This window comes from Staurois parvus, unplaced genomic scaffold, assembly GCF_062004578.1.
Source record: "Staurois parvus isolate SC_StPar_1 unplaced genomic scaffold, SC_StPar_1.0 ptg001150l, whole genome shotgun sequence".
In the NCBI taxonomy this organism is placed as follows: Eukaryota; Metazoa; Chordata; class Amphibia; order Anura; family Ranidae; genus Staurois; species Staurois parvus.
This window is the reverse complement of record NW_028318946.1, coordinates 1,154,870-1,226,958: the sequence shown is the minus strand read 5'-3', so window position 1 is coordinate 1,226,958 and position 72,089 is coordinate 1,154,870. Positions and strand designations below refer to the sequence as shown.

At 45.7% G+C, this 72,089-nt stretch overlaps 2 protein-coding genes across 2 annotated transcripts in view; one reads left to right on the top strand and one right to left on the bottom strand.

Moving 5' to 3' along the window:
• Positions 1-8,393, bottom strand: part of LOC149439174 (uncharacterized) — an 11,853-nt gene extending 3,460 nt beyond the window's left edge. Inside the window, exons 1-3 of the mRNA XM_089659362.1 lie at positions 8,246-8,393; positions 4,239-4,556; positions 1,419-1,739 (exon numbers count right to left, since the gene is read on the bottom strand). Of these exons, the coding sequence (XP_089515488.1) occupies positions 1,419-1,739; positions 4,239-4,556; positions 8,246-8,294 (688 nt within the window). The 5' untranslated portion in view covers positions 8,295-8,393. The remainder of the gene's footprint in view (positions 1-1,418; positions 1,740-4,238; positions 4,557-8,245) is intronic.
• Positions 8,394-14,345: 5,952 nt separating this feature from the next.
• On the top strand, positions 14,346-67,102 carry LOC149439173 (uncharacterized). Its single transcript, XM_089659363.1, has 13 exons — positions 14,346-14,416; positions 21,990-22,060; positions 30,341-30,667; positions 34,144-34,203; positions 38,010-38,075; positions 42,235-42,329; positions 49,078-49,102; positions 52,858-52,896; positions 56,999-57,027; positions 59,181-59,208; positions 61,838-61,876; positions 66,581-66,612; positions 67,023-67,102. Exons 2-13 carry the CDS (start codon positions 22,012-22,014, stop codon positions 67,059-67,061), a joined length of 828 nt encoding a protein of 275 aa, XP_089515489.1. The 5' UTR covers positions 14,346-14,416; positions 21,990-22,011; the 3' UTR covers positions 67,062-67,102.
• Positions 67,103-72,089: the final 4,987 nt, after the last annotated feature.

Below are 72,089 nucleotides of genomic sequence, written 5' to 3'. Positions count from 1 at the left end.
GGGAGAAAGTGTCCGGTCTGGAAGGGGGGGAAAGTGTCCGGACTGGAAGGGGGGGAAAGTGTCCGGACTGGAAGGGGGGGAAAGTGTCTGGACTGGAAGGGGTTGAAAGTGTCCAGACAGGAAGGGGGTGAAAGTGTCCGGACTGGAAGGGGGGGAAAGTGTCCGGACTAGAAGGGGGGAAAGTGTCCGGTCTGGAAGGGGGGGAAAGTGTCCGGTCTGGAAGGGGGGGAAAGTGTCCGGACTGGAAGGGGGGGAAAGTGTCTGGACTGGAAGGGGGGGAAAGTGTCTGGACTGGAAGGGGGTGAAAGTGTCCAGACAGGAAGGGGGTGAAAGTGTCCGGACTGGAAGGGGGGGAAAGTGTCCAGACTAGAAGGGGGGAAAGTGTCCGGTCTGGAAGGGGGGGAAAGTGTCCGGTCTGGAAGGGGGGGAAAGTGTCCGGACTGGAAGGGGGGGAAAGTGTCTGGACTGGAAGGGGGGGAAAGTGTCCGGACTGGAAGGGGGAGAAAGTGTCCGGACTGGAAGGGGGTGAAAGTGTCCAGACAGGAAGGGGGTGAAAGTGTCTGGACTGGAAGGGGGGGAAAGTGTCTGGACTGGAAGGGGGGGAAAGTGTCCGGACTGGAAGGGGGAAAGTGTCCGGTCTGTAAGGGGGGGAAAGTGTCCGGACTGGAAGGGGGGGAAAGTGTCCAGACTGGAAGGGGGTGAAAGTGTCCAGACAGGAAGGGGGGGAAAGTGTCCGGACTGGAAGGGGGGGAAAGTGTCCGGACTGGAAGGGGGGAAAGTGTCCGGTCTGTAAGGGGGGGAAAGTGTCTGGACTGGAAGTGGTTAATATGTCATCCCAAGGGCTCCTTAGGAAGTGGGCTCAGAGAAAAAAGACCCCAAGCACAAACAGTTCCATAGTGCAACACTGCTTTTATTCAAAATTGTATAAAAAATATAAATAGTAGTGACACTTACACTTTCAATAGTCTATTGGCATCTGGGGAGATGAGGGATCCATGTGGCAGAGTCACTGAGAGCAACTTCCTGACATGTTTCGTGCGTTTCCTTTGATAACGTGCTATCGCACGAAACATGTCAGGATTTTGGCCATTTTGGCCATATTCAATATATATATATATATAATATATATATATATTTTTTTTTATTTTATTTTTTTTAAATATATTGAATATGGCCACAATTGTAGCATTTCAACTATATGTCAATATATTTGGGAAGAATATTTTAAAAATATATTTCAAATATATTTTTCTTCCGTGTGGGCAGGGCTGGATTGAAAATGAATATTGCAAAGCACAGACCAATTTTTTTTTTAAAGGGGATATTTTTAAAAAAAATGTTTGAAGTTGGGCTTTAACTGCATGTTTGTGTCTTCTTTATGGACATACAATATATTTCAGCGCATTACAGGAACTCACCTGTGACTCTGAGGTTGTAGAGCTGGGCACATTCCTGTGAGGTTGGTGTCACCACATAGGTTCCATATGTTCCTTGGTCATCTATGGTTAGCCCGGTGATGATTAAAGAGCCATTGGCGGTGGCATTCAGTCGTCCTATGAATCGATCATCCTGAATCACAACAGGTTGCCTTGGCTTGGTTACGGCAAAATGCACCAAATCCTGGACAGTCACCCAAGTGATGGACTCAAAGCCGGTCCAGTTCACAGGTAGAGTGACCTCTGCTCCCTCCTCAGAAGATATATTGGTCTGCCCCGCACAGGACTCCACAGTCGGTATATCTGGTGAGGGATCAGAACAGCGTTTGATCAGGAAAACCAGAAATTTCACTTTATTATGATGGCAATGGTGGAGGGGAATGACCAAAAAACAATGGACAACCAGGATTTCTCATTTACTTCAACCCCTGGACTTCACTTATAATAGTGAGGGTCCAATGGAAATGTGTCTAAGGGCTCTTTCACACCAGACTGTGGTAAAAACAGGTGGATGAGCTGAGGTTTTAATGCCCCACCCCAGCTAACGTCTACTATTGCAGCCAGTACACATGCTGCTGCCACAGCAATTGTGACCCACCTTACAGAATTTGGCAGGAGGCATTTCCATTACATTCAATTGGAGATGTTGCAACTGACAGCCAAACATTTGGTATGTTGAGAAAATTATTATTAAGACATAAATAAAAAAAAAAAGAAATACAGACATTCAAGAGGCTGCACGATCGCCTTCTGAATGCCTGCCAGCCCTCTGAAGCGAGATCCAACGCTGATTGTTTTTCAGAGGGCGGTAGAAACGTAAAAATATCATTTTTTTAAAGTTTTTACTACGCCTCAATCGCTGCCCCCCTGCAAAGGCAAGGATATGGGGGAATACAAAATTGACCCTTCCCCGCTTATAAGTGGGGCCACTCCATATTTCTAGGGGTTTCCAGGGTTAAAACAGGTGGTAAAGAGGCAACATAATGCCGCCTGTCAAACACCCCACCGTGGGCCACTCTTCAGAAAGCTTAGGCTACCGGAAACTTGTCCTAAGAGATCAAAGTTGCAGGCCAACCACTTGCCTTCTCTTTGTTGGTCCCATAGCCCACCAGAACCACATCGTAGATTGGAACACCAACCAAATTCTTTGTTTTAGGTTGTTCAAAGGCAAGCCCCCTTTGTGATAGCATGGGTAGGTGGCAGGTCCTCTTTATGAAGATGTCAAGGGCCTATTAGACCCCCCAATGTCTTCATTGACCTCCTCTGCAGCTAAACAAGCACGGGTTGCTTCCCCAGGTACAGTAGTAGTGGATGTTCCTCGATCTTCTTCTTCACTACCTGTGTGGACAGTTTACTGCTGCGCCAGGCTCCCCAGAGGAATCACTGTGGTGGCTGTGTGGGATACCACCAAGGTGGCTGTAGACCAAAAGTGGTCCAAAAGTGGTCCAAAAGTGGTCTACAGCCACCCAGATCCTTTTTACTGAACGGCCAATCACTGACTAAATAAAATGTCAACTTGCTCATGAGCTCGATTTTACAACTTCAAGTCTAGGATATTTCAAAATGGCTTAATGGGTTAAAGAATGGAGTTCTTCGACCAAAAAAAAAGCCATTCACTGGTTCAAAGACATCAGGAAACAAGAAACCATTGTCAGCTTGATGAAGGTTTACGGGTGGACAATGGTGGCCACATGGCCAATGCTTTAATGTGAGAGAGAGTGTCTGGCTGGACTTCTCTGGTCTGGTGCAGGGAATACACCAGATCATTTACTAAGATGTTCCTCTCGAATATCTTTTGGAAGTTGCAAGGTGAAATTAGAAGAGGACTTTGCCAAAATGTAACAACACGCAAAACCGCAACCTTTTTATGCTCACTTACGTTTGAGAAAATTTCGAACTCATCACCAACCTGACCGTAGGATTGTTATCTAATGTGCATCCCTTGACTATAGGGTATACGGACCAAGAACAGTTGACTCCACCTTCACCAAATTCCCCAAAGAATGATAATGACCTACCAAACACTCGGACAATGGTGGCCACATGGCCAATGCTTTAATGTGAGAGAAAGTGTCTGGACTTCTATAAAAATGAAGTCTGGTGCAGTGAATGATCAGGGTTTTTTTAAAGGTTTCCCACTTATGGTGGAAAGCTTTAATTTACGAAGATGTTCCTCTCGAATATCTCTTGGCAGTTACATAGCGAAATTAGAAGAGGACTTTGCCAAAATTTAATAAAATGCAAAACCGCAACCTTTGTATGTGCACTTACGTTTGAGAAAATTTCAAACTCATCACCAAACTGACCGTAAGATTGTTATCTAATGTGCATCCCTTGACTGTAGGGTACACGGACCAAGAACAGTTGACTTCACCTTCACCGAATTCCCCAAAGAATGATAATGACCTACCAAACACTCGGACAATGGTGGCCACATGGCCAAAGCTTTAGTGTGAGAGAAAGCGTCTGAACGTCTCTAAAAATTAAGTCTGGTGCAGGGAATGATCAGGTTTTTTTTAAAGGTTTCCCACTTATGGTGGAAAGCTTTAATTTACGAAGATGTTCCTCTCGAATATCTCTTGGCAGTTGCAAGGCGAAATTAGAAGAGGACTTTGCCAAAATTGAATAAAACGCAAAACCGCAATCATTTTATGCTCACTTCAGTTTGAGAAAATTTCGAACTCATCACCAAACTGACCGTAGGATTGTTATCTAATGTGCATCCCTTGACTGTAGGGTACGTGGACCAAGAACAGTTGACTCCACCTTCACCGAATTCCCCAAAGAGTGATAATGACCTACCAAACACTCGTAGATGAAACCTCTGAAGACACTGGCCCGATGCGATTCTCTGCACATTCGCCGTGTACTGTTTTTGGTCTTCTCTGGTCAGGTTCATTATAATTAAAGATCCAGTAACTGTGGCTTTTAATTTTCCTTCGTACTCAGCGTCCCCTATCTCGGCAGGTTCACCTGGTGATGTTTCGGCAAGGAACTTCCCATCCTTTGTAAGCCAGTTGATGGAACTGAACTCGGTGTTGTCCACTGATAGAGTCACCTGCCCTCCGATAGTACTCGATAGAAATGTTGACTCTCCACAGATTGACGCGCCAAGCAGTCCTAATGGTAAAAAAAAAAAAGTTAAACAGTTAAAGGACAACTACAGTCAAAAACAGACAATTTTTTTTTTAAAGGAGTGTATTGTATTTTTTGTATATTTTCTTTCCTTAATTTGGTCATGACTAAAAAAAATAAATAATTGAAGTATTTTCTAGTCTCATATCCAGCCAGTAGGTGGAGCCATACAATGCAGTATCACATAGCAAATCACACCCAGCACGCAGTTAACCCTTTGATCCGCCCCCATGTTAACCCCTTCCTGCCCAGTGCCATTAGTACAGCGTCAGTGCTTTTTATTAGCACTGATCACTGTGTTGGTGTCACTGGGTGACACGGGTTCGCAAAATCACGTACATATACGTGATTTTGCAGTTCCAGGTAGAGGATGTGCACACCCTACCCGCGCTGCCATTCGCGGCCTAGGCTGTCAATCACCGGGTCCCGGCTGGTGATTCCCCGCCGGCACCCAGTGATCGCTAAGGATTTCCGACAGGGGAGAAACCTGTATGTAAACAATGCAGATCTCTCCCCTGTCAGCTCCTGCACACTGCTTTGTATGGCTCTGCATAGCACAGCCATACAAAGCAGTGTGCTTACAGTGAAACATGCACACAGTCCCCATAGTAAAACAGCACACAGTTAACCCTTTGATCGCCCCTCATGTTAACCCCTTCCTGCCCAGTGCCATTAGTACAGTGTCAGTGCTTTTTATTAGCACCGATCACTGTATTGGTGTCACTGGGGATGTCAGTGACACCAAGTCAGATCCCCCACCGCACGCAGTCCCGCAGTCCCACTATAAGTCGCTGATGGCCGCCATTACTAGTAAAAAATAAATAAAAAATTCCAGTATCTACACCGCCATTTGTAAACGCTGTAACTTTCACTTAAACCGATTAACCGCGCAATTGTCAGTTAAATTAAGGCAGTGCCGTATCGCAAAAAATGGCCTGGTCAGGAAGGGGGGGGGGGGGAGGATCCTCCAGAGGGCAAGGGGTTAATACAGCAACAAAAAGTTAGACATGTGGAAGATGGTGGAGCCTTTAGGGGGGGAGAAGATGGAGCAGTGGTGGGGGAGATGCATGCAGAGATTGAGGGTAAAGTGGATGTGGAATTCAGAGGTAAGCAGCTGTGGAAGAAGGCTGAACTCTGCACTTTGTATGCAGCGCACCCTTGAACTCCATGCTCTGTATGCAGTGCACCCCTGAACTCTGCACTCTGTATGCAAAGCACCCCTGAACTTCGCACTCTGTATGCAAAGCACCCCTGAACTCAGCACTCTGTATACAGCGCACCCCTGAACTCAGCACTCTGTATGCAGCGCAGTCCTGAACTCTGCACTCTGTATGCAGCGCACCCCTGAACTGTACATTCTGTATGCAGTGCAACCCCAAATTCTTAACTCTGTATACAGTGCAACCCTGAACTCTGCAAGCAGCAGACCCCTGAGCTCTGCACTCTGTATGCAGCGCACCCCTGAACTCTGCACTCTGTATGCAGCGCACCCCTGAACTCTGCATTCTGTATGCAGCGCACCCCTGAACTCTGTATGCAGCGCACCCCTGAACTCTGCATTCTGTATGCAGCACAACCCCAAATTCTTAACTCTGTATACAGCGCAACCCTGAACTCTGCATGCAGCGCACCCCTGAACTCTGCACTCTGTATGCAGCGCACCCCTGAACTCTGCACTCTGTATGCAGCGCACCCTTGAACTCTGCACTCTGTATGGAGCGCACCCCTGAACTCTGCACTCTGTATGCAGCTCAACCCTGAACTCTGCACTCTGTATGCAGCGCACCCCTGAATTCTGTACTCTGTACGCAGCGCACCCCTGAACTCTGCACTCTGTATGCAGCGCACCCCTGAACTCTGCACTCTGTATGCACTGCACCCCTGAACTCTGTACTCTGTATGCAGCGCACCCCTTAACTCTGCACACTGTGTGCAACAACCCCCCCCTTCCCGAACTCTGCACTCTGCTAATGAGCTCCAAAGAATTGTAACCTATGTATCTATACAGTGAAGGAAATGCGTATTTGCTCCCCGGCTGATGTTGAAGGTTTGCCGACTCACAAAGAAATGATCGGTCTAAACATCGAATGTTCGGTGTATTATAACACTGAGAGACAGAATACAACAACAAATTCAGCAGAAATGCATGTCTAACAAATGATGACTGATCTGCATGTTCATGAGGGAAATAGGGATTTGATCCCCTTCACAAAACATGACTTAGTACTTGGTGGCAAATTCCTTGTTGGCCATCACAGAGGTCAGATGTTTCCTGGAGTTGGCCACCAGGTTTGCACACATCTCAGGAGGGATTTTGGCCCACTCCTCTTGGCAGATCCTCTCCAAGTCATTAAGGTTTGGTGGCTGACGTTTGGCAACTCGAACTTTCAGCTCCCTCCACAGATTTTCAATCGGATTAAGGTCTGGAGACTGGCTAGGCCACTCCAGGACCTCAATGTGCTTCTTCTTGAGCCACTCCTTTGTTGCCTTGGCCGTGTGTTTTGGGTCATTGTCATGCTGGAACACCCATCCACGACCCATTTCCAATGCCCTGACTGCGGAAAGAAGGTTCTCACCCAAGATTTGATGGCACATTGCCCCATCCATCGTCCCTTTGATGCGGTGCAGTTGCCCTGCCCCCTTAGCAGAAAAACACCCCCAAAGCAGAATGTTTCCACCACTATGTTTCACAGTTGGGATGGTGTTCTTAGGGTCATAGGCAGCATTCCTCGTCCTCCAAACACAGCGAGTTGAGTTGATGCCAAAGAGCTCGATTTTGGTCTCATCTGACCACAACACTTTCCACCAGTCCTCCTCGGCATCATTCAGATGTTCAGTAGCAAACTTCAGATGGGCCTGGACATGTGTTTTCTTGAGCAGAGGGACCTTGCGGGCCCTGCAGGATTTCAGTCCTTGTTGGCGTAGTGTTGTTACCAATTGTTTTCTTGGTGACTGTGGTCCCAGCTGCCTGGAGATCATTGACAAGATCCTCACGTGTAGTTCTGAGATGATTCCTCACTGTTCTCATGATCATTGACACTCCACGAGGTGAGATCTTGCATGGTGCAGCAGACCTAGGGAGACTGACACTTGTTTTGTGTTTCTTCCATTTGCGAATGATTGCACCAACTGTTGTCACCTTCTCACCAAGCTGCTTGGCCATAGTTTGGTAGCCCAGCCCAGCCTTGTGTAGGTCTACAATCTTGTCCCTGACATCCTTGGACAGCTCTTTGGTCTTTGCCATGGTGGAGAGTTTGGAATGTGATGGTTTGATGGCTCCTGTGGACAGGTGTCTTTTATACAGGTAACAAAATGAGATTAGCAGCACTCCCTTTAAGAGACTGCTTCTAATCTCAGCTTGTTACCTGTATGAAAGACACCTGGGAGCCAGAAATCCTGGTGAATGATAGGAGATCAAATCCTTCTTTCCCTCATGAACATGCAGATCAGTCATCATTTGTTAGACGCATTTCTGCTGAATTTGTTGTTGTATTCTGTCTCTCAGTGTTACACCGAACATTCCATTATTAGACCGATCATTTCTGTGTGAGGGGCGAACATTCAACATCAGCCGGGGAGCAAATACGCATTTCCTTCACTGTACATCCATCTATATAAACCAGCTTGTTATTTGGCATATTAAAAAGCAACGTCTGCCATGTGCAGTGACTCACCATTGTGAAGGTGAAGGATTATTATCACGGATAAGATCATCCTCTCCATTTTGTCCTTGCTCTTCGCTTTCAGAATGTCGTCCTACGAAGCGATGCAGCTTTAATAACCAACCCGCAAGCACGTCTGTCCACTAAAATCCATCCGGTAACAAGGTGAGACCTCAAGTATCAAAAACAGGAAGGAAATGACTAAACTTGCAATTAGGACTTCAAATGTTCTACCAAAAGTCATAATATAGTTCGCTCATATTTTTGAGTCATTATTTACCTTATATTATATTTTTTATGCAGTTTTCCCCTTTTTCCATGATTGTCTATATTTTTTTATATTAATTCTAAAGATCTGTAGATTATCGTCAAGGGCAAGGGCTCCAGTACCTACCTTTGTAGATACATGGCTTAACCACTTGACCTCCAGAGGATTTACCCCCCTTAATGACCACGCCTCTTTTTTGCTACTTGGCGCTGCACTAATTCAACTGACAATTGCGCGGTCATGCAATGCTGCACCCAAATGAAATGAACGTCCTTTTTTTCACACAAATAGAGCTTTCTTTCGGTGGTATTTGATCACCTGTGCGCTTTTTACTTTTCACGCTATAAACAAAAAAAGGACAAAAATTTTGAAGAAAAATTATATGTTTTACTTTCAGCTATAAAAGATATATAATAAACTCAAAGTTAGTTATACATTTAGGCCAAAATGTATTCTGCTCCATGTTTTTGGTAAAAAAAATCCCAATGAGTGTATATTGATTGCTTTGTGTGAACGTTATAGCGTCTACAAACTATGGATTAGATACTGCAATTTACGCCATTTTTTTGCTATACAGCGCTGCGCTAGTTTTACGGACAATTGCGCGGTCATGCAATACGGTACATAAATGAAATTTACATCTTTTTTTTCCCACAAATTGAGCTTTCTTTCGGTGGTATTTGATCGCCTGTGCGGTTTTTATTTTTTGCGCTATAAAAAAAAAGGCTGACAATTTTGAGGAACAAAACAATATTTTGGACTTTTTGCTATAAAACGTGTCCAGTGAAAAAAAATTAAAAAATCAAATTTAGTCATAAATTTCTGCCAAAATGCATTCTGCGACATGTCTTTGCTAAAAAAAAACCCAATACGTGTAAATTAATTGGTTTACGTGAAAGTTATAGCGTTTACAAATGGCGGGAAAGATACTGGAATTTTTAGGGTTTTTTTTATACTAATAATGGTGGCGATCAGCGACTTATGGCGGGACTGCGGCGGACATTCTGACATTGGGGGGAACTGACTTGGGGTCATTGACATCCCCAGTGACACCAATACAGTGATCAGTGCAAAAAAAAAAACACTGACACTGTACTAATAGCACTGGGGAGGAAGGGGTTAACTTCAGGGAAAGGGTTAACTGTGTGAGGGGAGTGTTTTACTAGGGGGCGGGGCGGGGGTGTGTACTGCAAGGAACACCGCTGATCGGGAGAGAGAAACTCTTCTCTCCCGATCAGCGTGTCAGGAGCTGTCAAGGAACTGACAGAAAGCACAGCTACTGCAGCTGTGCTCTCTGTCAGCGATTGCCGCCGATCGCCGGGACATAGCCGGTAACGACCGGCTGTGACCCGGGGACTGACATCCGCGGCCGTGATCGGCGGGACAGATAGGGCGGCAGCGCGCCTCGCGCGCGCCCCCTACCTGTTTTAAAAACACACGTTTTAAAACATGTTTTCGTCCAGCCGTGCCGCCCTGCCGCCGTATTTCTACAGTGGCTGGGCGGCATGTGGTTAATAAAGAGCGACATTTAACCCTTTTCCGCTGCCTGAGACGTTTTTTGGGGTTTGTGCACACAGGTTTAAAAGTACTTTTTGGGCCTTAAGATCTTGAGGACTTGAAGAGGAACTTCACTCAAAAGTGGCAGTTTCACTTGTCCACTTGCCTCCTCCCCACCTCCTCTTTAACTTTTGGCACTTTATTTTTTTTTTCGACGGTGGGGCTCTACTTAATTTTTACAGGTACTTGTTGCCATTTCTGGTCGGATCGCCAGGGCGATCCAATTGCAATTTTGACTCCCCCTTCCTTCCCTTGCTGCCTTCTGGGACACGTCACAGGTCCTAGAAAGCTGCAGGACCATTCAGCGTGGCTCATGTATGTGCAGTAGGAAGCCTGCTGTGAAGCCACAAGCAGTCAAAGCCAGCCTTCCAAAGTAAACATGTCGGCCCCTGGATCAGAAGACAGTTGAGGAGCCAGTTTGGGTGAGGACCGTGCTGGATCCCAGGACAGGCAAGTGTCAGGGGCGGACTGACAACTCATGGGACCCCCCGGGCAATAGGCGATCATGGGGCCCCTATGTCCTTGCCCAAACTCAAAAAAGCCTATGAAAAAGGTACCAGGGGTATCTCATGGGGCCCCCTACTGACCCCGGGCCCTCGGGCAGTGCCCGGGTTTCCAAATGGTCATTCCGCCCCTGATAAGTATCATATTATATTAATATTTGTAGCGGCTGACTTTTAATTCTTTGTTTCAGATGGAATATGCGCTTTAAGTACCTAAAACATTATACATTTTCTGAAAACAGACACCCTGGAGAATAAAATGGTGGTGGCTCCAGTTTTTTACGTCACACAATATTAGAGGAACATAAATGACATAAGAGTACGGCGCTCAAGATATCTATAACATATGAAAATAAAAATCCAGTTAGTATATAATAAGAATGTAATAAGCCCCTCTTCATAGGGACATCTGTAACGTCATATATGCTTCAACTTGGTCAACGAAATATAGGGGATCCACCGTCACCAACACAGAAAAACTCTGCCTCTTACCAGAAGAAGCTGACCCCCAATTACGAACGGGTCAAAATGCGCAATGCGAATTCCCAAGCAAATGGCGTAAACCAGGATATATGTTAACTTGAAAGAAGCAAGGATGGACCCAGGGGCGGACTGACAACTCATGGGGCCCCCTGGCAATAGGGGATCATGGGGCCCCTGTTTTTTTCGCCCAAACTCAAAAAAGCCTATGAAAAAGGTACCAGGGGCATCTCATGGGGCCCCCTACTGTCCCCGGGCTCTCGGGCAGTGCCCGAGTTTCCAAATGGGCAGTCCGCCCCTGGATGGACCCCCGTTGTGCAAGGATCAGCACCCGTAGACCCAATTCCAACAGCAAACCGTGTTCAGAATATTTAAGAAGCAAATTGTAGTGAGCGCTCTTATATAAGTATAGCAGCTAGAACACTAAAGGCAACCACAGTACCTTTAAAATATAGATATAAACGTAAATAACACAGTGCAGCGCTAAAAGTAGACCAAATGCAGCAAAATACAAAGTCAATCAGATATCCACGGTGCTCTCTAGAAAGATGTAAAATTCCAGAGCTCTACTGCCTCAAATAATAGCAATGCGCACTCACCAGAAACGCATGGATTATGCGCATGTAGGAATAATCATCCCAGATGTCAGATCTGCCAAAGGCCAGGTGGTGGACATCCATCTCAAGGTGGGTCATCAGGTTTGGTGAGAGCTCCAGCTCAGGTCTAGAGATCCCCTTAAGGTCAGTCAGGTAATCCAGTTTAATGGTGATGCTCCCTCCTCTGGATGGTGAAGGCACCTTCTCTGTGGGGGTAATAGCTCCACATAGGAGCCCCAAAAACAGGTGCCAGAGATAGTGTAGTATGTTCCCAAATATCGTTTATTGATAAAACAGGGCAGTATGCATGTCACAGAACTTGTTAGTAAAAAAATTGCAATACTGACCCTAACAAAGATGGCCGCCGGGCCTCCTCCTGGCTCCGGCGGTGGAACGACGTCACGCTCTGCACAGCTCCTCCCGTGTTCAGAATATTGATAGCTGCCCAAAACTTGAAATCAAAAAGTTAAAAAAAGTCACCATAACAATGGATGGTATGTTTCAAACCGTAAAGATGGCCGCCATGGTACGTACTGGCGTCACGTGTTCTGGCTCCTCCCATATTAGAGGAACGCTCAAAGTTTCAGTAAAGAATACTGAACTTTAGAGTTCATTTTATTGTCTTTAAAAATCAGCCACATTCTAGAGAAGCGTGTCCTCAGCCGGCATGATATAGAGAAGGATCCTTCCTCTTTGGGTAGAAGCAGTGGTCTCTTCGCAGGGGCTCAATGTGCCCACTGATGAGTCAGAACTCTCCAATCGGTGAGAGCGTGCCTGGTTTGAGGTTACTTAACCCCTCGCCTACCGGGCACTTCTACCCCCTTCCAGGCCAATTTTCAGCTTTCAGCGCTGTCACATTTTTAATGACAATTGCGCGGTCATGCAACACTGTACCCATATGAAATTTGTATCATTTTTTTGAGACAGATAGAGCTTTCTTTTAGTGGTATTTATTCACCTCGGGGTTTTTATTTTTTGCTAAACAAACCAAAAACCACTGAAAATGTTTTTCTTAGTTTTTGTTATAAAATTTTGTAAATAAGTGATTTTTCTCCTTCACTGATGTGCGCTAATGAGGCTGCCGTGATCGGCACTGATAGGCTGCACTGATAGGTGGCACTAATGGGCACTGATGAGGAGGCACTAGTAGGTGGCACTGATGGGCATTGACAGGCATCACTGATGGGCACTGAATGGCAGAACTCATATATGGCACTGATAGGCAGCACTGATTGGCAGCACTGATAGGTGGCACTGATGGGCACTGATGAGGAGGCACAAGTCGGTGGCACTGATGGGCATTGACAGGCATCACTGATGGGCACTGAAAGGCAGAACTCATATATGGCACTGATAGGCAGCACTGATTGGCAGCACTGATAGGTGGCACTGATGGGCACTGATGAGGAGGCACTAGTAGGTGGCACTGATAGGCATTGACAGGCATCACTGATGGGCACTGAAAGGCAGAACTCATATATGGCACTGATAGGTGGCACTGATGGGCACTGATGAGGAGGCACTAGTAGGGGGCACTGATGGGCATTGACAGGCATCACTGATGGGCACTGAAAGGCAGAACTCATATATGGCACTGATAGGCGGCACTGATTGGCAGCACTGATAGGTGGCACTGACTGGCACTGATAGGTGGCACTGATTGGCAGCACTGATAGGTGACACTGATCAGCAGCACTGATAGGTGGCACTGACTGGCACTGATAGGTGACACTGAAAGGCAGCTCAGATGGGCAATGATATGTGGCATTGATGTGCAATGGTAGGCACTGATATGTGGCATTGATGAGGCACTGATGGGCACTGGCAGGTGGCATTGATGGGCACTGACAGGTGGCACTGATGGGGCTACGCTGATCATCAGGGCACACTGATCATCAGTGCCCTGATGATCAGTGTACATGGCCCCTTTGATGGGCATTGACAGGCATCACTGATGGGCACTGAAAGGCAGAACTCATATATGGCACTGATAGGTGGTACTGATAGGCGGCAATGACTGGCAGCACTGATAGGTGGCACTGACTGTCACTGATAGGTGGCACTGATTGGCAGCACTGATAGGTGACACTGAAAGGCAGCTCAGATAGGCATTGATATGTGGCATTGATGAGGCACTGATGGGCACTGACAGGTGGCACTGCTGGGGCTACACTGATGATCAGTGTACATGTCCACTCTGAGAAATGCCGATTACCGGCTCTCCTCTCCTCTGTCAGCGTGACAGCTCATGAGGAGAGAAATGCCGATAACGGGCATTTCCCTATTTACATGCGATCAGCTGTGATTGGACACAGCTGATCACATGACCGAGCCGACATCTTCAGCTCTTTCCATCGATCAGTGATCCGCTGTGTCCGCGGGCGCATCACCGATCACCACACTGCACGCTCCCGGAGGGGCGCACGCGCGGTTAGATTGGTAGGACATCATATGACCTCCTCCCAGAACGAAAAGAACCACCTTGCGCCCGTCATTACCTTACATGGAGGGCAGGAGGCGGTTAAAAAGTATTTATTAAGCAAAATATAACGCGCTCACATGATATAATAAAAATAAAATCGCTTTTAGTGCAACGTTATGGGATCCTCTATGTGTTTGCCACACTCCTTATACTTGCTGTGTATTTTCCTTTAAGCGTCATGACGTCAGACGTTTGGCATGGAAATCAGTAAGCACTCACACAAACCAGGAAGAGGACCTACAGCCGGTGTGCAAAGGGAAAAAGTTTCCGTAGACAGAAAATAAAGTTTCTACAATGGTGAGTAGACAGTTAATCTTTAATCTTTCATTCCTAACTATGCCGAGAGGTCCTCTACGCTCTGTGAAGGTAAGAAAAGCTAAAGTTTCTGCTGGAAAATCCAACCAAAAAATGTGTTCATGGAGGAGGCAACATCTGCACTCCAGTCGTGTTCCATCTAAAAGTCCCGCCAGGCCTCAGCCTCTGAGGGTCAGCCTCTCAATGGGTCTCAGGAGATTTGTAGTTCCACAAGAGCTGGAGTGCCTAAATCGTGGACTGTGAATGCTAGTTATTTTTACTACATGCCTAAGGAGAGACATTCTCAGGACAGAGGAGGAAGGAATTCACATGCTGCACAGATATCATTTACGAAGGTATGAACGGAAAGTTGTCAGTCTTGGATTCCAGAAGGCGTGCCCCTCGGTGTAGGTGGCTGAGGGCGCACTTTGCAGTGGGGGGTTGTGGGCTGACGATATCAATGAAGGTGCAAGCAGAATACCTGTGCTGCCATTTAATCTGAAAACCTGACAGCAGGGGCGGACTGACAACTCATGGGGCCCCCGAGCAATAGGGGATCATGGGGCCCCTGTGTCCTTGCCCAAACTCAAAAAAGCCTATGAAAAAGGTACCAGGGGCATCTCATGGGGCCCCCTACTGACCCGGGGCCCTCGGGCAGTGCCCGAGTTTCCAAATGGTCAGTCCACCCCTGCCCGAAAGCTTACCTGCTTTACTATACTGACAGCTTTACTTTAACCCCTCAATGACAGGTCGAACTTTTTTTTTGTACCTTTTTTTAATTTATCCAACATATAACACATTGGCACTGACACTAAATTAAAAAATCCAACCTAACCCCAACACTGACCCTGACATTAAACCCTACACTGACCCTGACCCTGACAACTGACCCTGAAACCGACACACAAACCCTGACCACAACCCCCAACACTAATCCTGACACTGACCCTGATCCCAACAAAGACCCTGACCGCAGTCCCCCAACACTGAGCCCGACACAGACCCTGACCACAGCCCCCAACACTGAATCGGACATAGATACTGACCACAACACCCAACACTGACCCTGACATTAACCCCTGCACTGATCCTGACCCCGACAAAGACCCTGACACCAACTCCAATACTGACCCTGAAACCCTGACCACAACCACCCACACTAATCGTGACACTGACCCTGATCCCAACAAAGACCCTGACCACAGTCCCCCAACACTGAGCCCGACACAGACCCTGATCAAAGCCCCCAACACTGAACCCAACATAGATACTGACCACAACACCCAACACTGACCCTGATTATCCCCAAACACAGACTCTCACCACAACCCCCAACACTGATCTGGACCCCAAACACAGACCCTGACCACAATCCCCAACACTAATCCTGACACTGACCCCAACAAAGACCCTGACCACAGTTCCCCAACACTGACCCCGACACAGACCCTGACCACAGCCCCCAACACTGAACCCAACATAGATCCTGACCACAACACCCAACACTGACCCTGATTAACCCCCAACACTGATCCAGACCCCAAACACAACCCCCAACACTGACCCTGACTCCGATCCAACATTGACCCCGCCATATACCCTGACCACAGTCCCCAAGCACTGACTCCGACACAGACTCTGACCACATCCCCCAACGCTGACCCTGACTGATCCCCAACACAGACTTTGACCACAACCCCCAACACTGATCCTGACCCCAAACACAGACCCTGACCACAATCCCCAACACTAATCCTGACACTGACCCCAACAAAGACCCTGACCACAGTTCCCCAACACTGACCCCGACACAGACCCTGACCACAGCCCCCAACACTGAACCCGACATAGATCCTGACCACAACACTCAACACTGACCCTGATTAACCCCCAACACTGATCAGGACCCCAAACACAACCCCCAACACTGACCCTGACACCGATCCAACACTGACCCCGCCATATACCCTGACCACAGTCCCCAAGCACTGACTCCGACACAGACTCTAACCACATCCCCCAACGCTGACCCTGACTGACCCCCAACACAGACCTTGACCACAACCCCCAACACTGATCCTGACCCGAACCCCCAACACAGACCCTGACCACAACCCCCAACACTGACCATGACACCGACCCCAACACTGACCTTGATATATACTCTTACCACAACCCCCAACCCTGACCCTAACTCCAACACAGACAATGACCACATCCGCCAAAACTGACCTTTATGCTGATCCCAACACTGATCCTAACAAGAACCCTTACCCGACACAGACCATGACCACAACATCCAACACTGGCCCTGACAATGACCCCGACACTGACCAAACATTGGCCCTGACATATACCCAGGCCACAGCCCCTAACACTGACCCTGACACAGATCTTGACCACAACCCACAACACTGGCCTCGACCCCCGCACAGCTCCTGACCACCACCCCCAACACTGACACTGATCCCAATGCTGACCCTGACACAGACCCTGACCACAACTCCTAATGCTGACCCTGACACCGACCCCAACACTGGCACCGACACTTTCCTCTGACACTAACCTAGATCAAGCACTGGTCTAGCTATTTTCAGAGGTCACAATTTGCATGTATTACGCACCAAATGAACGAAAAATACCCTATTTATCTCACCTTTATGATGTGATTCAGTCGCATCTCAATGGTATCTTGCTGTTATTTGGCGATTCAGATCTCATATTGAATCTGTAACTGGATCGATCATTGACAGATAAGATCATTTCAGAGGATCCCTCTAAATCCTTTGGAACTCTCCTTGAGGGCTTGGGTTTTGTGGACATATGGCGGGAACTCCATCCCTTAGCTAGGGATTACACCTATTATTTTCATCCCCGTGCAACCCACACTCGTATTGATCACATGTTAGTTCCCACTTTGTTTCTCAAAATGTCCACCTCTATTCTCATGGTACCTTGGTCTGATCACGACCCTACTCTGGTGACCTGTCACACTCTAGTATTTAATCCTCCAACTTCCACTTGGAGCTTAAATGATTTCATACTGTCTCATTCTAGTATGGTAGAAGGCTTGCAAATTAAAGGAGGAATACTTCAGTCTCAATCTCAATATGGTTGATTCCCTGGTGACGTATAGGAAGCATATACAGTTGCAAGAAAAAGTATGTGAACCCCTTGGGATTACGTGGAGTTTTGCATGAATTGTGCATAAAATGTGCTCTGAACATCATCTAAGTCACAACAATAGAAGAACACAGTCTGCTGAACATAATACTACACAAACATCAGATGTTGCCATGGTTTAATTGCACATAACATGTAAACATTCACAGTGCAGGGAGGAAAAAGTATGTGAGGCCCTAGCTTAATGACTTCTCCCAGAGCTAATTGGAGCCAGGAGTTAGCCAACCTTGACTCCAATCAGTGTGATGATATTGGATGTGTTGCTGACAGCTGTCCTGCCCTTAAAAAACACACACCTGTTTTGGGTTTACTGGTTTCAAGAAGCACTGTCTGATGTGAACCATGCCGAGCAGAAAAGAGCTCTCAGAAGACCTACGATCAAGAATTGCTGACTTGCATGAAGCTGGAAAGGGTTACAAAAGTATCTCCAAAAGCCTTGATGTTCATGTGTCCACGGTAAGACAGACTGTCTACAAATGGAGAAAGTTTAGCACTGTTGCTACTCTCCCTAGGCATGGTTGTCCTGTAAAAATGACTGCAAGAGCACAGCGCAGAATGCTGCGTGAGGTAAAGACGAATCCCAGAGTGTCAGCTAAAGACCTACAGAAATCTCTGGCACATGCTAACATTTTTGTTGACACATCTACAATAAGGAAAACATTAAACAAGAATGGAGTACATGGGAGGACACCACGGAGGAAGCCATTGCTGTCCAAAAAGAAGATTGCAGCACGTTTGAAGTTTGCAAAAGAGCACCTGGATGTTCCACAGCACTACTGACAAAATGTACTGTGAACAGATGAAACCAAGATTGAGTTGTTTGGGAAAAACACACAACACTATGTGTGGAGAAAAAAAGGCACAGCACACCAACATCAAAACCTCATCCCCACTGTGAAACATGGCGGAGGGAGCATCATGGTTTGGGGCTGCTTTGCTGCCTCAGGGCCTGGACGGATTGTTGTCATTGATGGGAAAATTAATTCCAGAGTTTATCAAGATATTTTGCAGGAAAACGTACGACCATCTGTCCGCCAACTGAAGCTCCGCAGAGGATGGGTGATGCAACAGGACAATGACCCAAAGCATACAAGTAATTCAACAAAACAATGGCTGCAACAGCACAGAATACGCCTTCTGGAGTGGCCCAGTCAGAGTCCTGACCTCAACCCGATTGAAATGCTGTGGCATGACCTTAAGAGAGTGATTCACACCAGACATCCCAAGAATATTGCTACACTGAAACAGTTTTGTGAAGAGGAGTGGTCCAAAATTACTCCAGATCGTTGTGCAGGTCTGATCTGCAACTACAGGATACGTTTGGTTGAGGTTATTGCTGCCAAAGGAGGGTCAACCAGTTATTAAGTCCAAAGGTTCACATACTTTTTCCTCCCTGCACTGTGAATGTTTACATGTTATGTGCAATTAAACCATGGCAACATCTAATGTTTGTGTAGTATTATGTTCAGCAGACTGTGTTCTTCTATTGTTGTGACTTAGATGACATTCAGAGCACATTTTATGTTCAATTCATGCAAAACTCCACGTAATCCCAAGGGGTTCACATACTTTTTCTTGCAACTGTAAGTCAGTGATCCGAGGCCATATAATGCAAATCACTTTTAGACGTAAAAAAGAGAGGCTAGCTCATATCCCTCTCCTTGAGGCAGAATTGGAATTTAAACAACAACCTTCTAGGCAAAATTTAAATCAGATTGATCGATTTGACGGAGAGGAGCACTGAATATGTCCTTGGAGGACAGCATGCATGAATCTATTCGGACTCAATTTCCATGCCAATGGGCCAACACAATTTCCTACCTGGGCATTTGCCTTACACCCTCTTATCGTTCGCTGTACGAGGCTAACAGGGGCAGACTGAGAACTCATGGGGCTCCTGGGCAATAGGGGATCATGAGGCCCCTGTGCCCTCACTAAGACCCAAAAAAGCCTATGAAAAAACCAATGAAAGGTACCAGGGGCATCTCATAGGGCCCCCTACTGACCCCGGGCCCTCGGGCATTGCCCGAGTTTCCAAATGGTCAGTCCGCCCCTGGAGGCTAATTACCTGCGTTGGACGGGTCGTATCCATGTGATAAAAATGTCGTTCCTCCTGAAGTTGTACCCATTTAGAGTAATACTGGTCTTAGTACTGCCTCATGTTCTTCAGAAGCTGCAACGCCTTATTCTTAAAGCAGAACTTCACCCTTGTTGAAAGTTGAGCTTTAAACCCTCCTCCTACCCTTCTCTCCCATATTTGGCATGTCATTTTTGGCGGTGGGGCGGGTACCTAGTTTTGACAGGTATCTGCTACCACTTCTGCTCCGATTGCCTAGGCAAGTTCTCCCTCCCCGTAGGCTTCTGGGACACATCACAGGTTACAGAAGACTGCAGGACCTGGGCAACCAACTGTGAAGTCGAAAGCTGCATAGCCTGCTGCCCACAGTTGGGATTCAAACCTGAAGACTAGTGAAGAACCAACCTGGGTGAGGTCGCCGTTGGTTCCCTGGATAGGTACAGTATTTGTAGCTGCTGACTTTTAAATTTTTTGGTTTTGTTTCTTTGATATGCTTCTCTATTCTGGGTAATACTAATGCTCAGACTCTGATCTATGGACTGTGATGGGAATGAGACCTCGCAACTTCTAAGCCCCCCTGAGGATTGGGACAAGATATGGGAGATGCTCCACAAATCCTCCTGTAATGTTCTGTCAACTGAGAAACCCTATAAGGTTGTGTCCTGGTGGTATTACACTCTAGCTAGAATTGGCCAATGCCTCCCAATCTAATCGTCTACTTGCTTCCGGGGTTGTTCAGATCTAGGTAACATGAGGCCATGTGAACCAGGTGGACCAAATATGCAGAAAAATCCATGGGAAGCTCTCCTGCACCAACAGGAGTTTAGTGACCATTTGATAGGACTCCGGAAGGGGGAGTATACCGGGGATTTTCCTCCACTTCTCCCTGTCCCCTCTCCCTACCTCCCCCTCTTCTCTTCTCTCTCTTCTTTTCTTCTTTTATTATCTTCAGTTTCCTTCTCTCCTGGATATTTCTTTCTTCGTCCTCTCATGCAGTGAATATTGTACATTCTAATTTTTTAGAGACTGAGAGGATAAGTTGCAAACGATCCTCATTTTTGGGGTCATTCTTGGATTTAAAAGGGTACAAGATTTAGCGACAGGGTACTTAGTCTTCTCATGATACCATTCTATCATCAATTAATCGGGCAACCCCTGATCTATTTGATGATGTCACCTCCCCTCATTTTGTAACATATACCCGTTGACTTCTTTTGTTTTCTATATTTCTTGACATGACCGATTATTATGTTTTTAGAAGTCATCGGTATTGAGAGAGAGCCCTGTATTGGGTGAGGTTACTTAATCTTGTTCTTTGGAAAACTGGACAAAACTGGCGATTCAAGCTTCGTGTCATGCTGTACACTGTGTATTAATTTTGGCTTTAATTCTTTTTTCCATGAACATAAAGTGAAAAAAAAAATTTCCAACATTTAGTATCAAGATCCACCCCCATAGACTTCAATGGGATTAACTGCTAAGTTAAGGTTTTGCAAATGTCAAACAAGATTCAATCTACTCTCAGCAAACCAAACCTGGCATCAGAGCCTGGGTCTGAACCTGGGCCTTCTGTGGTGATAGGCAATGTTTCTTCTTGATGAGCCACCTGGAATGCTGGACAGCTCTGTTGACAATTATTTGGATGATCCTACCTTGACATTGTCTATCTTGAACCTTGAACCCCTTGCTCCTCCCATGAACTTCCTGATAAAAGCCATGTCTTTGCATTTCCTGTTTGCCAGATTATTGTGCCTTCTCCAGCCAATATCCCGCTTGTCTCTCCCGCTGCCGTCTATACCTTCGCTACCGACCTTTGGCTTGTTCCTGGACCACGATTCTGCCTCATCCCCATCTACTACCGTTTGTGACCGACCTTTGGCTTGTTCCTGATTACGATTCTGCCTCATCCCCATCTACTACCGCTTGTGACTGACCTTAGACAAGTGGGATATTGGCTGGAGAAGGTACAATAACCTGGCAAACCGGAAATGCAGAGACATGGCTTTTATCAGGAAGTTCATGGGAGGAGCAAGGGGTTCAAGGTTCAAGATAGACAAGGTCAAGGTAGGATCATCCAAATAATTGTCAAGGGAGCTGTCCAGCATTCCAGGTGGCTCAGCAAGAAGAAACATTGCCTCCCACCGCAGAAGGCCCAGGCTTGGACCCAGGCTCTGACACCTTGGCAGATTCACCCATCCCTTGTTGAAAGTTGAGTGAACCTTGGGTGAAAACAATGATAAAAAGACTTCAAAGTAGTTTTACTTTGTCTATGTAATATAACAATTTATAAATATATTTTTACATTTTCTGTTTTAGAGCTGGGTACCAAAGGATTAATATGAGGAATGTATGCTTTGTCCTGCTATGTTTTCTAGGATGTCTATGTGGTAAGTTCACACTTTACTACAATACCTATTGTAGAGGTGCATCCATATTTAAAGTGTAACTATGCTTTATGCCAATATTTGAGTATTCTTCTGCCTTCTTATAGCTCTGCAATATTCCAATGGCCCCATTTCTGTACTTTGACTTCCAGCCCTGTCCTCCAACCAGTAACATGGAGTGTCAGTCCATGGCTGTGGCAGTTGGCTAGAATGTTTTTTACATTGGTGGTCAGTGAGAAAAATGCTCCTTACATGGTTGTTTAACATTGTCCCTTTCATTGGTGGTCAGTGGGAAGAATGCTCTTTACATTGGTGGCCAGTGGGAAGAATGTTTCTTACAATGGTGGCCAGTGGGAAGAATGTTCTTTACATTGCTGGTCAGTTGGAAGAATGTTCCTTACATTGATGGTTGTTGGGAAGAATGTGCTTTAAATTGGTGGTCAATGGGAAGAATGCTCTTTACATTGGTGGCCAGTGGGAAGAATGTTTCTTACATTGGTGGCCAGTGGGAATAATGTGCTATACATTGGTGGTCAGTGGGAAGAATATATTTTACATTGGTGGTCAGTGGGAAGAATGTTCTTTACATTGGTGGTCAGTGGGAAGAATGCTCTTTACATTGGTGGTCAGTTGGAAGAATGCTCCTTACATTGGTGGCCAGTGGGAAGAATGTGCTTTAAATTGGTGGTCAGTGGGAAGAATTCTCCTTACATTGGTGGTCAGTGGGAAGAATGTCCCTTACATTGGTGGTCAGTGGGAAGAATGCCCCTTACATTGGTGGTCAGTGGGAAGAATGTCCCTTACATTGGTGGTCAGTGGGAAGAATGTCCCTTACATTGGTGGTCAGTGGGAAGAATGTCCCTTACATTGATGGTTGTTGGGAAGAATGTGCTTTAAATTGGTGGTCAGTGGGAAGAATGTCCCTTATATTAATGATCAGTGGGAAGAATGCTTCTTACATAGTTGTTTAATGGAAAAAATGTCCCTTTTATTGGTGGTCAGTGGGAAGAATGTCTCTTACATTGGTGGTCAGTGGGAAGAATGCCCCTTACATTGGTGGTCAGTGGGAAGAATGTCCCTTACATTGGTGGTCATTGGGAAGAATACTCCTTACATTGGTGGTCAGTGGGAAGAATGTCCCTTACATTGGTGGTCAGTTGGAAGAATGCTCCTTACATTGGTGGCCAGTGGGAAGAATGTGCTTTAAATTGGTGGTCAGTGGGAAGAATTCTCCTTACATTGGTGGTCAGTGGGAAGAATGTCCCTTACATTGGTGGTCAGTGGGAAGAATGCCCCTTAAATTGGGGGTCAGTGGGAAGAATGTCCCTTACATTGGTGGTCAGTGGGAAGAATGTCCCTTACATTGGTGGTCAGTGGGAAGAATGTCCCTTACATTGGGGGTCAGTGGGAAGAATGTCCCTTACATTAATGATCAGTGGGAAGAATGCTTCTTACATAGTTGTTTAATGGAAAGAATGTCCCTTTCATTGGTGGTCAGTGGGAAGAATGTCCCTTACATTGGTGGTCAGTGGGAAGAATGCTCCTTACATTGGTGGTCAGTGGGAAGAATGTCTCTTACATTGGTGGTCAGTGAGAAGAATGTTGCTTACATTGGTGATCAGTGGGAAGAATGCTCCATACAATGGTGACCAGTGGGAAGCATGCCTCTTACATTGGGGGTCAGTGGGAAGAATGTTCCTTACATTGGTGGTCAGTGGGAAGAATGTCCCTTACATTGGTGGTCAGTGGGAAGAATGCTTCTTACATAGTTGTTTAATGGAAAAAATGTCCCTTTTATTGGTGGTCAGTGGGAAGAATGTCTCTTACATTGGTGGTCAGTGGGAAGAATGCCCCTTACATTGGTGGTCAGTGGGAAGAATGTCCCTTACATTGGTGGTCATTGGGAAGAATACTCCTTACATTGGTGGTCAGTGGGAAGAATGTCCCTTACATTGGTGGTCAGTTGGAAGAATGCTCCTTACATTGGTGGCCAGTGGGAAGAATGTGCTTTAAATTGGTGGTCAGTGGGAAGAATTCTCCTTACATTGGTGGTCAGTGGGAAGAATGTCCCTTACATTGGTGGTCAGTGGGAAGAATGCCCCTTAAATTGGGGGTCAGTGGGAAGAATGTCCCTTACATTGGTGGTCAGTGGGAAGAATGTCCCTTACATTGGTGGTCAGTGGGAAGAATGTCCCTTACATTGGGGGTCAGTGGGAAGAATGTCCCTTACATTAATGATCAGTGGGAAGAATGCTTCTTACATAGTTGTTTAATGGAAAGAATGTCCCTTTCATTGGTGATCAGTGGGAAGAATGTCTCTTACATTGGTGATCAGTGGGAAGAATGCCCCTTACATTGGTGGTCAGTGAGAAGAATGTTGCTTACATTGGTGATCAGTGGGAAGAATGCTCCATACAATGGTGATCAGTGGGAAGCATGCCTCTTACATTGGGGGTCAGTGGGAAGAATGTTCCTTACATTGGTGGTCAGTGGGAAGAATGTCCCTTACATTGGTGGTCAGTGGGAAGAATGCCTCTTACATTGGGGGTCAGTGGGAAGAATGCCTCTTACATTGGGGGTCAGTGGGAAGAATGTCCCTGGTGGAGTTACAGAGGAGTCTTCCCAACAGGTATATGACTATAACGGCTAGTTCACACTAGCTTTGAAAGCAGGCATTTGAGGGGCGTTATTGAAAATGATACTATGGGCAGCACCCAGTGCTGTTCACATTATCAATACATGAAGCATTAGCATCCCTTCAAAACTGAAGCCTCATGATGAGTCAGGAGGTATTGAAGCCTTTCAATGCCTTCCATTCAAGTCCATTATTATTATTATACAGGATTTATGGCGCCAACAGTTTGCTCAGCGCTGTGCAATATAACGGGAGACAATACAGCAACAATACAGTTCAATACAAGAGGGTTAGGAGGGCCTGATCCTTGGAGCTTACAATGTAGGAGTCCATGGTGATGCTCCTCAAATGCCCTGCCAGGTGTTTGCGTGGCATTAATACCATTAGAGTTTTTTATAGGCGTTTGTGGTTAATTCACACCCTTACGTAAAAAATAAAGAACTTCATTTAAGAGGCAATGAAATAGTCCAATAACAGATCAAATAAAAAAACGGCAATGCAACTTTTGCTTCAATGCCCGCCTTCAATCCGAAGCTGCCTTCCACTACTAGGTGCCCCCCCCAGTCCACTGGGCTGACTGAGAGCCACCGTCAATGCAGGCCATCCATGGTTCGAATTCCGAATGTTTTTTTGTCCGAAAATCGAAAACGTTGTTCACTCGGTAAACCGATGGCGCCATCAATGATTTCGAAAATCGGCCGACCGAGTCATAAAGTTCCCCCATATAACGAGCGAAACTTCTGTTTCTTCCAGGTCACAGCTCATGCGTATATTCTTTTCGTAAAAACGATCGTACCATCATTGAGTTGAAAATCGGTAGTTTTTCGCGAATTTTCCAACATGCCCGATCACCGAAAAGGGGAGGAACCACGAAAATCGGCAGGTGCCATTGACCCCACAGAGAGAAAATCGCCTGATTATTCTTAGACGAAAAATCTGTCGAATTTCGACCCCTGTATGGCCGGCATAACACGCCAATGAATAAATGGACTTACCTGAAACGAACTGCTAGAAATTTGTTTGTTCGAGAAACATTTTTTCATCCACCTCCTTCGAATTTTCATGTTGCTGCGTCGTTGTGACCCCACCAACGATTAGAAAATTGAACAATTTTGAAAAGGAGATTTTTAAAGGGAATTTTACTAGTGTATGGCCAGGTTCAGTATTTATCTGTAGAGGGTTGGCATCAGTTAAGTCAGCCGAGGGGGAAACAAAGAATAAGTGCGTTCAATGTTGGTACAGGAGATACAGCCTAATTTTAGGCAACTCAAAAAAAAAATATCAGCACAAGAGAGCTGGACCAGGGAGAGCGGATATAGTGAATGCAGGGTCCGGGGAGAGCGGATATAGTGAATGCAGGGTCCGGGGAGAGCAGATATAGTGAATGCAGGGTCCGGGGAGAGCGGATATAGTGAATGCAGGGAGCCCGGGGAGAGCGGATATAGTGAATGCGGGGTCCGGGGAGACCAGATATAGTGAATGCGGGGTCCGGGGAGACCGGATATAGTGAATGCCGGGTCCGGAGAGAGCTGATATAGTGAATTCAGGGAGCCCGGGGAGAGCGGATATAGTGAACGCAGGGTCCGGGGAGAGCGGATATAGTGAACGCAGGGTCCGGGGAGAGCGGATATAGTGAACGCAGGGTCCGGGGAGAGCGGATATAGTGAACGCAGGGTCCGGGGAGAGCGGATATAGTGAACGCAGGGTCCGGGGAGAGCGGATATAGTGAACGCGGGGTCCTGGGAGAGCGGATATAGTGAACGCGGGGACCGGGGACAGCGGATATAGTGAATGCAGGGTCTGGGTAGACCGGATATAGTGAACTTAGGGTCCGGGGAGCGCGGATATAGTGAACGCAGGGTCTGGGGAGAGCGGATATAGTGAACGAAGGGTCCGGGGAGAGCGGATATAGTGAACGCAGGGTCCGGGGACAGTGGATATAGTGAATGCGGGGTCCAGGGAGAGAGGATATAGTGAATGCGGAGTCTGGGGAGACCGGATATAGTGAATGCGGGGTCTGGGGAGACCGGATATAGTGAATGCAGGGTCCGGGGAGACCGGATATAGTGAATGCAGGGTCCGGGGAGAGCGGATATAGTGAACGCAGGGTCCGGGGAGAGCGGATATAGTGAACGCAGGGTTCGGGGACAGTGGATATAGTGAATGCGGGGTCCAGGGAGAGAGGATATAGTGAATGCGGGGTCCGGGGAGACCGGATATAGTGAATGCGGGGTCTGGGGAGACCGGATATAGTGAATGCGGGGTCTGGGGAGACCGGATATAGTGAATGCAGGGTCCGGGGAGAGCGGATATAGTGAATGCAGGGTCCGGGGAGAGCGGATATAGTGAATGCGGGGTCCGGGGAGAGCGGATATAGTGAATGCGGGGTCCGGGGAGAGCGGATATAGTGAATGCGGGGTCCGGGGACAGCGGATATAGTGAATGCGGGGTCCGGGGAGACCAGATATAGTGAATGCAGGGTCCGGGGAGACCGGATATAGTGAATGCAGGGTCCAGGGAGAGCGGATATAGTGAATGCAGGGTCCGGGGAGAGCGGATATAGTGAATGCGGGGTCCGGGGAGAGCGGATATAGTGAATGCAGGGTCCGGGGTTTATTAACATTTGAAATCAATGAAGGATTCCTTCCTGATCAGGCCATTTTTTTGCGATACGGCACTGCGTTACTTTAACTGATAATTGCGCGGTCATGCAATGCTGCACCCAAATGAAATTTACGTCCTTTTTTCCCCACAAATAGAGCTTTCTTTTGGAGCTATTTGATAACCTGTGTTTTTATTTTTTGCGCTATAAAAAAAAGACAAAGCAATTTTGAGAAAAAAACAATATTTTTTACTTTTTGCTGAAAAAAAATTTAAAAATAAAATTTCATCATAAATTTAGGCCAAAATGTATTCTGCTCCATGTCTTTGCTAAAAGAAAATCCCAATACGTGTAAATTAATTGGTTTACGTGAAAGTTAAAGCGTTTACAATTGGGATTTTCTTTTTTTTTACTAGTAATGGCAGTGGTCAGCGACTTATAGCGGGACTGTGGCGGGCATTCTGACACTGGGGGGGGGGGGGGAACTGACTTGGTGTCACTGACATCCCCAGTGACACCAGTACAGTGAAAAGTTCTAATAAAAAGCACTGACACTGTACTAATGGCACTGGGCAGTAAGGGGTTAACATCTGGGGCGATCAAAGGTTTAACTGTGTGCTGTTTTACTATGGAGGCTGTGTGTATGTTTCACTGTAAGCACACTGCTTTGTATGGCTCTACTATGCAGAGCCATACGAAGCAGTGTGAAGGAGCTGACAGGGGAGAGATCTGTATTGTTTACATACACCAGTCAGCAGGGGCGGACTGACCATTTGGGCACTCGGGGTCAGTAGGGGCTCTGCCCGAGGGCTCGGGGTCAGTAAGGGGCCCCATGAGATGCCCCTGGTACCTTTTCCATAGGCTTTTTTGAGTTTGAACAAGGACACAGGGGCCCCATGACCCCCTATTGTCCAGGGGCCCCATGAGTTGTCAGTCCTCCCCTGGACGATACTTGAACAAAAATGTGCTGCATGGTCCAGTTTCCAGAAAGAAGCCTTTAGGGCTCGTGAGCAGCTGCTAAACTCAACTCCATAAAAGCCTAGGTGCCCTTGTACACATAGGCTTTTAGCAGAGTTTTGGAGCTGCAGAAGAGTCAAGTTCAGGTAGGAACGTTTTGACCACCGGCCGCGAGAAAATGCAAAACACGGCAAAACCGCGGTACTGCGGTTGCCGTGACTTGCGGTTTCCCGTGGCAGATGGTCAGGGTAGGCTCACGTACATGGCACTGAGGAAGAGGTACTGTCAGGAATGGACTCACCACTGGTGGTGGGACTCACCTGCCTTGTGGGCTGCAGTACCAGTGCTGGCCAGCGGGTGCTCTCAGCAGCCAGAATCTCACTCCTGCAGTCAAGCCATCACCTGAGGCTGATTGCAGGAGGTGTATTTAAGCAGGACCAGGCCTGTGATCAGTGCCTTGGTGTATTGTTCCCCATGAGCCCCTGTGCCTGAACCTGATCCTGTCGTCTGCCTGCCTTCCTGATCCCTCTGCCTGACTCCTGACATTGACAGAACTCTGCCTGCACCAACCCCGGCTATTCCTGACCACTCTCCTGCCTGCTCCTCTGGTACCTTGTCTGCCTGATTGTTCCTGACCCAGCCCGTCTGACTACGCTCTGCCTGCTCCTTTGTACCTTGTCTGCCTGATGGTTCCTGACCCGGCCTGCCTGACCACTCCACCTCACCAGCCCTGACTACTCTTGTCTGTGTGCTTGTACATTCCGTTATCAGTTTGTCAGGGATTGCGGCTCCAGGGTCAGGGATCGCGGCTTCTCCCCCCGCGCATGCGCACTGGCGGCAGATCATGCCGGGACACAGGCACTAGGTCCCGGCGAGCCGCGGCTGACAGGACGCCGCGCATGCGCAGTAGGAGCCGCGGGCGCGCCTCAGGCGTCCAATGACAACCGGGGGCGCGTCCTGGCCGGCCAATGACAGTGCAGGGCGCACTATTTAAAGATGCCCTGCACTGTCACAGATTGCCGCAAGGTCTATCTGTGATCCTGAGTTCCTGTATCCGTTCTAGTGACCCTGATTGCCCTGACTACGCTGCCTTCTCCTGTGATTTGACCTGGATTGCCCTGACTACGCTGCCTTCTCCTGTGATTGACCCGGATTGCCCTGACTACTCTGCCTTCTCCTATTCTGACCCCCGGCTTGTCTGACGATTCTGCGGACTGACTTACCCTGCTGATCCTGCGTGTGACCTGACTACTCTTTGCCCGCCGATTCGGTACCCCGCTTACCCCCACGGAACCACGGTCCGTTACCACCCTGCTAGGGCCGCCATCCTCTTCACATCTGGCTCCCCCGGTACCTGCATACGTCCCCGGAGGCTTCCTCTGCCACTGGTGGGCCTGCTCGGAGGTCGTGACCTGGCCCGGGTCTGTTACAAGTCCATCCCCACCATCAGGGGTCCTGGAGAAAGCACAGCCCGGGCTTAGACCCCACGCTCTGGGTAGGTCTGTCATTTGGCAGCCTGAGGCACCACCTGGCGGATCGTAACACAGTTGGAGGTTTGGTTTTGTTTACATTGTGCGTTTATATTTTTGCATAGCCTTTAATAAATTATATTGTTTACACCATACTTGAGCCTGCGTTTCCCTGTGTCAGTCCACACATCTCTGGTCATACCCGGATCCCTGACAGGTACAACCTCGAAACGCGTCAACCACCAGCTATCCAGAGGTCTACAGTCCCCCACCAAACCACCTTCAGGGGTTTTTTCGGACCACATTGCATTCCTTTTGACATCCTTTCTATTTGATTTTATTTCTCTTGTGAGTATTATAGTTTTTTTATCAATAAATCTCATCTTTTGAGGTAATGCACTAGGCCCGTGCACCCTCTTTTTGTCTCTTTATATCACGTACATGAAGCCTTACTGTGCCAATGCCACAAAAAAGCCCGGTTACAATATGCCGGAGCTCACCTTGACATGCCTCCCCGGGCTTTCTTTTGTGGCACCATTTTGAGCACAACTGTAACAACTCGCATGTGAAAACAAAGCAACGTATTGTTTTATTAATAAGACATTTATTTTGTTCATTAGGTGTGTCCTTTGATAACAAATGGAAAGAGAGACCGAATATACAATTTAAGATTGGAGGAAATATTACTTTGACTGCAGAATATTATGGTGACAAAGAGGTGGAAAAGGTGTTATGGATAAAGAAAGACAATACTTTTTTGAGAACTTTTAAGACCGACGATCCTCAATTTCTAAACGAACAATACAAATCAAGAGTTTCTATTCATAATGTATCTTCTATCACAATAAGTAATGCAACCAGTGAAGATGCGGAAAAGTACATAGCACAAATATTTTTCAGAAATAAATCCACATTTTCAAAACTGTTTTATGTTGGAGAACATGATGGTAAGTAATAATTTTGAAAACATAAATACAACAAAAAAAGTGTAATTGTATTCAAAAGGGTTAAGATCATTAATTTACTTTAGAATTGGTTAGGTATGAGTATAAAGAACATGGCCATTGAGTATTGCCTTTACTTTCTCACCATGTAAAGACTTTTTGAATAGTAGAAGGGAAAAACTGATATTTTTTTTCCTTTGCTGGCCATAAGCTTCTCACTCTAACCTCTGTCTTCGCAGCTCTTCAAACGAACATATTGCTCCTTCCTCACTAGATCCTCAATGTAAGCTGCTTTTGTAGGAGGCTACAGTGAGGAACTAGGATGCCATACCTCAGTATAGCCTCCTCTTCTCTTCCCAGCTCCTCACTACAAACACCTTTCCTCTTCTCATATCATTACCCTCTTTATACTTCGAAAACAACTCTACAATCCTTCCTTCTGCTTACCAGCTCCTCAATACAACCTTGCCCTCATCTACCAGCTTGTTACTACAGCTTCCCCTCCTCTTACCAGCTCCTCACTACAACCTCCCTTCCTCTTTGCAGGTCATTACCCAACCCTTTCTATACTTCCTAGCTCATTACAATCTCCCATTTTTTTTTACTATCTCCTACAACCCCCACTGCTCTTTTCAGCTCCTCGTTACAACCTCCCTTCATCTTCTCAGCTCCTCACTACAACCTCCCTATCTCATATCAGCTCCTCACCTCACTACAATCTCCCTTCCTCTTCTCAGCTTCTCGTTACTACCTCCCCACCTCTTACCAGCTCCTAACTACAACCTCCTGTCATCTTCTCAGCTCCTCACTTCAACCTCCCTATCTCATCTCAGCTTCTCACTACAACCTCCCTTCCTCTTCTCAGCTCCTCATCACAACCTCTCTTCATCTTCTCAGCTCCTCACTACAACCTCCCTATATCATCTCAGCTCCTCACCTCACTACAATCTCCCTTCCTCTTCTCAGCTTCTCTTTACTACCTCCCCACGTCTTACAAGCTCCTAACTACAACCTCCCGTCATCTTCTCAGCTCCTCACTTCAACCTCCCTATCTCATCTCAGCTTCTCACTACAACCTCCCTTCCTCTTCTCAGCTCCTCATTACAACCTCCCCACCTGTTACCAGCTCCTCACTACAACCTCTCTTCATCTTCTCAGCTCCTCACTACAATCTCCCTTCCTCTTCTCAGCTTCTCTTTACTACCTCCTCACGTCTTACCAGCTCCTAACTATAACCTCCCTTCCTCTTCTCAGCTCCTCGTTACAAACTCCCCACATCTTACCAGCTCCTAACTACAACCTCCCGTCATCTTCTCAGCTCCTCACTTCAACCTCCCTATCTCATCTCAGCTCCTCACTACATCCTCCATTCATCTTCTCAGCTCCTCATTAAAACCTCCCCACCACATCTCAGCTCCTCACTACAACCTCCCTACCTCATCCCAGCTCTTCACTACAACCTCCCTTCATTCTCTCAGTTCCTCACTAAAACCTCCCCACCACATCTCAGCTCCTCACTAAAACCTCCCCACCACATCTCAACTCCTCACTAAAACCTCCCCACTGCATCTCAGCTCCTCACTACAATCTCCCTACCTCATCCCAGCTCCTCGCTACAATCTTCCTTCCTCTTCTCAGCTTCTCACTACAATCTTCCTTCATCTTCTCAGGTCCTCACTACAACCTCCCTACCTCATCTCAGCTCCTCATTACAACCTCCCTACCTCTTACCAGCTCCTCAGTACAACCTGGCCCTCATTTTCCAGCTTGTTAAAACAACCTCCCTACCTCTTGCCAGCTCCTCACTACAACATCCCTTCATCTTACCAGCTCTTCACTACAATCTTCCTTCCTCTTCTCAGCTTCTCACTACAATCTTCCTTCATCTTCTCAGGTCCTCACTACAACCTCCTTACCTCATCTCAGCTCCTCATTACAACCTCCCTACCTCTTACCAGCTCCTCAGTACAACCTGGCCCTCATTTTCCAGCTTGTTAAAACAACCTCCCTACCTCTTGCCAGCTCCTCACTACAACATCCCTTCATCTTACCATCTCTTCACTACAATCTTCCTTCCTCTTCTCAGCTTCTCACTAAAACCTTCCTACTTCATCTCAGGTCCTTAGTACAACCTACCTTCCTCTTCTCAGCTCCTCATTACAACCTCCCCACCACTTACCAGCTCCTCACTACAACCTCCCCTCATCTTCTCAGCTCCTCACTAAAACCCCCCCACTGCATCTCAGCTCCTCACTAAAACCTTCCTACCTCATCTCAGCTCCTCACTACAACCTTCCTTCCTCTTCTCGGCTCCTTATTACAACCTCCCCACCACTTACCAGCTCCTCACTACAACCTCCCCTCATCTTCTCTTGCCTGTCACCCTGATTGGGTGATTCCTTCAGAGAACTGCTTCCTCACTGCTGGGGCAACAATGGGAATGCACACCTTGGAGGCACACAATGGGAGAAAGACAGTAAACACATCACACCTTAATAAACAGATTACACATAACAAGCAAGAGTCCTCAGCATCAGGTTGTTTTGAGCTGATTCTATCAACATCTAGAAGGGGGGGGGGGGTAAGCAGTCAATACTGGTTTGGGCACAGAGACCCCAAATATGTGTCCTGGTCCTCCAGCTCTGAGAGAAAACAGTGCTGATTATATATCACCAAAAAAAGCTCTATCTGTCTAAAAAAGATAAAAATTTCATTTTTTAAAATTGTTATTTATAGTGCGACAGCTGAAAACTGGCCTGGGCAGGAAGGGGCTGAAAGTGTCCGGTATTGAGGTGGTTAAAGCCCAATTCATTTTTTTTCCATTTAAATAAGGTAGATAAATCATCAGAACACTCCAATCAGCAGGAAACATGAACTTTGATTGGAGAGCTCTAGCTCTGACTCAGCATGGGGCACGTAGTAGGACCTCTTAAGAAGGCCACCCCAACCTGAGTAGAAAAGCCTGTCCCCAGTCAGCAAGATGCAGAGAAGGACCCTTGTTATCTGTATGGAAGCAGTGGTCCCTCTGTAGAGGTGTGACATATATCCCTGTTGAGTCAAAGCAAAACACTCCAATCAAAAGGAAACATGAACTTCTTTGATTGGAGAGCTCTAGCTCTGACTCAGCATGGGGCACATAGTAGGACCTCTTAAGAAGGCCACCCCAGCCTGAGTAGAAAAGCCTGTCCCCAGTCAGCAGGCTGCAGAGAAGGACCCTTGTTCTCTGTATGGAAGCAGTGGTCTCTATGTAGAGGTGTGACATACTCCCTGCTGATTCAGAGCAGAACACTCCAATCAGAAGGGAGCATGAACTTCTTTGATTGGAGAGCTCTAGCTCTGACTCAGCTTGGGGCACGTAGTAGGACCTCTGCAGAGAGACATATGGCAGAACGTTTTCAATGTTTTAGAATTGTTTGCCCTTGCCCTGACAAAGCTAATTATTTTTCCTTTTTTTCATGTCTAAAATTATTATGAAACAGAGGCGGTAGAGCCAAATGGTACAACGGGGTCTAATCGTACTCACACTGATACAACTCCCAGTAAGTATGGGAATCTCTTGAACACAAATGAAATAATTAGACTGCTAAAAATATTTTTCTCCCTAATAGCCAAATAAACACATTTTGTGGCTTTCTATTTTTTTGGTGAATACCTGAGACCTGTGGAGCCGTTTATCTTCCAGTATGTTTTGGAGGACAGTTTGTAGCTGTACGGCTTCCTCCGGACAATTATCTTTTTTAAGCTGGAATAAATGTTACAATCTAATTGTACAAGATCAGCAAAAACACCTTCAAATTCACATATTGTACCAAAGCTGTGAATTGGGAATGAGCTAAAGAGGGCAAATGAATGCTGGTGACATTATTGACCTAATATGGCCATATCTGAACAATGTCATTGACCAAATGTGGTCATATTAGGTGGATGATGTCACCAGGATCCCCACCCCTTTGGTCTGTGCAGTTTTGGGGCATGAAATTCCATGTCCACAGCTTATTGGACTGGCGGCCCGCTCTCATCTGACAGCTAAGGAAGAACGGTGCGGAAATGCTGGTGATATCCTTAACCCAATATAGTCACTCCTCACTACAACCTCCCTTCATCTTCTCAGCTCCTCACTACAACCTCCCTATCTCATCTCAGCTCCTCACTACATCCTCCATTCATCTTCTCAGCTCCTCACTAAAACCTCCCCACCACATCTCAGCTCCTCACTACAACCTCCCTACCTCATCCCAGCTCATCACTACAATCTTCCTTCATCATCTCAGGTCCTCACTACAACCTCCCTACCTCATCTCAGCTCCTCATTACGACCTTTCCGCCTCTTACCAGCTCCTCAATACAACCTTGCCCTCGTTTTCCAGCTTGTTAATACAGCCTCCCTTCCTCTTACCAGCTCCTCACTACAACCTCCCTTCCTCTTCTCAGGTCATTACCCAACCCTTTTTATACTTCCTCATTACAATCTCCCATTTTTTTTATCATCTCCTCACTACAACCCCCAATGCTCTTTTCAGTTCCTCATTACAACCTCCCTACCTCTTGCCAGCTCCTCACTACAATATCCCTTCATCTTCTCAGCTCCTCACTACAACCTCCCTATCTCATCTCATCTCCTCACTACAACTGCCCTTCCTCTTCTCAGCTCCTCGTTACTACCTCCCTACCTCTTACCAGCTCCTCACTACAAACTCCCTTCATCTTCTCAGCTCCTCACTACAACCTCCCCAGCACATCTCAACTCCCCACTAAAACCTCCCCACTGCATCTTAGCTCCTCATTACAACCTCCCTACCTCATCCCAGCTCATCACTACAATCTTCCTTCCTCTTCTCAGGTCCTCAGTACAACCTCCCTTCCTCTTCTCGGCTCCTCATTATAACCTCCCCGCCACTTATCAGCTCCTCACTACAACCTCCATTCATCTTCTCATCTCCTCACTAAAACCTCCCCACCGCATCTCAGCTCCTCACGACAACCTCCTTACCTCATCCCAGCTCCTCACTACAATCTTCCTTCCTCTTCTCAGCTCCTCACTAAAACCTTCCTACCATATCTCAGCTCCACACTACAACCTCCCCACTAAAACCTCCCCTCCTCATCTCAGGTCTTTACTACAACCTCCCTTCATCTTCTCAGGTCATTACTGTGACGGAACACCTGTCACCCTGATTGGGTGATTCTGTCAGAGAACTGCTTCCTCGCTGCTGGGACACAGGACCAAGGTATTATAGCTGGGCATTGCACCCAAGACTAAGTGACACTAGCTTAGATGCCAAACAGGAACTACTTTATTGAACAAGGACACAGGTTTTCATATACTTTAGAAATAAGGGCAGTCCCCACATGAACAATAAAACCAAATATTACACATTAATATAACACATAAACATCCCACAATGGTTTGGTAACAAGGTAAAGTGGACACAATACTAATCACATCTTCAAGAAGATTAGCAGGCAGACAGAAACAATAGGCGACTCAATTAACAATGGGAATGCACACCTTGGAGGCACACAATGGTAGAAAGACAGTAAACACATCACAACTTAATAAACAGATTACACATAACAAGCAAGAGTCCACTGCATCAGGTTGTTTTGAGCTGATTATATCAACATCTTCTTAGAGTTTCTGACTCTAGAAAGGGGGGGGGGTAAGCAGTGAATACTGGTTTGGGCACAGAGACCCCAAATCTATATCCTGGTCCTCCAGGTCTTAGAGTCTGTGTGTTTTGGGGAGACATGGACTTGAATTCGAAGTAAACTACTCCAAAGGTCCCCCCAGGCACACACCTCCCAAAGAATGGAGCCCCCTCAGATGCGTGGGACATGGTCAGTAGGCAAAAGGCTAGCTTGCAGTCCCCTCCAAAAGCCCCTATCCCGGTTGGGTCTGTCACAATTACCCTACCCTCCCTATACTTCCTACCTGTTCAAGCTCTCCTCTTTTACCATCTCCTCATCACAACCTCCCTTCCTCTTGTCAGCTCCTCACTATAACCTACTGTTCTCTTACCAGTCCCTCATTACAATCTCCAATTATCTTCTCAACTCCTCACAACATCTCCAGATCTTACCAGTTCCTTTCTAAAACCTGCCCCATCAATGCAGCCTATCAGTTCCCATCAGTGCAGCCTCGTCAGCACACATCAGTGAAGAAGAAAAATTATTTATTTGCAAAATTTTGAAACAAACAAACAAAAAAAGTTTTTTCTTCTACATTTTTGGTCTTTTTTTATTCGTTTTGTAAAAAAAAAAAAACAGTGTTGATTAAATATCACCAAAAAAAGCTCTATCTGTCTAAAAAATATAAAAAAATAATTTTTATAAATTGTTATGTATAGCGCGACAGCGCTGAAAGCTGAAAACTGGCCTGGGCAGGGAGGGGGTGAAAGTGTCCGGTATTGAGGTGGTTAAAGCCCAATTCATTGTTTTTTCCATTTAAATCAGGTAGATAAATCATCAGAACACTCCAATCAGCAGGAAGCATGAACTTCTCTGATTGGAGAGCTCTAGCTCTGACTCAGCATGGGGCACGTAGTAGGACCTCTTAAGAAGGCCACCAAAACCTGAATAGAAAAGCCTGTCCCCAGTCAGCAAGCTGCAGAGAAGGACCCTTGTTCTCTGTATGGAAGCAGTGGTCTCTCTGTAGAGGTGTGACCTACACCCTGCTTAGTCAGAGCAGAACACTCCAATCAACAGGAAGCATGAACTTCTTTGATTGGAGAGCTCTAGTTCTGACTCAGCATGGGGCATGTAGTAAGACCTCTGCAGAGAGACATGGGGCATGTAGTAGGACCTCTTAAGAAGGCCACCCCAGCCTGAGTAGAAAAGCCTGTCCCCAGTCAGCAGGCTGCAGAGAAGGACCCTTGTTCTCTGTATGGAAGCAGTGGTCCCTCTGTAGAGGTGTGACATACTCCCTGTTAAGAAAAGCAGGACACTCCAATCAGCAGGAAACATGAACTTCTTTGATTGGAGAGCTCTAGCTTTGATTTAGCATGGGGCACGTAGTAGGACCTCTTAAGAAGGCCACCCCAGCCTGAGTAGAAAAGCCTGTTCCCAGTCAGCAGGCTGCAGAGAAGGACCCTTGTTCTCTGTATGGAAGCAGTGGTCTCTATGTAGAGGTGTGTCCTACTCCCTGCTGAGTCAGAGCGGAACACTCCAATCAGCAGGGAGCATGAACTTCTTTGATTGGAGAGCTCTAGCTCTGACTCAGCATGGGGCATGTAGTAGGACCTCTGCAGAGAGACATATGGCAGAACGTTTTTCAATGTTTTAGAATTGTTTGCCCTTGCCCTGACAAAGCTAATTATTTTTCCTTTTTTTCATGTCTAAATTTAAGATTATGAAACAGAGGCGGTAGAGCCAAAGGGTGCAAAGGGGTCTAATCGTACTCATACACCTCCCAGTAAGTATGGGAATCTCTTGAACACAAATGAAATAATTAGACTGCTAAAAATATTTTTCTCCCTAATAGCCAAATAAACACATTTTGTGGCTTTCTATTTTTTTGGTGAATACCTGAGACCTGTGGAGCCGTTTATCTTCCAGTATGTTTTGGAGGACAGTTTGTAGCTGTACGGCTTCCTCCGGACAATTATCTTTTTTAAGCTGGAATAAATGTTACAATCTAATTGTACAATATCAGCAAAAACACCTTCAAATTCACATATTGTACCAAAGCTGTGAATTGGGAATGAGCTAAAGAGGGCAAAGGAATGCTGGTGACATCATTGACCTAATATGGCCATATCTGCACAATGTAATTGACCAAAGGTGGCCATATTAGGTGGATGATGTCACCAGGATCCCCACCCCTTTGGTCTGTGCAGTTTTGGGGCATGATATTCCATGTCCACAACTTATTGGACTGGTGGCCCGCTCTCATCTGACAGCTAAGGAAGAACGGTGCGAAAATGCTGGTGACATCATTGACCTAATATGGCCATATCTGCACAATGTAATTGACCAAATGTGGCCATATTAGGTGGATGATGTCACCAGGATCCCCACCCCTTTGGTCTGTGCAGTTTTGGGGCATGATATTCCATGTCCACAACTTATTGGACTGGTGGCCCGCTCTCATCTGACAGCTAAGGAAGAATGGTGAGGAAATGCTGGTGACCTAATATGGCCATATCTGAACAATGTCATTGACCAAATGTGGCCATATTAGGTGGATGATGTCACCAGGATCCCCACCCCTTTGGTCTGTGCAGTTTTTGGGCATGAAATTCCATGTCCACAACTTATTGGACTGGTGGCCCGCTCTCATCTGACAGCTAAGGAAGAATGGTGAGGAAATGCTGGTGACCTAATATGGCCATATCTGAACAATGTCATTGACCAAATGTGGCCATATTAGGTGGATGATGTCACCAGGATCCCCACCCCTTTGGTCTGTGCAGTTTTTGGGCATGAAATTCCATGTCCACAACTTATTGGACTGGTGGCCCGCTCTCATCTGACAGCTAAGGAAGAACGGTGCGAAAATGCTGGTGACATCATTGACCTAATATGGCCATATCTGCACAATGTAATTGACCAAATGTGGCCATATTAGGTGGATGATGTCACCAGGATCCCCACCCCTTTAGTCTGTGCAGTTTTGGGGCATGAAATTCCATGTCCACAACTTATTGGACTGGCGGTTTGCTCTCAACTGACAGCTAAGGAAAACGGTGCGAAAATGCTGGTGACATCAATGACCTAATATGGCCATATCTGAACAATGTCATTGACCAAATGTGGCCATATTAGGTGGATGATGTCACCAGGATCCCCACCCCTTTGCTCTGTGCAGTTTTGGGGCAAGAAATTTTATGTCCACAACTTATTGGACTGGCGGTCCGCTCTCATCTGACAGCTAAGGAAGAACGGTGCGAAAATGCTGGTGACATCATTGACCTAATATGGCCATATCTGCACAATGTAATTGACCAAATGTGGCCATATTAGGTGGATGATGTCACCAGGATCCCCACCCCTTTAGTCTGTGCAGTTTTGGGGCATGAAATTCCATGTCCACAACTTATTGAACTGGCGGCCCGCTCTCATCTGACAGCTAAGGAAGAACGGGGCGGAAATGCTGGTGATATCCTTAACCCAATATGGTAATTTGACCATAAATGAACAGGGTCATTGACAAAATGTGTCCATAAAAATTCAAAGATCTTTCCAAAATACTTACCCCTTTGTTACGTACTGCTGCTGGGTGGGGAATTTCATGCCGGCAGTTCATTGGGCTGGTGGTCTGCAAATATATGACAGATAAGGTGGTAAAAGAGAAGAGGATACTGGTGACATCATTGACCTTTATATGGACTCAATGGGGGAGATTTACTAGAACTGGTGCAGCCAGGCATGGTAGCCAATGAGCTTCAAACTTCAACTTGTTCGATGAAGCTTTGACAATAAAACTTGGAAGTTGATCTGTTTGTATCCAGAACTGCACCAGATTTTGCACACTCCAGTTTTAGTAAATAACCCCCGATGTCACTGACCAAATGTGTCCAAATGGGTCAATGATGTTACCATCAGTAGTACTGCTTGGACCTTGAAGAAGAGGACATACCACCAAAGCTTGTCCTGAAAATTGTATGTTAGTGCAAATAAAAAAAGTATCACGGACAGTACTCAATTGTCTCTGTCGCAAATGCACTAATATGGCTACAATCACCTCAAGCAATGATGTTACCAGAATTTCTGCCCCTTTGTTGATTTCACGGTTAGAAACAGTGTATCTAATGCAGGCCATAGACGGGTCGAACATCAGCCGATTTAAAAAAAACAAAAAAACAGTCGTTCGATCGGCCAACGTTACCACCAACTTTAAAAAAAAAAATCGGCCGATTTTCCACCCGCCTATGGCCGGCATTAGACAGAGACAGGAGAGCACACCATGCAATGTGACAGCAAAACAAATACATTATTTGGACTACAATGTTTTTATTCGGATACAAATGGATACATTTGTGGCAACTGCAAGACTTTTTCATATAAAATATAATAGCGGACTGGAATTCCAGTTCGTAGGAAGGATTCAGGTTATTCTTCTTCTTATTCTTCTTTCTTCTTTTTATCTGCTTCTTTTTCTTCTTCTTCTTCTTCTTCTTTTTTTCTTCTTCTTCTTTTTTTTTCTTCTTCCTTTTTTGCTTCTTCTTCTTCTTCCTTTTTTTCTTGCTTCTTCTTATTTTTTTCTTCTTCTTCTTCTTTATTTTCTTCTTCTTTTTTTCTTCTTCTTCCTCTTCTTCTCTTCTCTTCTCCTTCTTCTTCTTCTTCTTCTTTTTCTTCTCCTCTCCTTTTTTATTTTCTTCTTCCTTCTTCTTCCTTCTATCTTCTTCTTCTTCTTCCTTCTTCTTCTCTTTCTTCTTCTTCTTCTTTATTTTCTTCTTCTTCTTCTTTTTCTTCTCCTCTTCTTTATCTTCTTCTTCTCTTCTTCTTCTTCTTCTTCTTCTTCCTTCTTCCTACTTCCTTCTTCTTCTTCTTCTTTTTCTTCTTCTTTATTTTCTTCTTCTTTATTTTCTTCTTCTTCTTCTTCTTTTTCTTCTCTTCTTCTTCTCTTCTTCATTTTCTTCTTCTTCCTCTTCTCTTCTCTTCTTCTTCTTCTTCTTTTTCTTCTCCTCTTCTTTATCTTCTTCTTTTTCTTCTTCTTTATCTTCTTTGACTTCTTCTTTTTTCTTCTTCTACTTCTTCTTTTTTCTACTTCTTCTTCTTCTTCTTTTTTCTTCTTCTTCTTCTTCTTTTTTCTTCTTCTTCTTCTTCTTTTTTCTTCTTCTCCTTGCAGGTCACAACTCATGCGCAGATTTTTTATCGGTAAAACGATCGGCCGATTTTCCCATCATTGCCAGGAAAATCGGCCGATTGTCAAAATTGGCCGCAAATTTTCCAACATGACCGATAAAAAAATGGGCAAAAACCTCTAAAAAAAACGTCCGACCAATTAACAACCTAACGGTTTTTTTTTTCGCCCGAAAATCGGCCGATTTTTAACCTATCTATGGCTGGCATTAGGCTCCATGCACACTGGGGTGCATTTTAATAAAGCTGGTAACGTTAGCTGTGTAAAGTCACGTTAAAAACTTGAGTTTTTCAGCGTTTTTGTATTTGCGTTTAGTGGCGTTTTGCCCTGTTTTTCGAGTGTGCATTTTTTAGAGTTTTTTTTTTACAAGAAAAAAGTTTTATTTTAGACAAATAAAGTCCAAAAACGCTGGTTTGGTGCGATTTACTGCATTTTGCCATGTTTTTCAGCATTAGAATGTTTGTACAACTAAACTCCTCTAGAAACCCACTAGTTCTGGGGGGTTTTTTTCCAGACAAAAAACATCCCTGCCAAAAAATGTTGATTCCAGTTTATGTGTGCATGGACACCTAGAATAACATGCTGGGGAGTTTACTGGCGGTAGAAAAAAACTTCAAAAGCCAAAAAGAGCCGCTGTAAGAACGTCCCGTGTACATGAGGACTAAAAATTAAACTTCAAATAACTTCACCTTTTTTTCGTAAATTCTATATAATTATTTTGTGTGTTAATCAAAAATACTAATTCTATGATTTATTTATATGACAGATTTCGATACAGGTACCATAATTGGAACAGTCTGTGGCCTAGTAGGACTAGGCCTAATCATCTACCTTGGATTTCTAATTAAAAAGAATTGCTGTGTAAGTTGCTTTTTTTCTTTTTTTCTCTAATCACAATTTTATTATCTGTTCTTGTTTTGACTTAATTTGTTTCAGGTCAGAAATTTTGGGGCTGCCATTGCTAGCCTTTTCAAAATGCAGCCTCCTTTCATGACAGGTGTGCCTTAGGCTACATTCACATGGATGTCTAAATGTTAGATTTTAGCTGCATTTAGAAGACTTTTCTAAAACCAGCTGGACTCACACTGTGGAAAGTAATATTGTTAGTAATACACATTGATGAGCAAACTTTTTGTTGCAGACAGTTTAGCTGCTTTTGGAAAAAAAATGAAAGTCCTGCTTCCAAGGTCAACTATCTGCAGCTATTGCATTTAGCTGCAGTGAGTTTTGCAGCAGAAAATGACACATGTCCCCTTTTCTTCCTGAAATGTTGGTATTCCTTCTCATGTTGGTTCGCTTAGATCCTTACGGTGGTATTCCTTCTCATGTTGGTTCTCATACATCCTCATGTTGGCATTCCTTCTCATGTTGGTTCTCATACATCCTCATGTTGGCATTCCTTCTCATGTTGGTTCTCATACATCCTCATGTTGGCATTCCTTCTCATGTTGGTTCTCATACATCCTCATGTTGGCATTCCTTCTCATGTTGGTTCTCCTAGATCCTCATGTTGGCATTCCTTGTCACGGTATAAGGTCAGGTTCAGAGACCAGTTGCTACAGCAGTTGTAAGGCTTACCTGAAACCAGCAGGATTGGTACACCAGCGGCCCACCCTGGGAATGACGCAGGCTCACCTGAGGTGCGGGGTCTATGCATCCACCGGTCTTCCCCAGAGCTCCTAATGGTGGAGATGGATTTGGCTGCATGTGCATGCCAGGTCGCAGATCTCAGGATCACCCCACCAGGGAATGAGTAGGCTGGAAACCAAAAGCGGATTAAACAGTTCAGGGATCAAACAGAAGCGGAGCCAGTCACAAGCCAAGGGTCGGTCACCAATGGTAGTAGATAGTGTGAGGCAGAATCGTAGTCAGTAGCAAGCCAAAGGTCGGTAACGTAGATGAAGACAGCAGCAGGAACAGTAAACGGGATATTGGCTGGTAAGGCACAATAATCTGGCAAGGAGGAAGTGCATGGACATGGCTTTTATAAGGAAGTTCATGGGAGGAGCAAGGAGTTCAAGGTTCAAGAGAAACCAAGGAACAAGGCAGGATTATCCAAGAGTTGTCAAGGGAGCTGTCCAGCATTCCAGATAGCTCAGTGAGAAGAGACATTGCCTCCCACTCCAGTAGGGCCAGGTTCGATACCAGGCTCTGACATTCCTTCTCATGTTGGTTCTCTTAGATTTTCATGTTGGCATTCCTTCTCATGTTGGTTCTCATACATCCTCACGTTGATATTCCTTCTCATGTTGGTTCTCATATATCCTCATGTTGGTATTCCTTCTCATGTTGGTTCTCAGACATCTCCATGTTGGTATATCTTTTCATGTTGGTTCTCATACATCCTCTTGTTGGTATTCCTTCTCATGTTGGTTCTCATACATTCTCATGTTGGTATTCCTTCTCATGCTGGTCCTCATACATCCTCACATTGGTATTCCTCCTCATGTTGGTTCTCATACATCCTCATGTTTGTATTCCTTCTCATGTTGGTTCTCCTAGATCCTCACATGGGTATTCCTTCTCATGCTGGTTCTCATACATCCCCACGTTGATATTCCTTCTCATGTTGGTTCTCATACATCCTCACGTTGGTATTCCTTCTCATGCTGGTTCTCATACATCCCCACGTTGATATTTCTTCTCATGTTGGTTCTCATACATCCTCTTGTTGGTATTCCTTCTCATGTTGGTTCTCATACATCCCCATGTTGGTATACTGTTTCATGATGGTTCTCACCAACAAGAGGATGTACTTGTTGGTATTCCCTCTCATGTTGGTTCTCATACATCCTCATGTTGGTATTCCTTCTCATGTTGTTTCTCTTAGATCCTCACTTTGGTATTCCTTCTCATGCTGGTTCTCATACATCCTCACATTGATATTTCTTCTCGTGCTAGCTCTCATACATCCTCATGTTGGTTCTCATACATCCTCACGTTGATATTCCTTCTCATGTTGGTTTTCATACATCCTCATGTTGGTTTTCATACATCCTCACATTGGTATACCTGCTCATGTTGGTTCTCATACATCCTCACGTTGGTATACCTTCTCATGTTGGTTCTCATACATCCTCACATTGGTATTCCTTCTCTTGTTCATTCTCATGCATCCTCATGTTGGTATTCCTTCTGATGTTGGTTCTCATACAGGGGGTTCAGCACTACCCTCTTTAAGGTTGCTGAGTTTTTGGGTTCCCCTAAACTCTGCACAGCCAGGTAACACGTATTTTCCATACTTTCATCCAAAGTCAGTAAACAGTCCTTGAACTTTTTTTTTTTTCTGTTTGTTTGTTTGTTTTATTAGAGGTTAACAACTTGGATGGGGTCTAGGGGTATACAGGATGTCATTGTAAGGAGCACTTGGTCCCCTTTAGTGAACCTCCTCAGACCCCAGATGAAAATCTCCTCATTTACCTGGCTGTGTTCAGAGTGTCCCTGAGTAAGGGATTCTGAGACATACAAATTTAGTAGTGCCAGGGAGAACTATTTGGGTATTGCACCTTGCCGTCCTCTCCCTTCTTTGGCCCAGGGGGTGCAGAAGTACTCACACTGTTCTGTTCCTTTAGCTGAATGGTTGAAGCTGCTTTCTGGCCTCACACTGGGCTAGCTTCTTCCCTGCTGACAGGCTGTCTTTTCCAGGTAGACTGTGGGACAGTTGAGGTCCTTCTGTGCAGCTTCAGCCTATAGGCGGCCCCCCTCCTCTGGGGCCCCCTGCCAGGCTCTACACCAGCAGCACTTCCTTACTCCTTCTTCCACCTGACTCCTCTACTGACCAGGCTCTCTCATATGTAAGGGCTGACCTAGCCCCATATGCAAGGTCTCCTGCCTGGGGATTGGCCAGATTCCCTCAAACTTGCAAATCTAGGCCTCCTCCCCTCCTCAACCCCTCTACTAGAAAGTACCAGCAGTTTCTAGAAGGGTGGGAGGGTTCCAGATGCCCTGACCCGTAGAGCCTCCCAGTCTAACCTGAAGTGACCTCGCTGACTCACTCCCAGGCTGACTCATACCCAGGCTCATAGCAAGCCTCTAACTAAACACAAAAAACCCTATGTACACTAAAGGGCGTTACAGGGGTTAGACAAACAATGGAAACACTACATGATTTGCAAGTGTGAAAGTGACCACATGTTTTGTGGTGAAAGCAGAAGTGATGTAACATTCTTTCGCTTCTGCTGTGTGATGAGACACCTAGCTAACAGGGGGTAAGCCTCACTTTCATCATTCACTGCGTGTGCTGCTAGTGATGCGGAATCGTGTCAGAGCTTACTGAGCTTCAAAGAGGGCAAATTGTTGGTGCCACTTAGCCTGTGCCTCTGTGACTGAAGTTACCAATTTACAGTATTTGCCATGTCGGGACGTACAGTATCAAAGGTTATGATGGCATCTACAGTTTGTTGGAAAATGTTTTCTAAAAGGATAAGCGTGGTGGACATGGTCAACTGACTGAAAGTGACAAAAGGACATCCAAGTGAATGTAGTTTTAAAGTGGGCCCATATTGTAACACCCTAGCCACTATATTCTAAGAAACATAAAGATTATGTGCTTCTCTTCCATCTTCTCCATGATTTGATTCCCATCCTCACTGCCCAAGTCAAGGTAATTTACAAAAGAGCTGAGCACACTCATCCCACCTCAACATGGAAGCATTGGGCCTAGTATTGGACAAGAACACATTTGCTTTACAGGGTCATTTAACCCAAAGCTTTTATTTTAGTTTTTGGTGGAGGCTGGAGAATTAAAAAGGCTGATGGTTTCTTGTATGTATGGGATTCTGTTGGTGAGATCTCTGTGATAGATTCCTAGGTTATGGAATGCTGGGCAGGAAGCAAACCAAGAACTGCTTATTAAACAGGAAGCATAGAGAAAGGAAGTAGAATACTACTACTACTACTACTACTACTACTACTACTACTACTACTACTACTACTACTACTAATATACAGGATTTATATAATAGAAACCAATCATAGAATGTTGCCATAAATTATAAAGAAGGACCTGAATTTGTCCAAAAAATGAAAAACATAGAAGGTAGGATGGGACCATGCTTGTGGACAGGGGATAGAGGAGTAAGGAGTTGGAGTCAATTGTCGACCATTGGAAAAAGAGCAAATTGGGAGCTGGCCATGGATGGAAGACTAGAGAGAAAGGTGATCTTGGCTGGGGGAGAATGGGAGGTGACCAAGGACAGGGATAGAGGCAGATATGGAGGTGTCCGTGGACAAGGGATATAAGAGGAGGTAGTGACCATGGACAGGGAATAGAGGAGATGGGGGTGTCCATTGGAATGGGATAGGATCCAGAGCACAAGGGGGCAATGCACAGGGAATAGAGGAGGCAGCAAAGAAAATGACTTTTAATAAAAAAGGAAGACATGGAGGTTCCCATGGATAGGTGATAGAGAAGGCAGAGTGGGGGTGACCAATAGAGGAGATACTGATGGAGGTGACCATGGACAGGGTAAAGTCTAAGCAGAGTGGAAGGTAACAATGGACAGAGTATAGGGAAGGAAGAGAGGGAGTTCACAATGGATATAGAAGGCAAGGTAGAAGATGACAATGCACAGGGGATAGTGGAGACAGATTGGGATTAAAAAATGGACAGGAAATACAGAGGGTAGAATGAAAGGTGACCAAGGCCAGGGGATAGAGAAGGTAGAGATGGAAGTGACCATGAACACAGTGAGTAAAGGGGGCAGAGATGGAGATGATCATAGACAGGGCATAGATGGAGCAGGGAGGGAAGTGACCATAGACCGTGGACAGGGTAGATGAAGAAGGAGGTGAACATGTAGATGGGAAAGAGCAAGAAGAGAAGGAAGTGAACATGGAAACCTGAGGATACAGAAGGCAGAGATGGAGGTAATCAAGGACATGGAATATAGGAAGCAGAAATGAAGGTGACCATGATCAGGGGAGATTGGAGAAAGAAATGAAGGGAGACTAAGGACAGAAAATAAAGAGGTAGACATGAGGTGAGGAGATTGGAATTGGGGGAGTTGCTTGACCATGGACAGGGAAGAGAAGAGGCAGAGTGAAAGGTGATAGTAGGCAAAGGAGAGCTGAGTCAACCAGTGGAAGGGTTACTATTGACAAGAGATAAAACAGGAGGGGAAAGTAGGGCCGGTGCTTCCACTAAGAAAACTAGGCAGCCGCCTTTAAATATAACAGTATCCCATGTAGCAATGAAGTGTCGGCTTCCCCTGGGATGGGAAGTGATGACATTAACCCAGGACTCAGAGTGGTCTGCAGTCTCTGATCGGAGGATCGGTCCATACATCTCCGGTACACACGCAATCCTCCAGCTGTAACAGGGAGCCGGCTAGTGACCGAATGGGGTGTGTCCAATGCTGCACACCCCGGCAGGAGCCATCAGCGGTGAGCTGAGCCTAGGATGATGGTGGGTCATGGAGGTGACAGGAGGAGGAGTGGTGCGGACAATGATCAGGGTGAGGGAAGCGAGTGCCGATTGATCATGTTGGGTGCTGCCATGTCATGAATGATCCTTCAGCTGAGAGGAAGGGCGGCGGAGGGGGAGGAAAAAAGGACAGAGGAAGATTTCAGGTGTCTGGGACTAGTGTGGCACTCCTTTCAGTGTTCCACTCAGACTCAGTCCCGTACTGCAATCCGGCTGGCGACTTCTGATCACTGTGGAGTTTTTTTAACTCTGTTTCTTTTCTTTTTTTTTTTTGTTTCTCTGATTGGTTAATACAGTTAGTTTATATGTGGCTAGTATGTATTTTGTCTTTAATATTGGTGCTGGTGGCATCTTATGGCACTTATTTTTGCAAATTAAAATTAGCAATTTCATGTTTTGTTGATCTAATATTTTCTATTGTTTTTACATTTTTTTTTGGGGGGGGGGGAAGTATCTGGTCTTGCCTAGGGCTTAACATAGTCTACCACCGGCCAAGGGGGGAGAGGGTGACCATGGACAAGGCATAAAGGAGGCAGAACAGGGGGTGACCATGGGACAGAGGATAAATGAACCAGGGTGAAAGCTGATGGAGGTGAAGAAGAGAGAGGAGCAGCAATCAATTGTTGTTCACTGGGGATCTATTGCAGTTTTTTTTATAGGATTATTGTCATTTAAATGTAACAGTGCATTATAGGGTCAACAGACTAGGACTGAATATTGCTGCACAGGTTTCATTTTCTAGAAGATTGCTTGCTGTTTATATGTATTTATTTTTTCTGAAAGTCCTTTCATGTGCAAAAAGTAATATTCAAGTGTTTCCTGCAGACTTTGGTGGTAAGATATCTGTGCTTGGTTCCTGGGTCTGCACATGTGCTGAGGCTACTATAGGGGTTCCCACCATCCCAGCCACATTATTTATTTAATCTAGTGGGATACACAATCATGGTCACAAAACCACATCAAGGTGGGCAGAGCCCAAACATTTCCCGAGGCAGCCAGATGCTCCAGCAGAGGGATCTCACTGCTGATGTCTCCAAGAGTCTGAAGAATTCTTGGTCCACCAGATTCCACCTCAGAAGGGAATGCCACTTTTTCAAAGTTTGACCTTTTATTGTTACTACAGGTATTTTAACCTTTAACAGTTCCATTCTTATAATGTTTCCTAATTCTTCTGTTCCGTTTTAGAACACAAATAATAGAGGCATCTCAAGTAAGTAAATCTTCATCTACATTCTTTGACACTATACATATAATCCACACTTCCTATCCAATCTTTTATTTTTGATACCTCTTGTTTCTTCCAAAATTTTACTATCACGTACCGGGTGATGGAGGCCAATAGAGAGAGGGCTTCCCTTGTGGCTAAGTTCCGGACTCCCCTGAGAGTAGGGCAGCGGGAGTCTGGCCCAAAGTTGCACAGGTCGCCTGTAGGAGTGCTGGTTGGTGGTCCACTCAGAAGCACAGCTGGTGTACGGAGATAGGTCTGCAGACAGGAGGCGCCTGTGCGTGGTATGCAAGCCCTTCTGGGATTTGGATGTTTACTGGGTAGTCGGTTCAAGCCATGTTCAGTTACCAGGTGGGAATCAGAGCAGACATAGTCAGATGGGATAGCCGAGGTCATACACAGAGGAGTGAGAGAGAGTATCCGTAAGCAAAGGCGAGGTCAGATCAGGGGTAAGGCAGAGTAGACAGGTCCAGGAGCAAGCCGAATCGGTAACAGGAAATCACCGGTCAAAGTCACAGGAAACAGGAACAGGGCACGGGGAGCTAGAGATCATCCAGCAACTTGAGGAAGTGATGAGCCTCCTTATAAAGGCTGTCTGGCACCACACTGAGGCTGATGTGTCTTTCTGCGCCCATGCAGAGTACTGGCAGAAATGCCAAATCTTCCAGAACTTCTGCCTTGGACAGTACCCTGACATTTACTCTGGCATTTGGCAGCTTTTCAATAACCTCCATTATAAAACTAGAGGCAGAATAGGATAAATTCTGCATATAACCACCAATTGCCTTATTTCCTTCTAAAATCTGGTAGATTTATATTGGACACTACCAACACTCTCTTTTTAGATGCTTTTACCTATAAAGCCTTATTTACACTGGCAGGCCTGCACTTAACTTTTCTAAACATACAGGTGCATTTCAATAAATTAGAATATCAACAAAAAGTTAATTTATTTCAGTAATTCAATTCAAAAAGTAAAACTCATATATTATTATTATTATACAGTATTTATATAGCGCCAGAAAGGGTATGCTCAGCGCTGTACATTATAGTGGGGGACAGAACATGAGACAATACAGTAACAAAACAATACACGAGGGGTTCGAGGGCCCTGCTCTTTGGAGCTTACAATCTAGGAGGGAGGGGATAGTGGTACAGGAGGAAGTGGCTGTGGGGGATGGAGTGGTGGGAGGAGTGGAGGAGATCAGCTGTTAGGTGAGGGTGGGGTAGGCTTCCCTGAAGAGATGGGATTTCAGGGTGTGCCTAAAGGTGAGGAGGGTAGGTGACAGTATGATGGATTGGGATAGTGAGTTCCAGAGGATGGGGGAAGTCCTGGAGAAGTCCTGCAGTCGGGCGTGGGAGGTGGAGACCAGGGAGCTAGAAAGTAGGAGGTCCTGTGAGGAGCGAAGATTACGGGTTGGGTGGTATTTGGGTATCAGGTCGGTGAGGTAGTTTGGGGCAGCATTGTGAATGGCTTTGTATGTCAGTGTTAGTAGTTTGAATTTAATGCGTTGGGCGATCGGGCAATTATATAGATTCATGACGTACAGTCTGGTTCAGTTGATTGCCCTGGTGCATGAGGCTCTGACATTTAGGTTCGGGCCAAAGGCACAGATGCATGATCTAGTCCTTCTGCAGCAGCCTGTAGAACTCAGTGGGGGGCTGACAGCTGTTGCATCTGGACCACCAGACCAACTAAGGTTTTCAGAAAGACAACTCTGTTTGTCTGGTAGGCTTGCAGTAAAAGGCTCATTGATGGACGTGGAGAGCGAAGGCTGGCCCTTGCAGCCTGATCCAATAGAAGAGCTACTGTAGCTCAAATTGTTGAAAAGATTAATGCTGGTTCCAATAGAAAGGTGTCAGAACACAAAGAGCTTTGCAGTTTGTTATTTATGGGGCTGCATAGCCGCAGACCGGTCAGGGTGCCCATGTGTCCACTGCCAAAAGTGCCTACAATGGGCGCATGAGCATCAGAATTGGACCACAGAGCAGTGGAAGAAGGTAACCTGGTATGATGAATTCTAAAATAGTTTTTGGAACACAACCAGTTTAAGATATTGACTTTGCCTCCAAATTCTCCAGATCTCAATCCAACCAAGCATTTGTGGGATCTGCAGGAAAAAGTCCTTGGAGGCCCCACCTCACAGCTTACAGGACCTGAAGGATCTGCTGCTGATGGTGCCAGATACCACAGTATACCTTCAGAAGTCTAGTAGAGTCCATGCCTCAATGGGTTATGGTGGGAAGTCATAATGTTGTGACTGATCGGTGTACATCCAACTATATAGCCAAACTATTTAATACGAGGACAAACCTTGCAAATCCATTTATATATTCATACATATTCATAGTATCCAGTAAGGCAGACTCAAGTACCACATAACTGACGGTAGATCTAAAGGAGATTGTACTACCAGACTGGTCAGTTTAAGGATCAGGCAGTAGTCAACTCATGTTAGTCAGCTGTCAAATGATGGAGTCTCAAGAGGTAGCAGATGTAAGGGTATGCAGCCAGGAAATGGTGGGGTATAATCATTAATATTATTATAATACAGGATTTATATAGTACCAACAGTTTGCGCAGCGCTTTACAATACAAAGGAGACAATACAATTACAATACATCAGTACAGAAGGAATAGGAGGGCCCGGCTCGTGGAGCTTACAATCTAAAGGAAGGGGGAAATGGAACAAAAGATGATAGCTGTAGGCGATGTTCTGATGGAGGTGGCTCAAGTACAATTCTTAGGTGGAGGTGGGGTAGGCTTCCCTGAAAAAGTGAGTTTTCAAAGATTGCCTAAAGGCAGACAGGGTGGGGGCTGACCGGACATGCTGTGGTAGGGAGTTCCAGAGGATGTGAGAGGCTCTGGAGAAGTCCTGGAGGTGAGCGTGGGAGGAGGTGACAAGGGAGCTAGAGAGCAAGATGTCTTGGGAGGAGCGGATTTGGACAATATCTGTGGATGAGGTTGGCGATGTAGCTAGTGTTGTGGATGGCTTTGTAAGCTGTGGTTAGTATTTTGAATTTTATACATTGGGCTAGTGGAAGCCAATGAAGAGATTGGCAGAGAGGGGCAGCAGTCGCTGATCGGTTGGTAAGGTGTATGAGTCTAGCAGCAGCATTAGACTGAAGGGGGGATAGCCTGTGTAACGGTAGACTAGTGAGGAGGGAGTTGCAGTAATCAAGGCGGGATATAACCAAGGCGTGGTAAGTTGTTTTGTGGTGTCTTTGGTCAGAAAGGGGCGGATTTTGGAAATGTTCCGGAGGTTGAGGCGGCAGGATTTAGCCAGTGATTGGATGTGGGGCCCAAAGGAGAGGTCAGAGTCTAGGATTACGCCTAGCACCCTGGCATGTGGGGAAGGACCAATGGTTGTGCTGTTGATCTTAATGGTAAAGCCATGAGTGGGGGATGGGGGAGGAGGAAATATTACAAGCTCGGTTTTGGAAAGATTGGGATTAGGGTAGTGGTGTGGCATCCACACTGACATGTCGCTTAGTAGATTTGTGATCCATGAGGAGATTGAGGGGGTAATCATAACATGAAGAGTTGAGGCCGTAGAGCCCGGACTTAGGATACAAAGGGCTGAACAAAGACTTGTGAGAACCATGGGGAAGCCAAAGTAATATTGCTACCTTCAGGGCTTCTTAAAATGAGCCTGACGTTTTTTTACAAACCCTAAAACATTTCATAGAAAATGAAAACGATAAAATCCAAAACAATAATTTGCTTACTTCTATTTCAGATCATCTACCAATATCCCAGGATGGAAATACATCTCTAGGTACAGTAAAAGATTGTAAATTATTGATAGAAAAAATCATATTTATTATAGTTACTTGTAATTTATGCAGCACCTTGCATATGTATTAGACATTCACATCAGTCCCTGTCCACAAAGCATTAGGAATCACATAAAGTGGATTTGCTCATTGTTTAGACCATCCTTTTTCAACCAGGGTGCCTTCAGGCATCATCAGGGGTGCCTTCAGTCATCATCAGGGGTGCCTTGGCAAAATTCCTAAAAATTGCCCACAAATGTTATACAGTTCAGCAGGTGAATCCAGCCTGCCCTTTAGTTACACAAAGCCACAGGTTTTCATTGTGCAACATTGGCTTCCAATTGCACAACGGATCAAATTCAAAATCCTAAAACTGACGTACAAAGCTGTCCACCATACTGCCCCGAACTACATCACTGACCTAATATCCAAGTACCACCCAGCACGCACACTCCGCTCCTCACAAGACCTCCTTCTCTCTAGTTCCCTGGTCTCCTCCTCCCATGCCTGCCTCCAGGACTTCTCCAGGGTGTCACCCATCCTTTGGAACTCCCTGCCCCAACCCATCAGATTATCACCTACTCTCCTCTCCTTTAGGCGCACCATGAAAACCCACCTCTTCAGGGAAGCCTACACCACCCCCTGCGAATTTCCAACCTCCTCCACTCTTCCTACCACTCCATCCCCCACAGCTATCTCCTCCTGTACCACATCCCCTCCCTCCTAGATTGTAAGCTCGAAAGAGCAGGGCCCTCAAACCCCTCGTGTATCGCATTGTATTGTTATTGTTCTGTCACATGTTCTGTTTCCCTATACAATGTACAGCGCTGAGCGAACTATTGGCGCTTTATAAATACTGTATAATAATAATAATTACAACTTTCTAGCCTCTTATCATCAATTGATAAGAAGGACATCAGGCAACTGCAGAGCATCCTTGCTTGCCCATTCCCTGCCCCTCTCCGTCAGCACTGGGGTCACATTAGCTGAGTGAAAGAAAGAAACTAAGGGAGAAGAGAAACCTGGGCATACTAGTCAGTACCAGTGTGCAAAGGTATATTTCCTTTGGAAGAATAAATCTCCTCTAACATTGGGTGTCCTACATGTGCAGATGTTGCTGTGTTATGTAAAACTACTAGTTTAGTTTTTTTCACATTTTGTAATGGGGTGCCTCAAGATTGTGCAGAATTTTCAAGGGTGCCTTGACTGAAAAAAGATTGAGAAATACTGGTTTAGCCTATAGTTGTTCTTTAAAAGAGAAGTGACTTTTTTAACACCATACTTATCGAGGTGGATGCAGCACTGATCCGATGCTGCATCTGTCCCCCGCTGGCTCTAAAACTGAGCACTGAGTGATTAAATACCGCTGATCGCTCAATTCTCTGTTCCGTGAGTAGAGAACTGGTGACTGTCAGTCACCGGCTGTCTGCTCTGCTCCTCCAGCACTCATTAGAGCGATGGGCTGCGGAGGGGGAGGGAGCGGCTGGCTCAGCCTCTCAGAGGCTCACTGAGAGGCTGAGCCAGGTGCCGGTCCAGACATCTAGGTGGATCTTGACTTTAAAGTCTGTGTCTTTCCCCAGCCTGGACCGCTAAGTGACGTCATCTGACAGCGAGCTTTAGTCCTCTGTCTGGGTCACAGGCACGGTTGCCGTTAGAAACCACAGGGCCCCATACAGCCAACCTGACAGCCCCCCCGAAAAAATACAGTTTACTAGGCTTCAGTTATGAATGAACACAGCGAGTGATTGGTACTGATCTCTCAATGTGTTCATTCAGCAAAGGAAGGGGCTGGTAAATAAGACATATATTTACTGGAACCTACCCCGCTCTCCATCCAGAAGGATCCTATTGTCCTAGTGCCTGCAGTTGCCGGTGGGAAGGAAAGGAGGGTAGCCGGCAGCACTGTGGGGGTGGGGGGCCTGGGCAGCTGGGGGGAAACATGGTGCATAAAGAGGGTGATGCGGGGCAATCACTGGAACCAATCCCCTGTATGTCTTTCTGCAGCAGCTGAAATCCGACAGGAGGGAGAGGAGAAGAAGTCAGCTTTCAGCTGCTGTAGAAAAAGCCATAGAGGGGATCGGTTCCAGTAATTGACCCTCCGCTATTCTGATCACCCTCCCTGCCTACATTTGATTCACCCAGCTGCCTGGGCCCCCCTGCTGGCCTGGACCCCCTACAGGAGGGCTGGTGGTAGCCCCTTATCCACAGCCCTGGTCACAGGAGTGCAGAACAAAAGAGCTTTGGCTGTCCTTCTTTTAATAAAATTGCTTTAGAGATATTCATACTTCCTACTGATATAATAGGTCTCTTCCCCCAAACTGTTCACCCACCCCAGAATATATCTAACACCACTTGGCAATATGTCCTTTAAAGGCAATCTACAGAGATCTTGTACATATTTTCTTTTTTCAACAAACATGATCAGGATAAAAAAAAATGGTTTGAAATGGAAAGTCCTCTTTTTTTCTCCCTTCACCCCACTGACCTAAACAACCTTAGACCCATCTCCCTGCTGCCAATAACTTCCAAGCCCCTTTGAGCGCTTAGCCTACAATCGCCTAAGCGCCCACCTCACTGACAACAACCTCCTCGATCCCCTACAGTCCGGCTTCCGTCCCCTACACTCCACCGAACCCGCCCTCCTCAAAATCACCAACGACCTGCTAACCACCAAAGCTAATGGCCACTACTCAGTCCTCCTGCTCCTCGACCTCTCCGCGGCCTTCGACACAGTCGACCACCCCCTCCTCCTTACTAAACTGCACTCCTTTGGCATCAGGGACGCTGCTCTCTCCTGGTTCTCCTCCTACCTATCCCAACGCTCCTTTAGCGTTACCTATAACGCTGCCACCTCCCCCTCTCTCCCCCTCTCTGTTGGAGTCCCCCAAGGCTCTGTCCTCGGACCCCTCCTCTTCTCCATCTACACCTCCTCCCTTGGCAAACTGATACACTCCTATGGCTTCAACTATCACCTCTACGCCGATGACACACAAATTTACCTCTCCACCCCTCATCTCACCCCCTCACTCTCTGCCCGCATCGCCCACCTCCTGAACGACATATCAGACTGGATGTCGCTCCATTTCCTCAAGTTAAACCTTTCCAAAACCGAGCTCCTAGTTTTCCCCCCAGCCCGCGCCCCCCCCCATCCTCTCCATCACGACTAGCAATGCCACCATCAATCCCACCCCACACGCCAAAGTCCTGGGTGTCACCCTGGACTCAAACCTTTCCTTCCAACCTCATGTCCAATCACTATCAAATTCATGCAGACTCCACCTCCGCAACATCTCCAAGATACGTACATTCCTCACCCCAGACACTACTAAACAACTCGTACCCTCCCTCATCATCTCACGCCTGGACTACTGCAACTCCCTTCTCACTGGCCTACCCAAACAAATGCTATCCCCACTCCAGTCTATTCTGAACTCAGCGGCTAGACTCATCCACCTCACCAACCACTCCACATCTACCTCCCCCCTCTGCCAATCCCTTCACTGGCTCCCGATTGCCCAATGCATTAAATTCAAATTACTAACTCTGACATACAAAGCCATTCATAACGCTGCCCCAAACTACCTCACTGACCTGATACCCAAATATCACCCTACCCGTGCCCTTCGCTCCTCACAAGACCTCCTACTCTCTAGCTCCCTGGTCTCCTCCTACCATGCCCGACTGCAGGACTTCTCCAGGACTTCCCTCATCCTCTGGAACTCCCTACCCCAATCCATCAGACTGTCACATACCCTTCTCACCTTCAGGCGCACCCTGAAAACCCATCTCTTCAGGGAAGCCTACCCCACCCTCACCTAACAACCGATCTCCTCCACTCCTCCTACCATTCCATTCCCCACAGCCACTTCCTCCTGTACCACTATCCCCTCCTTCCTAGATTGTAAGCTCGAAATATTGTACTGTATTGTCTCATGTTCTGTCCCCCACGCTAATGTACAGCGCTGAGAAAACCCTTAGGCGCTATATAAACACTATATAATAATAATAATAATAATAATAATAAAGCTTATCTTTCACATTTGCTTAGTTTTATAAAATTTGAGTACTGTACCTATTTTTTTTTTTCTGTTTTTGTTTTCAAAGAGATGAACTCTTTATCCAACGGTTGTCAGGTAAGCAAATAATTTTGTCAACACAAGTTCTGATAATGTTTTTTTCTTTTTTTTTACACATTGAAATTGCCTTGTCTTTCCTACTTTTAACTTCTCATATGTACTGATTTCCTTAAATCCCAAAAACATTTTTTCTCTTTTAGTTTTGGAGTAGAGAAGGGTTGGAACCCTTGTCAGGTTTTATTGCTGTCTCTGTCCCACTGGGGAGATCCTCCTTCACTTCCTGCTCTGCTGATACCTGTTCCCCGAACAGAAAGGGAGAGGAAGCCTCACATAGCAGACATAGTAACTAAGCTTGACAAATGTTCAAATCTTCCCCACAATATTCATACTAGAGAAGGCAGAGATAGAGGTAACCATGGACAGGTCATAGATCAGGCAGAGATGGAGGTGACTATGAACATGAGATAGAGGGGGCAGAGATTGAGGTAACCGTTGACAGGTCCTAGAGAAGGCAGAGATAGAGGTCACCATGGACAAGAAATAGAAGAGGCAGAGATTGAGGTGACCATGGATAGGTTATAGAGAAGGCAGAGACAGAGGTGAACATGGACAACAAATAGGGAAGGCAGTGATGGAGATGACCATGGACAAAGCATAAAGGAGGTTGAGGGCGGGGGTGTTTGGTGACCATGGGCAGCGTGTAGAAGAGGCAGAGATGGAGGTGACCATGAACAAGGCATAAAGCAGGCAGAGATGGAGGTGACTATTAACATGAGACAGATGGGGCAAAGATGGAGATGACCATGAACAGAGGATAGAAGAGCTTGGGGAGTGGGAGGTTGGGTGGCCATGGACAGGGGATAGAATAGGCAGACATGGAGGTTACCAAGGACACGGCATAACAGAGGTAGGTGACCATGGACAAGATGTAGAGGAGGCAGAGATTGAGGTGACCATGGACAGATCCTAAAGGAGGCAGAGACAGAGGTCACCATGGACAAGAAATAGAGGAGGCAGAGATTGAGGTGACCATGGATAGGTCATAGAGAAGGTAGAGACAGAGGTGACCATGGATAACAAATAGAGAAGGAAGAGAGATGCCAATGAACAGAGCATAGAGGAGTTTTGAGGGCGGGGGTGTTGGGTGACCATGGGCAGAGTATAGAAGAGGCAGAGATGGAGGTGACCATTGACAGGGCATGGAGGAGGCAGAGATGGAGGTGACCATGGACAGGGCATGGAGGAGGCAGAGATGGAGGTGACTATGAACATGAGATAGAGGAGGCAGAGACTGAGATGACCATGGACAGAGAATAGAAGAAACTGGGGAATGGTGGTGTCAGGTTGCCATGGAAAAGGGCATAGAGAAGGCACAGACGGAGGTGATCATGAACAAGCGATTGAGGAGGCAGAGATGGAGATGACCATCGACATGGCATCAAGGAGACAGAGATGGAGGTGACCATGGACAGAGGATAGAGGAGGTTAGGGAATGAAGTGTTGGGTGACAATGGACAGGGTATAGAAGAGGCAGAGATGGAGGTGACCATGGACAGAGCATGGAGGAGGCAGAGATGGAGGTGACCATGTACAGGACATAGAACAGGCAGAGACTGAGATTACCATGAACAAGAGATAGAGGGAGCAGAGACGGAGAGGGCCATGGGCAGGGCATAGGGGAGGCAGAGATGGAGGTGAACATGGAAAGAGGATAGAGGAGATTGGGGGTCATGATCATAGACAAAGGATGGTGGAGATTTGGGGGGGGGGGGGTAGAGGTACTATAGGCAGGTAATACAGAGATCAGTTATAGAGGTGACCATTAAGCAGACTTTGCTGGTGAGATCTCTGAGTTCCCAGGTCTGCAAACCTGCTGTGGCTATTATAAGTGGCTCCCATACTCCCCAACATTATTATTTATTTATTGGTTAATATAAGGAAAGGTGCAAATGTAGTTACAAGACCTCAAGGGGGTGGGAACCCCCAAAATTCAAAGAAAAGACGGTCAGAAACTACAGTAGAGAGGTCTCACTGCTGAAGTATCAAAGATTCATAAGAATTCAATGTGTAACTGGGCCACCAGATTCCATTCCACCTATAAAGGGAATGCCAACTATTTAAAGCTTGTCCTTTTATTAATTTTACAGTTATTTTAACTTTTTAACAATTACATTTATAGAATGTTTCCTAATTCTTCTGTTTCCTTTTAGCAGCAACACAGTTTCAGAAACGGCACCAGTAAGTATACCTATTTATACATTCATTTACTCTAGCATATGGCAGTTTTCCATTAATACCAGACGTCTGTTATAAAACTAGAGGAAGGATGGTATCTTTTCTGCATATAACAACCAATTAACTTCTAATTTTCCTTCTGAATTCTATACCCCATGACCTCCCCCCCCCCTCCATCCCTCTGAATTCCTCTTGCCGCTGCTTGACTTGGGAAGATGCTCATAGCCAAGTCAAGTGGCTATCTCCTTCCTTACTATGTTGGACAGCTGAGGCACAGAGGGTGGGGGATCCAGTCTGAATTTAGATCTAGGGGTTAGGAAACATTTAGCAACATGGAACAATAAACTACATGTACTTTGTCCCACGGGGGAGAAAACAATGAAAAATAAATTGAATTAAAAGCTCTGTCCTTATGTCAATAAGCTGTCATGGAGCCTTATGGGGAGCAAAAGTAAAGACAGGAAGCCAAGAAAGGGTTGCAAATAACCATTTATTTATTTCAGGTACATGTACAGTGAGGAACAGAAGTATTTGAACCCCCTGCGATCTTGCAAGTTATCCCACTTAGAAATCATGGAGGGGTCTGACATTCACATTGTAGGTGCATTCCCACTCTGAGAGACAGAATTAAAAAAAAAATTCAGGAAATCACATTGTATGATTTTTAAAGAATGTATTTGTCTCGCACTGCTGAACAGAAGTATTTGAACCCCTGAGAAGATCCGTGTTAATATTTGGTACAGAAGCCTTTGTTTGTAATTACAGAGGTCAGACGTTTCCTGTAGTTCTTGGTCAGGTTTGCACTGCAACAGGGATTTTGGCCCACTCCTCCACACAGATCTCCTCTAGATCTGTCAGGTTTCGGGGCTGTCGCTGCGCAACGCGGAGTTTCAGCTCCCTCCAAAGATGTTCTATTGGATTTAGGTCTGGAGACTGGCTAGGCCATTCCAGAACCTTGATATGCTTCTTACGGAGCCACTCCTTGGTTCTCCTGGCTGTGTGCTTCGGGTCGTTGTCATGTTGGAAGACCCAGCCACGACCCAAACACAACGAGTGAAGTTTAGACCAAAAAGTTCTACTTTGGTCTCATCTGACCACATGACTTTCTCCCATGCCTCCTCTGGATCATCCAGATGGTCATTGGCAAACTTCAGACGGGCCTGGACATGTGATGACTTGAGCAGGGGAACCTTCCGTGCAATGCATGATTTGAAACCATGACGGCGGTGTTCTACCGATAGTGACCTTTGAAACTGTGGTCCCAGCTCTCTTCATGTCATTGACCAGCTCCTCCCTTGTAGTTCTGGGCTGATTCCTCACCTTTCTTATCATCAGTGATACCCCACGAGGTGAGATCTTGCATGGAGCCCCAGTCCGAGGGAGACTGACAGTCGTCTTGCTCCAACAATTGATCTATTTTCACCAAGCTGCTTGTCAATTGCCCCGTAGCCCTTTCCAGCCTTGTGGAGGTCCACAATTTTGTCTCATGTGTCTTTTGACAGCTCTTCGGTCTTGCCCATGGTAGTAGTTGGCGTCTGACTGACTGTGGGGTGGAAAGGTGTCTTTAAAGAGCTCAGGCAGGTGCTACTAAGTTAGATTAATGAGTGGAGTAGAGGTGGGCTTTTTAAAGGCACAGTAACAGGTCTTTGAGAGCCAGAATTCTTGTTGTTTCTCAGGTGTTCAAATACTTATGTTCAGCAGTGCAAGACAAATAAATTTTTTAAAAATCATATAATGTGATTTCCTGAATTTCTTTCTTTTAAATTCTGTCTCTCAGAGTGGGAATGCACCTACAATGTGAATTTCAGACCCCTCCATGATTTCTAAGTGGGAGATCTTGCAAAATCGCAGGGGGTTCAAATACTTCTGTTCCTCACTGTATAGTGCCGTCAATTTACGCAGCGCTTTACATATATCTTGTACATTCACATCAGTCCCTAACCCTCAAGGGGCGTTCAATCTAAGGTTCCTAACTTACATTCATACATACACATACTAGGGCCAGTTTAGACAGGAGCCAGTTCACCTATCAGCATGTCTTTGGAGTAAGCATCACAGAGGTATCCAACCCCTGGGCCACAGACTGGTGCCAGTCCATGGCCTATTGGGGGTCGGGCCGCACGGCGAGAGAGTGAAACAGCACAACCTGGACAGTCATCCTCCAACCACCGGAGGTCACCAGCTCCCCTTTTTCAAGCACCACTACTCCCTTCTCTCTCTATGGTCACGTCGGCAACATGTGGGAAGAAAATGAACAGGGTTGCGGAGAAGAAGGAGAAGGGGAGAAGCCTGTCACCCCCTTGATGGGAAAGGCTGCACCCCCAACGCCACCCCCAATATACCCCTCCCCCCGGTCCGTGGAAAGTTTGTCTTCTGTGAAGCTGGTCCCTGGTGCTAGGGGGGTTGGGGACCACTGACTTAGAGAGTTGAGACCATAATTGATACCATAGAGCCTGATTTTAGGATACAAAGGTCTGCACAAGGACGTGGGTACTGAATCAATATTATTACCTTAGGAAGATCTCAGGGGAGGGCCCCTGTAAATGAGCTTGACATTTTTTACAAGCCCTAAAAAAAAAAACTCATAGAAAAATAAAATATAAAAGCACTAATATGTTTAATTCCATTTCAGAATATGAGCCAGTACCTCCGGAGGAAAATACGTCTGAAGGTACAGTAAAGGATCGTAAACTATTGATAGAAAAAAATAATGAACCATTTGCATAAGGGCAACGCGGTAAAGTCAAGAAGCGAATGACTTATCTTCACAACTCGGTTACAATTGCCCACATTAGGAAAAAAATGACCTAAGATGATAGGACGTAAAATGGCAAGATGCAGAATTGTTTAGTATGCTATTAAGTTGACCATACCACTGTACTGTATTATATTTGTCAAAAAGGGCGACCATACTGTACTTTTCTATACACTTTTGAAAACAATCAAGTCATTGTTAATTATAGAAAAGTTCACTGTGAGGAGTACAGAAAACATGGGAAGGAAAATGAAGGGGGGACTACGTTCTAAGGTCAATTTGGGAAGGTCTTAATGTATTGTATTATCTCATGCCTGGACTACTGCAACTCCCTTCTCACCGGCCTACCCCAACACAGGCTATCCCCGCTTCAGTCTATCCTGAACTCAGCGGCCAGACTCATCCACCTTACCAACCGCTCCACTTCTGCCACCCCCCTCTGTCATTCCCTCCACTGGGCTCCACCCCCCTCTGTCATTCCCTCCACTGGGCTCCATCCCCCTCTGTCATTCCCTCCACTGGCTCCCGATTACCCAACGCATTAAATTCAAACTACTAACATAAGACATACAAAGCCATTCATAATGCTGCCCCAAACTACCTCACCGACCTGATACCCAAATACCACCCAACCCGTATTCTTCGCTCCTCACAAGACCTCCTACTTTCTAGCTCCCTGGTCTCCACCTCCCACGCCCGACTGCAGGACTTCTCCAGGACTTCCCCCATCCTCTGGAACTCTCTACGCCAATCCAACAGACTGTCACCTACCCTCCTCACCTTCAGGCGCACCCTGAAAACCCATGTCTTCAGGGAAGCCTACCCCACCCTCACCTAACAGCCGATCTCCTCCACTCCTCCTACCACTCCATCCCCCACAGCCATTTCCTCCTGTAACACCATCCCTTCCCTCCTAGATTGTAAGCTCGAAAGAGCAGGGCCCTCAAACCCCTCGTGTATTGTATTGTCTCATGTACTGTCCCCACTATAATGTTCAGCGCTGAGCAAACCTTTATATAAATACTGTATAATAATAATAATACTAGGTATAACTTGGGTCAATGAAAGAAAACAGCTTCTTGGACAATCTTCTTGGAGAATTCTCCAAACAACTGGATGATTTTGCCACTAATCGTTTTTTAGATCTGTTGATTTTTCTTGTAAGACAGGTGGCCACCTCACCTCACCATGGACAGTATCAGCATTCTGTAAACCTGGATTGCACAGTCTACAGGTCAAGACCTCCAAAAGCAAGCCAAATTTTTGGGGGTTCCCAAGCAACCAGTTGTGCTGGTCATTCTTTAATATATTTATTGGGTAACACATATTATGGGACTCTAGATCAACGGCAGGTTGATGGCTACATCATTCGTTGACCTTTGGTGGCTCAGCTAGGAAGAAGTCCAATCACTTTTGCCATAGACATGTCTAGAATATTGGTCACTGGTCATAGTTTGATGGAAACCTGCAAAGAGAAATGTCAAACTCTGGCTTCAGTACACTGAATCGGTGATCAGGAACAAATATGCAGGTCAGGAGGTATGACTTTGTCCTGCAAGCTTAAAGCAGAATTCCAGCCTCACTTCTTGCTGTCCAATCTGCTTCAGATGTTTGGTGGACCATTGTACTGCTTATTATTATTTTCTTCCTTTATGCTCCCCTATCCACTATATGTCTCTGAAATTTCCTGTCTGTGCGATGACAAGCCTTACACTAGACCCACCAAAGATCATGGATACAAATGGCGTAATTCACTGATGCTCAGTGGAGTCGCTATGGGGGTGTGAGGAGTGTTGATCTTCAGAGGGCTACAACCATCAAGTAGGTATATTCTGGGCCAGGGGCGGACTGACCATTCGAGCACTCGGGCACTGCCCGAGGGCCCGGGGTCAGTAGGGGGCCCCATGAAATGCCCCTGGTACATTTTTATAGGCTTTTTTGGGTGTGCTTTGAGTGTGGGCAAGGACACAGGGGCCCCATGATCCCCTATTTCCCGGGGGCCCCATGAGTTGTCAGTCCACCCCTGTTCTGGGCTAAGACTGGAATGAGGTGACAACACCGGAGGAGGGGCGGTGACCTCTGAGGAGGGAGGACGTGTATGGTCGGTTCCCTGTCCGCCCCCCAGGCTTGCTCCTCCTCCTGGACGTAGTGGTCATTACACGGTGCGTGCTCCCCGGTTTTCCTGGTAATGGGCAGTTGTTTACTAGCTGGAGCTGGATGGAGCGATGGTGGCCAAGGGAGAGGTGAGAGACCCTCCTGGTTGAGGGAGGTGCAGAGGAATTGTATGCATGTGAGAATGTGGGGTGCAAGGGAACCGAAATTGAAGGGGGGGGGGGCTGCAGTGGAATTATATTTGTAGGGGGGCTGCAGAGACATTCTAAATGTGGGGAAAGGGTAAATATAATTGAAGGGGGGCTGCAGGGGAATTATAATTGTGTGGGGGGAGGGTAAATATAATTGAAGGGGGGTTGCAGGAAAATTATAATTAAAGGGGGAGGGTGTTGCAGGGGAATTATAATTGTGTGGGGGGAGGGTAAATATAATTGAAGGGGGGTTGCAGGAAAATTATAATTAAAGGGGGAGGGTGTTGCAGGGGAATTATAATTGTGTGGGGGGAGGGTAAATATAATTGAAAGGGGGGGGGCTGCAGGGGAATTCTAATTAAAGGGGGAGGGATCTGCAGCGGAATTCTAATTAAAGGACGGGGCATTATATGGGAGAGCTGCAGGAGAATTATAATTGTGTGGGGGGGTAAATATAATTGAAGGGGGGGCTGCAGGGGAACTACAGTTAAAGGGGCAGGGTGCTTCAGGGGAATTATAATTAAAGGAGGGGGCATTATAATATGGGGTAGCTACAGGAGAATTATAATTGTGTGGGGGGAGGGTAAATATAAATGAAGGGGGGACTGTAGGGGAATTATAATTAAAGGAGGGGGCAATATAATATTGGGTAGCTGCAGGAGAATTATAATTGTGTGTGTGGGGGGGGGGGTAAATATAATTGAAAGGGGGGGAGCTGCAGGAGAATTATTGTGTGTGTGTGTGGGGGGGGGTAAATCTAATTGAAGGGGGGCTGCAGGGGAATTATAATTAACGGAGGGGGCATTATAATATGGGGGAGCTGTACGAGAATTACAATTGTGTGTGGGGGGGGTAAATATAAATGAAGGGGGGACTGCAGGGGAATTATAATTAAAGTAGAAGGCATTAAAATACGGGGGAGTTGCAGGAGAATTATAATTGTGTGTGTGTGTGTGTGTGTGTGTGTTGGGGGGAGGAAAATTTAATTTAAGGGGGGGCTTCAGGGGAATTATAATTAAAGGGGGAGGGTGCTGCAGGGGAATTATAATTAAAGGGGGAGGGTGCTGCAGGGGAATTATAATTAAAGGAGGGGGAAATAAAATACGGGGGAGCTGCAGGAGAATTATAATTGTGTGTGTGTGTGTTGGGGGGGTAAATTTAATTAAAGGGGGGGCTTCAGGGGAATTATAATTTAAGGGGGAGGGTGCTTCAGGGGAATTATAATTAAAGGAGGGGGCATTACAATATGGGGGAGCTGCAGGAGAATTATAATTGTGTGGGGGGGGTAAACATAATTGAAGGGGGTGCTGCAGGGGAATTATAATTAACGGAGGAGACATTATAAAATGGGGGAGCTGCAGGAGAATGATAATTGTGTGGGGGAGGGTAAATATAATTGAAGGGGGGGGGGCTGCAGGGGAATTTTATGTAACAGAGGAGGATATGTGAGGTGTTTTAATGGGGAGGGTATTGTGGGGCAATTATAGCAGTCTGGGGGAATGTGGGGTAATTATAATGGGGTGGAGGAGGAATCACAGGGTCATTTTAATGTGACGGGGGCAGGGGGAAGTACCATGGGGTATTTACAGTAATAGATTAGGGGATTTATGATGGGGGGGTATGTATTTGTACCGGGGGGAAATACTCCGCTATAATTACAATGGGGGCGAGGGGTTGTGGGAACCATGGGCGGACTGACAACTCATGGGGCCCCCTGGCAATAGGGGATCATGGGGCCCCTGTGTCCTTGCCTAAACTCACAAAAGGTACCAGGGGCATCTCATGGGGCCCCCTACTTACCCTGGGCCCTCAAGCAGTGCCCAAGTTTCCAAATGATCAGTCCGCCCCTGGTGGGATCTATGAAGTGTATGTGGGCGAAGTGATTAGATGTAATGTGAAGTACAGTAGTTAGAATTGGGGAGGGGGTTCCAGGGTGGAGGGAGGTTGGGTAGGGGGTATTGCACGGGGGGGTGATGCCATATTTTACTGCACCAGGTGACACCAAACCTAATGCCGCCATTGCTGCTGCTGCGTGCTATATGGTGGATACAACACCCACTGAGCCTGTTTCATTTGCATGAGAAAGGGATACAATGGAGCCACCCCTTCCCGGTGTATATCAAATCATGAAAATCTTCTGCAGAAGTTCTACTTAAAATGAACAAACCAGGTAAAAGTTATACTGAAGAAAAAAATGAGAAGACTTCTTTCTTTCTCTGCTAGATGACTTGACATATCAAACTTTGTCCTTCACATCTGCTTATTTTTGTACATTTCGATGACTGTAACTCATTCTTTTCTGCATTTATCTTCATAGGGAGGATCTCACAACCCAACAATTCTCATCACGTAAGGAAATATTTATATTATTTTTCATATACTTATAATTCTTTCTCTCTATTTTTCCATAATGAAATAGTTTTGTCTCCTCTCTCTTCAACTTCTCATATGTGCAAAATTCTTTAACACCTAGTTCCAGCCAACACGTAGGGAAGATCTAGAAACCGTTAAGTTTTTATTACTGCAAGTACCAAACGAAAAATCCTTAGAAGTCCAAAGTTTCTATTATTCAACTGGTTAAAACAAGCAGGGCAAGAAACAGCCAATGCGATTTGGGGGCCACACACACACACAAAGGAAGAAAAGGACAAAAAAAAAGTTGTCTGTCCCTTGGCCAGCTTGTAACCGGGTGAACAATATAGATTGTAATATAGAGGCAATATAGGCATCTATCATGTGTTTTCTTTTGCCTTCAACAGAATGAAGAAGGAGAGGATGACGGGGAAACTGATCAATAGTTTACATTTATGCCGTGATATCAAGCTCTTCCAGGCAAAAGGTAATTAATACATTTGATTTTTTTTTCTCTGGCAAGACCAGCCAATTCTGATTCTTTGTAGTTTCTGTTCTTCAAAATATGCAGTTAAAGCTGAACTCCAGGCAGGTGAAAAATAGATAGAAAAGTTAATATTTCATTAAAGGGTTCATGTTGATGGGCGTTCTTGACAAAAGTAGCCATTTCTATTTCAAAGTGGCTTCAGAGTTTGACCTGCTTTACCTACAGTCTCAGTAGAGAGATGCTAGGTCCAAATTAGACCCAATACAGCTTCTGAAATGGTCATGTACAATGCTTTGCTGGGTTTTTTGTCTTCCTCTGGATCAACTATGGGTGTAGGATTACAAATTTTTTTTTTTTGGTTGAACTGGATGGACTTTTGTCTTCTTTCAGCCAGAGTAACTATGTAACTTCATATTCCAGGTCTAAATAATTTGTTTGGGCCAGCTTGGAGAAAACTGATTATTTGCATGCCACAATGGCCTGGCTACTGCCTTGGCATTAATACACTGTAGTAGCTTGTGCTGCGTTTAGTAAAGCCGACCATACGCTATAAGTGTTTCATCCGGTTACTCATGAACTGACCAAAATTCTCTCAGTATGTGGCCCTATGTAACTACGTAACTTCATATTCCAGGTCTAAATAATGTGTTTTGGCCAGCTTGGAGCAAACCAATTATTTGCATTCCACAATGGCCTGGCTGTTGCCTAGGCTTTAATACACTGTAGTAGCTTGTGCTGCGTTTAGTAAAGCCGACCATACACTATAAGTGTTTCATCCGGTTAGTCATGAACTGGCCACAATTCTCTCAGTATGTGGCCCTATGTAACTACGTAACTTCATATTCCAGGTCTAAGTAATGTGTTTGGGCCAGCTTGGAGCAAACCAATTATTTTCATGCCACTATGGCCTGGCTACTGCCTAGGCTTTAATACACTGTAGTAGCTTGGGCTACGTTTAGTAAAACCAGCCATACACTGTAAGTGTATCACGTACCTGGTGATGGAGGCCAATGGAGAGAGGGCTTCCCTTGTGGCTAAATTCCGGACTCCCCTGAGAGTGGGACAGCGGGAGTCAGGCCCAAAGTTGCACAGGTCATCTGTAGGAGTGCTGGTTGGTGGTCCACTCAGAAGCACAGCTGGTGCACGGAGATAGGTCTGCAGACAAGAGGCGCCTGTGCGTGGTATGCAAGCCTTCCGGGATTTAGATGTTTGCTGGGTAGTCGGTTCAAGCCAAGGTCAGGTACCAGGTGGAAATCAGAGCAGACATAGTCAGATGGGATAACCGAGGTCATACACAGAGGAGCGAGAGAGAGAGTATCCGTAAGCCAAGCCGAGGTCAGATCAGGGGTAAATCAGAGTAGACAGGTCCAGGAGCAAGCTGAGTCAGTAACAGGAAATCACAGGTCAGAATCACAGGAACCAGGAACAGGGCACGGGGAGTTAGAGATCATCCAGCAACTAGAGGAAGTGATGAGCCTCCTTATAAAGGCCGTCTGGCACCAGACTGAGGCTGATGTGTACTTCTGCGGCCATGTAGAGTACTGGCAGAAATGGCCAGCCCTGAGGAAGTCACATGATATTGTGACGCAACGCGTCGGCCTGACGTGGTGACGCACTTCCGGTGTGGTGGCCATCTTGGTGCACCTTTTTTTGGCTCCTGTACACCCATGCAGATTACACCCAAAAGCATAGGGTTGAAAAGCTGTCATCTTTGAGGACGGATGTGAGTTGTCTCCATATGTTTATGGTTTGATTTTCATTAAATTTACCTGCTACACTATGGGAGATTGTGTTTATATTTTTTTGGCACATACCCATACCCCATAAGAGGAGCCACTACTTGATTATCGACCCCTAGAGAAGGATATCTATGGATGGGGAAAGTGGATCAGTGGATATCAGTAGATGCTGAGAGGATTTGAGGGCTTGAAGCCTGGAGGTGAGAGGCTAATCTAGCCGTGTGTTGGAGTTTCTGCACCTGAAGTCACTTTATGATCACGTGTGCTTGTCATTGCAGTAGTGGTGTCACCCACCCATTGGACATTTGTCTACACATTTTTTATTTTTCGTTTGTGTTTTAGTGTGATATTTTGTGTACTTTATTTGCATGATTGATCACAGTATAATTATTATAATTATTTATTGCTTTCATGTGTTAGAAATTGTCACAAAGATTGTCAATACACAGTATTTATACACTATGTTTTTATATATATGATATTAGTTTAATATATATTTTTGGATCACTATGACCACTTGATTATTATATGTATATTTATCTCATGAGGTGTATTGTATGTGTTATATATATTTTAAAATACTTTTTTTGATTAGCATTTTTTTAAGTTTTATGAGTAGCGCCACATTTTTGATTTCTATTTCATTTTGATCATGGGTATTTGATGTAGTGTTGGCGGCTTCTCTCTTAAGTTGATTACATTTTTTGGGGGGGTTTAGTAGTGTGGGAGGTTCACACCATCCCTGTTAGTTCATATTATTCTTTCAGTAGCGCAGGAGGTTCACACCATTTTTGTTCGTACTGCATCTCTGCCATTTAGGAGAAGCCTTTTATTTTCATCAATGAACACAAGGCTTCCTCTGGTTGACCAAGGTGAAGTTTGTGACATCATCTACCTACCTGTCCACATCAGCCAATCAGAGGAAGCCTTGAACGTATTGTTATCCTACTCCAGGCTACGCTAAACTGTTGAAGGATCAACAGTTGCACCCAAATTTGCTATATCGGTATCAGATAATGATTCCTATTTCCCCCAGGAGTCAATGAGATGTCCACTTACGTGTGGCAACCAAGTTACATTGAGTACAGTGCTGAAGAAGTGAGACTTTTTTTTTTTTGCAATGGACGGGGTATGGTCAGATCAAGCAGAGGTAGACACCAAATGGGCAGATTTAACTGTTGTAGTCCTTAAAAGATGAGGAGCCAGGTTGGGCTGGGATTCAATGAGCAAGCTTCCATAGCCGAAATATCAACTTTGTGTAGTAACAATAATAATGTCATCTTTTTATATTCCTATGTCTTTACATTTATTTTTCTCTTTCTAGAGAAACTTAATGAACTGTTACTTTTTGGTGGTCAGTTTTCGATGGGTTCCTCATCTACAGCCAGACTGGACAACTTGACCTCATGTTCATGGGAAGCAAAATCTGGAACAGATCAGTGGAAGCAAAATCTGTTCAAAGTGCACAGTTTGAACACTATTTATGAGCTCAAGAAGGCAGGGGGTGGGGTTCTGATATCACACACTGCACAGCTCAGAGGGAAGAGCTGAGTGTAATCTGAGACCTGAGCAGAGACAATGAACACATCTCCTCTAAACAGTCTCATAGGGAAACATGCACAGCTGCTTTGCTCTTGATTGGAGGGAGGAGGGGCAGGTCGTTACCCAGGATTGCTTGGTAAATGATCAGAAGTAACTCATGCAGAGAGAAGAGGGTGCGTAAAGCTAGAAATCACACTAGGTGCTTTGGAATGAGGCTAGTACACACTATAGAGGGACATGCCTTGTTCATTTTTCCATTTCAGAGGTTTACAATCACTTGAACGGTCACCAAATTACTTCTGGCTGGTCCATGCCAAACTATGCTGGCTCATCCCTGAAAAATATATTTCTTATAAGGATATCCGGAATGTCCAATCAGCAAATACAAAAAGTAGAGGTATGAGGCGACACCTGATTTTTTTTTTTGTCCAAAAAAATTGCCCACTTTTTTTTTTGAATACAGCATTATGCTATATTGTGGGCATGACATAGTATTGCATGACCATGGCCTATTCTACTGGAACGTAAGTTCTGGTGTACAGTGGACCAAGCGTAGTTTTTTTTTTTATCATAGACTGTTGTATCATTAAAGGGACACTTTAGAAATAGTTTTTATTGTCCGTTTTTTATATTTGCACATCCATGTATTTTTGAGGGGTCATTGCTTGGAAAAAAGGGATAGTGTTGGGCAGTTCTTAGGAGGCGGGGCAGGAGAGCAACGGCGCCTCCTATGGGACAGTTTGTAAATGTTGAGTGCCACCTACAACTGCCTTATACAGCCCAGATTGGATGGTTGAACATGAGGGTTCCGGTCTGTTTACTGCTGATAGACCGAGACCCCGATTATCCAATATTGGAGCGCATGCCATTGTACATACAGTGGGGATCGAAAGTTTGGGCACCACAGCTAAAAATTTGTATTAATGTGCATAAAGAAGCCAAGGAAAGATGGAAAAATCTCCAAAAGGCATCAAATTACAGATTAGACATTCTTATAATATGTCAACAAAAGTTAGATTTTATTTCCATCATTTACACTTTCAAAATAACAGAAAAAAAAAATGGCGTCTGCAAAATTTGGGCACCCTGCAGAGTTAATATCTTGTACTGCCCCCTTTGGCAAGTATCACAGCTTGTAAACGCTTTTTGTAGCCAGCCAAGAGTCTTTCAATTCTTGTTTGAGGTATCTTTGCCCATTCTTCCTTACAAAAGTCTTCCAGTTCTTTGAGATTTCTGGGCTGTCTGTCACGCACTGCTCTTTTAAGGTCTATCCATAGATTTTCAATTATGTTGAGGTCAGGAGATTGTGAAGGCCATGGCAAAACCTTCAGTTTACGCCTCTTGATGTAATCCCCCGTGGATTTCGAGGTGTGTTTAGGATCATTATCCATTTGTAGAAGCCATCCTCTCTTTAACTTCAGCTTTTTCACAGATGGCATCAAGTTACCATCCAAAATTTGCTGAAATTTTATTGAATCCATTTTTCCTTCTACTCGTGAGATGTTCCCTGTGCCACTGGCTGCAACACAACCCCAAAGCATGATTGATCCAACCCCATGCTTAACAGTTGGACAGAGGTTCTTTTCATTAAATTCTGTGCCCCTTCTTCTCCAAACGTACCTTTGCTCATTCCGGCCAAAAAGTTTAAATTTAACCTCATCGGTCCACAGAACTTGTTTCCAAAATGCATCAGGCTTGTCTATATG

Coding starts and splice junctions, on each gene's coding strand:
- LOC149439173 (XM_089659363.1), top strand. CDS start 22,012: ATGAGGAATGTATGCTTTGTCCTGCTATGTTTTCTAGGATGTCTATGT. Junction 52,897..56,998: donor GGATGGAAATACATCTCTAG/GTACAGTAAAAG, acceptor TTGTTTTCAAAG/AGATGAACTCTTTATCCAAC. Junction 66,613..67,022: donor AACCCAACAATTCTCATCAC/GTAAGGAAATAT, acceptor TGCCTTCAACAG/AATGAAGAAGGAGAGGATGA.